The following is a 72,089-nucleotide window of genomic DNA, read 5'->3' as shown; positions in this document are numbered from 1 at the left end:
CACGATGTCCGCCGACTGGCGGCCAAAATGGCGCAAATCAGTCGGGCATCGCGCCGTCCCAGAGGTGTGGAATTCTCCGCATCTTTGGGGGCCAAGCCCCAAGCTTGAGGGGCTAGGCCCGCGCCGGACGGATTTCCGCCCCTCCAGCTGGCGGAAAAGGCCTTTGGTGCCTCACCAGCTGGCGCGGAAATGACATCTCCGGGCGGCGCATGCGCGGGAGCGTTTCCTCCGCCTCCGCCATGGTGGAGACCGTGGCGAAGGCGGAAGGGAAAGAGTACCCCCACGGCACAGTCCCGCCCGCGGATCGGTGGGCCCCGATCGCGGGCCAGGCCACCGTGGGGGCACCCCCCGGGGCCAGATCGCCCTGTGCCCCCCCCCCCCCCCCAGGACCCCGGAGCCCGCCTGCGCCGCCTTGTCCCGCCGGTAAGGTAGGTGGTTTAATTTACGCCGGCGGGACAGGCATTTTAGCGGCGGGACTTCAGCCCATCCGGGCCAGAGAATCGCGGGGGGGGGGGGGGCCGCCAACTGGCGCGGCGCGATTCCTGCCCCCGCCGAATATCCGGTGGTGGAGAATTCGGCAACCGGCGGGGGCGGGATTCACGCCAGCCCCCGTCGATTCTCCGACCCGACGGGGGGTCGGAGAATCCCGCCCCTGAAATAATTCTAAGTCCAGTGACATAAACCTGCAGAAAATAAAATAAAATGTATGCCGAAACATGGGTGGCTCCACAGTTTTAAGCACCTTTTAATCAACCTCTCCCTACTCCGTTTCGAGGTTCGCACCTGCTTCAAAAAGACCACTATCATACCAGTGCCAAAGAAGAACCAGTGTCTCAATGGCTACCGACCGGTTGCCCTGACATCTATCATCATGAAGTGCTTCGAGAGGTTGGTCATGATACGCATCAACTCTGCCCTTCCAGAATGCCTTGATCCACTGCAACTCGCATACCGCAACAACCAGTCCACAGCAGATGCTAACTCCCCGGCCCTACACTCATCCCTGCAATATCTCAACAACAAGAACTCCTATGTCGGACTCCTATTCATTGACTACAGCTCTGCCTTCAACACCATAATCCCAGCCAAGCTCATATTGAAACTCCAAAACCTAGGACTTGATCCTCCCTCTGCAACTGGATCTTCGACTTCCTGACCCACAGACCACAATCATTAAGGATAAAAAACGACACCTCCTCCACAATAGTCCTCAATATCGGGGCCGTGCAAGGCTGCATATGTAGCCCCCTACTATACTCCTTATACACACTGTTCGGCTCCAACGCCATCTACAGGTTTGTTGATGATACGACCACAGTGGGTCAGATCTAAAACAACAATGAGTCAGAGCACAGGAGGGAGATAGAGAATTTAGTGGCATGGTGCAATGGCAACAATCTCTCCCTCAATGTCAGCAAAACTAAGAAGCTGGTCATTCACTTCAGGAAGCAACGTACTGTACACACCCCTATCTGCATCAATGATGCAGTGGTGGAGATGGTTGACAGCTTCAACTTCCTTGGGGTAGGCATCACTAACAATCTCTCCTGGTCCATTCTTGTCGATGCTATAACCAAGAAAGCACAACACGTCTATACTTCCTCAGGAAATTAAGTAAATTCAGCATCCATTCAATTTTTCTAGATACACCATAGAAAGAATCCTGGGGGTGATTCTCCGATATGGAGGCCAAGTGTTCGTGCTGTCGTGAACGCCGTCACGTTTCACGATGGCGCGAACAAGGTCCAGGCACGACCTATTCTGTCCCCCATAGGGGGCCAGCACAGCGCTGGAGTGGTTCATGCTGCTCCAGCATCCTTACGCGGCACCCATTTGGCGCCGCGCCAACCCGCGCATGCGCGTTTGGGGCAACCCAATCCTTCGCATGTGCAGTTGGGCCGCGCCATCCTGTGCATGCGTGGGGAACGTCTTACGCACGCTTGCCCCTCACCAACATGGGGCCGGTGTCCTGGGGCTGCGTGCGGAAGGAGGTGCAGGTGTGAGGTGTCTTTGATTATGCTACCCACTTTTCCAAAACAGCGAGTGGTGTAAACAGAGTCAATTGGATGGGAGTTGGGTTTGGGTGATGGACTGGGCTGTGTTCTTGAATCTCTGCAGTTTCTTACTTGGGCTGAACAGTTGCCATACCAGACTCTGATGCAACCAGATGGGGGGCGCTATTCTCCCCCCACATGCCGGGTGGGAGAATCGCCGGGACGCCGCGCGAATCGCGCCACGCCGCCCCGACCTCCGCACGCGATTCTCTCACTCCCCGAAAACCAGCGATGCGCGATTCGCACCGGGCCGCTTGGAGAACTGGCGAGCGGTGATTTTCCGGCCCGGATGGGCCGAGCGGCCGCTACGACATGACAGGTTCCCGCCGGTGCCGTCCACCCCTGGTCGCTGCCGGCAGGAACTCTGCGGGGACACAGGGGGGGGCGGCCTGTGGGGGAGGGAAGGGGGCTTCTTCACCAGGGTGGCGTCCGATGGAGTCTGGCCCGCGATCGGGCCCCGCCAATCGGCGGGCCGGCCTCCCCCCCCCCCCCGGGCCTTGTGTTATTCTCTCTTCCAACCTTTTCCATTGGGCAGATAATGCGAAAGTTTGAGAACACGCATCAATAGATTCAAAAACAGCTTCTTCCCTGCTGTTACCAGACTCCTGAATGGGCTGCTTTGGGATTGAACTGGTCTCTCCAGGCACCTTCACTGCTGTGCAGCACTGCACACTATGTATTTACATTCTGTACTTATCGTATGCCCTATGTTTTTCATGTATGGTACGATCTGCCTGGACTGTATACAAAATACTTTTCACTGTACCTCAGTACACGTGACAGTAAATCTTTTTTTAAATTTAGAGCACCCAATTCATTTTTTTTCCAATTCAGGAGCAATTTAACATGGCCAATTCACTTACCCTGGACATCGTTTTGGTTGTGGGGATGAGACCCATGCAGACACGGAGAGAATGTGCAAACTCCACATAGACAGTGACCCAGGGCCGGGATCAAACCAAGGTCCTCGGTGCTGTGAGGTAGTAGTGCTATGCCACCATGTCGCCCTATGTGACAAAAAATCTAAATCTTCATCTTATTGTCTAAAGAAAGAATGGCAAGTTCTTGGAGACGGTACAGAGGCGGTTTACAAGATGGCACCCGGGATGAGGCACTTCAATTCTACGGGGAGATTGGAGAAGTTGGGATATGTTCTCCTTGGAACAAAGAAGGATACGGGGAGATCTATTCAAAATTTGGAGAGATTTTTATTGAACAAATATGACAAGTCTTTGGCAAGTTGTTGAGTAACCGAAAGGCGAAGGTTTAAAATAATTGCAAAAGTATTAGAGAAATGTCCAGCATGTTTTTCACACAAAGGGTTGTTGAAATCTGAAAGGTATCACCTGAAAGAGTGGAAACTCAGATTCAACAGGAACTTTCAAAAGACATTTAGACATGATCTTGCAGAGGCCAGATGGCAGTTCATGGTTACTGAAAGCAAGTACAGAAGATGAGGGTTAGGGTTAAGAAAGGGGTGAAGTGAAAATAAGAGGTCCATGGTCACAGTACCTCAGGCTTGTACTTCATGCCAGATGGGAGGATAAGGGTGAGGTGGTATTTGAGGAATGGCATAAGGCAAAAGCACACCATCATCCTGGCTGTTCTCGGTGACGTTGAATGCAATGACCTCTGTCACAGTTATCTTCAAGATACTGAACTTTTGCCTAAGTGGAAGACTCAGGTAATTCCAGTCCCCCTCTGGCTCTGCTTTGCTGCCTTATGTTATGGGTCACTTTGTCCTGCAACAGTGAGAAAAGAATGCCACTGATTGTAGTGCAATGTGTTTGGGTGACCAGCCTGCCTGGTTGAATAGTTTTAGCTAGCTGGATGCAGTGAGAGGTGGTTATGAGGCTGGTAGCATTGGGAGGTGTGAGGGTGAGGTGGAGTATCTGAATGTTAGACATGAGCTCTGGTTAATAGAGATTACTGATTGATGGTTTATAGGGCTGTATTGCATTACAGCATGACACATTGGTGGAGCAATGGGTAGGAAATGTTTTTTAATGCTGCATTCATTGACCTTGATAATGTTACGTTCTTCCGGCATGGCTGCCAGATCCTCAGGGCTATATTCCAGAAATTGGCCTATGTGGTCACGTGTTCCATTCCTTCTCGGGTTTTTCCTGCTCCCTGCAGAGACACTGCCTTCTTTCCCCCTGCTGTGTGAATGCTCTAGTCAGTGCAACATCCAAGTTCCTGGTGCACTCTCACTTTCCTTTAGTTCAATTTTCTGTACTTTTGCCTCTTTCCAAGTCTTCCACAGACAGTATGCAGCAAATTTAGACCAATGAGTGTAGCTCCTCTTTCAAAGGGCTGGTTGTCTTTTAGACTTCTAGGTTAAATGAATCCTGTGCTAGCCATACATGCTAGAGGGCATCCGTTCAGCCTGCAGCTATTGTGTAGCCATTGTGAGCAGCACATACTGAGGAGGCAGCAGGAAGTTTAAGTGCTACTGACCATAATGGGACTGGATAAACCGCGATTCCCACACCTGAAAACGGACTAAGCAATCACACAGTGAAGCTGAAAGAATGATGTGTGATGTATGATCTGAAAGTTGCGATAGTAATACTTCTTAACTTAGAAAAAACCATTTGTCCCAAAGTTATTCTTCATATTTAAAAAATCATTTATGTATTTACTGGCTGGAAATCACTGACTGAGTTTTAAAAGAATTATAGCGCCAAGTTAAAATGGCTACCAAGAGTCGGTTTTCAGATTTTTCTCCAGACTTAGAATTGTAATTTCTTTTGTAATGTTTGTAATTTTTCTACAGACTCAGAATTAGCTGAAGTCTTCAGAAAGTTCTCAATTAAATGGCCTTAGGTATACCACATGGAATTTACAGTGCAGAAGGAGGCCACCCGGCCCATCGAGTCCGCACCGGCCCGTGGAAAGAGCAGCCCACTCAAGCCCACACCTCCACCCTATCCCCGTAACCCCACCCAATCTTTAAGGACACTAAGGGCAATTTAGCATAGCCAATCTGGCGCATCTTTGGACTGTGGGAGGAAACCGGAGCATCCAGAGGAAACCAACGCAGACATGGGGAGAACATGCAGACTCTGCGCAGACAAGCCGGGAATCGAACCTGGGGCCCTGGAGCTGTGAAGTAACAGTGCTTACAACTGTGCTACTGTGTATAGTGCCCTCCATTGAATGGATATACTGAGACAAAACATTTTGTGGAATTCTTATTGTTTGTACGCTTACCAAAACTCAATGTCCAGGCTCCAGTTTGACACTTAATAAAGAGAGCTGCAGAAAAACTAGTTCACAATGTATAGATCTGAACAGACACCATGCATTCCCTATTGTGACAATGGCTTTTAACTATAAATCCTTTATGTGTACAATGGAAGTATTCATCATGTGGTCATATGACCGAAAATGACTTAAGATAACAAATCTTATTTACTCCAAGAACCAGACAGTAACAAGCCAGTCTGCAAACCAACAGCGCAGGTTTGAAGTTACAAGCTCAAACCTTGTCTGCCCTTTGATAGCCACATAACACAGATTTTTCAAGCTGTGTACCATCAATTACCACGAAACGGGAATGGTGAAACAATTGAGGCTTTATTGCACAAGATGTTGTGCCTCCTGTAGCTGGAACCAGAATGGGAGCAACACAGGAGAGCTTACACTTTTATACGCCCCCTGCTGGGAGGAGCCAGCAGGCTGGGATTTACTGTGTTACCTGTAATACATTGGCAGTACCGTAATACATGCAATGTGTTACTAGTGGTGTTTACCACACAAGCATCAACACAGCAGCTGTTGTCTCCAGAAGAAAAAATAGCTGAACCACCAACATCTTTAAACCTCATGAATCCCGAATCCTGAGGAACACCTGAGCTCAGGATGGGACCATCCAAGTCATTTATCTCCATGTCCTGTATATCCTTACCTTTTATCAGACTCTAAAAAGCCTGTTTAATCTATACTCCCACTCATTTCTGTGTGCATGTAAACTTTGAATATGAATGCATTGTTTTTACCTTTTTGCTTTGACTGGGTTAAGTACAATAAATGTAATCTTCTTTCCTTTGAAACATCACATGGAATCCTGTCTATGGCCTTTTACAGTTACAGCACTGGAACAATCAAACAGTCTCTGAATTGGCCCAAGCATATCCTTTAAAATAATAAACCCTTTGCGGTCAAATGAGGACTGGGAAAAGAGACAAGCCATTGCAACCCTCCTCATTTTCCTGTATCACAGTATCACTTAAAAATACTGCAATAAGAACGACAAGGGGAGAAGCGTGATAGCAGCATTCAGCTTGTGCCTTGCACACCCCTGTGGAGCTGACCGATCATTGAAAGGTTGCCAACCTATGCACAAGATATGCACACAAGTCATTAAAGCCTCAGGAAATATTTAACACAAGTGTCTTCCCATAATCAATGCAGCATCCAGTGGCTAAGCACTCGTGGAGAGGCCAAGGAGAGGGCGGGAATAAAATTCGATGTCGGTTGCCCTTTCACGAATATAGGATAACCTCACCATTTTGCCACTTTTTCCTTCATTCTTCAAAGGTAATTTCCACCTCATTGTACGGCACAAAAAGTCACTTTGATATTGTGGTATCAAGTCACTCTTCATTCAATGCATTGATTGTTTTATTTTTCATAATGTGACTAATTCCCGAGAAAAGGTGCTATTCTAATTGCTGGAGAGAAAATAACCGCATGAGTTGCAAATGTTCCCAGTTGTGACATTAAAGCGTGCTTTATTCAAATTCTTTCTTGGGATGTGGCAGTCACTGTGCAGCCAGCAATTAGTGCCCATCCTAAACTGCCCTTAGGAAGGTAGTGGTGAGCTGCATTCTTGAACCATTGCAGTCCATTTGGTGTAGGTACACTCATTGTTTGGAAAGATGTTCCTGGATTCTGACCCAGCAGTCGTGGAGGCGCAGCAACATAGTTCCAAGTCAAGATGGCGTGTGACTTGGAGGGGAATCTGCAGTTGTTGTTTTCCAATGTATCTGCTGTCCTTGTCCTTTGACGTCGCAGAGGTCACAGGTTTGAAAGGTGCTGTTGAAGGAGCCTTGGCGAGAGGCTGCAGTGCATCTTGCAGATGACGCACATTGGCTGCCTCTAAGTGTCAGTGGTGGGTGGAGTGAATGTTTGATGTTGTGAATGGAGTGCCAATCATGTGGGCTGCTTTGTCCTGGATGGTTCTGAATTTCTTGATTGTTATTGGAGCTGCGCTCATCCAAGCAAGTGGAAAGGATTCCATCACATTCCTGATGTGTGCCTTGAAGATAGTGGGCAGGATTTGGGGAGTCAGGAGGTGTGTTGTGCATCATGGAATTCCCAGCCTCTAAGATGCTCTTACAGTCACAGCATTCATATGGCTGATCTAGATCATGTTCTGGACAATGACAATCCCTAGGAAGTTGATAGAGGGGGATTCAGCATTGGTAATGCCATTGAATGTCAAGGAGAAATAGTTAGATTCAGTCTTGTTGGAACTGTTCGTTACTGGAACCCAGGAGGCATGAATGTAATTTGCCACTTATCAGCCCAAGCCTGAATGTTGTCTAGGTCTTGGTGGATATGGACATGGACTGTGTCTATGCCTGAGGAAATGGTGCTTTCATGGTCCCATCAAGAATTTTGTTCTCAAGCCATTGTCTTACAAGCACAAATGTAACTATTTTAATCTAAGAACATGGTGGCTTTTGCTTGGTTGTGTAGAACACGGTTAACTTTAAAATTCAGGCAGAATTCTCCGACCCGCCGCCGGGTCAGAGAATCGCCAGGGGGCAGCGTGAATCCCGCCTCCGCCGGCTGCCGGATTCTCCCGCGCCGGGGATTTGGCGGGGGCAGGAATTGCACGGCGCCGGTCGGGAGCCATTGGCAGCGGCCCCCCCGGCAGTTCTCTGGCCCACGATGGGCCGAGTGGCCGCCCGTTTTCGGCCGGTCCCGTCGGCGTAAAGTTCAACATGTACTTACCGGCGGAAACTGGCTCCGCGGGTGGCCTCTGGGGTCCTCGGGGGGGGGGGTCGCGGGAGGATCTGGCCCTGGGGGGTGCACCCATGGTGGCCTGACCCGCGATCGGGGCCTACCGATCCGCGGGTGGGCCTGTGCCGTGGGGGCAATCTATTCCTCCGCGTCTGCCGCTTTAACAGTCCGCGACGGCCGACGCGGAGATGAACCCCCCTGCGCATGCACTGGGATGACGCCAGCACACACTGGCACTCCCGCACATGCACTAACTCGCGCCGGCCAGTGGAGGCCCTTCGGTGCCGGTTGGCGTGGTGTCAAGCCCCTTCCGCGCCGGCTGGTGCGGCGCAAACTACTCCGGGGCCGGCCGAGCCCCTGAAGTTGCAGAGGATTCTGCACCTTTGGGGCGGCCCAACACCGGAGTGGTTCACGCCACTCCTTCCCGCCGGAGTTGCCCACCCCGCCGATTCCCGCAGAATCCCGCCAGATTCTCGATCCAAACCTGCCGCAGACTTTCAGTTTTAACTGCGACTGAAATGTGGGCAGGGGACCAGCCCACACCAAGGAAGAGGAATGGATGTTAAATATAATAATAAATCTGTGAGGCTCAAAGTCATTCAGCTTTTCAGCTTTAGCTGAGCCTCAGAAAACCGAGCAGCTTCATCCAGGCAACTTTCCAACTATATAATCGTTATATTCTGCACCTCACACCTTGGCCAGAATATTACCCTCCCCCATTGGTTCTGAGGCGAAGTGGGGAGGCAGGAGCATGAAATTGCTTGGATCCCTCCAGGATCCTTTCCAAATATATAATTCTTTACATGTCTACCTTACTTCAGTTCTGTAGAAGGGTCATTTAGATCTGAAGTCTTAACTCTGGGCGCAATTTACCGGCCGTTTCACGCCAGAATCGGGACCGGACATGGCCAGTCGATCCCGCGAGAGGCCTCTTCCAGGATTCCTGACGGTCATTATACCTCGCGAGACCTCATGAAATCTCGGAAGACATCACGATTTGCATCCCGCCCACAATGGGCGAGATCCAGACTGGCACAGTTAATGAATTTAACTGCTCACTTTGTTTTTTGAATAATTTTATTGGCATTTTCAATTATACACAATAAAACTTTATGTTCAATATTTACAGCACATGTGGTTCTTATCTACATACAATCGTTTTTGGTGTTCCTCACCTCCCCCTTCCCCTCTCTCTGCCAGCACCCCCCCCCCCCCCTGCCCCTGCCACCCCCCAACCCCCCCTGCTCCTCCTTGGCATCCCCCTCTTTTGTTCAGGGTGCTCTGCCCCTTGGCTCCTATTCTCTCTCCCCTCCTTCCCTTTGTGTTTTCTGTTGTCGGCCATGTAGGTTCGCGGGAGGGGGACACACACCTTCCTCCACCCCTCCCCTTAGAGTTGTGTGTCCCTGTCTGCATTCTCCCGTCTCTCGCTTTTTGCCCAGTCGCTGTTGGCTTCGAACAGGTCTTGGAACAGGCCGACAAACTGACCCCATGCTTTGAGGAAGCCTTCTCCTGACCCTTGGATCGTGTACTTCCACCAGGTCTACCCGCCAGTCTGCTGCTGTGGGTGGTGCTGCTGATCGCCAGCCGAGCAGGATTCTCAGGCGTGCGATTCGGGAAGCGAAAGCTATGGCGTCGGCCCTCTCTCCGTGTGTCGCTCTGGCTGTTCTGATACACCGAAGATTGCCACGCTCACCCTCACGAACTTGAACATCACCTCGGAGAAGGCCGAACAGAACCCTACAAGTTTGGGACAAGCCCAGAACATGTTAGGTGTGCTCTGTGCACCACCTTGAGTTGCATGAGGCCGAGCCTTGCGCAGGAGGAGGTGGAGTTGACCCTGCTCAGTGCTTCGCTCCAGAGACCCCACCCCACCTCTGTCCCCAGTTCATCCCCCCATTTTCATCTGGCTTCGTCCTGTGGCAGATATCCAATAGCTGTCCGTAGATTTTCCCGCAGTTTCCCCCTTCCTTACTGTCCGTGTTTATCAGGTCCTCTAGTAATGTGGTTCCCGGGGCCCTGGGCTATCCTACTGTCTCGTTACGAAGAAAGTGCTTTATCTGGAGGTGTCTAAGTTCCTGTCCTGTCGGTAGTTCCGTGTCCTCTGTCAGTTCACTCAGTGTTTCTAGTCTGTCCCCCATGTAAAAGTCCCTGACTGTTAGTGTTTCCCCGTCCTGCGCCATTTTTTGAAAGTGGTGTCGAGCATGGCTGGTGGGAACTTATGGTTTCCACAGATGGGAGCCATCTCAGTCAAACCGAAATGTTGCCTCATCTGGTTCCATTCCCTTAGTGTAGCGACCACCACTGGGCAGGGTGTGTATTTTGTCAGAGGGGATGAGAGCGCTGCTGTGGTGAGGGCCTGGAGGGCCATTCCCTTGCAGGAAGACTCCTCCATCCACACCCATTCCGTGGTGGGTTCGCGTATCCACCCCCTCATTCTCTCTGCTGTTGCTGCCCAGTGGTAGTATTGTAAATTTGGTAGTACCAAGCCGCCCATGTCTTTTTTCCTCTGCAGTGTTTATTTGTGGATTCTTGGATTCTTAGCCCCCACTCACACACACACACAAACACCATGATCATTTGTCTGTGTTGTGGAGAAGTCCTTGGGGATGAAGATTGGTATCTATCTGAACAGGAAGAGGAACCTCGACAGTACGTTCATTTTGATTGTCTGCACCCTCCCTGTCAGGGAGAGCGGGAGCGTGCTCCATCTCTGGAGATCCTTTTTGATTTCCTTCACCAGGCTGGTCGGATTTCACTTATAGATCTGTGCCCAGTCCCGGGCTATTTGGATCCCCCCCCCCCCCCCCACTTGGGTTCACCGGGAATGCCTTGCTCTTGCCCAGATTAAGTTTAAAACCCAGAAGATTCCAAACACTTTCAGGAGCTGCATGATTGCTCGCAGGCCTTCCTGCGGTTCCGAGACGTGTGGGGCTGGAAACCTCACAATCTTTAAAAAGCACTTGGATGAGCAATTGACACACCATCACATTCAAGGTTATGGGACAAGTGTTGGTAAGTGGGATTAGTGCGAGATTCGGGTTGGTTATTTTCAGTGCAGACTCAATGGGCCGAAGGGGCTTTTCTGCGCTGTATGACTGCATAACACCTGCAATGGAGAGCTGCTGGCTAATTAGAACGGTTGAAAGCTCTCCCACCAGGAATATAGCCACGGAGGCTGGACGATGCACTTCAGCGAGCTGCCTGGAACTACATTCCAAGAACCGGAGGAGAGGTGAGTAACAGGAATCCCAGGGTGGGAAGAGTAGGGAAGGCAACAGTGTTCTGGAGGATAGACCGGGGAGGGAGGGAGGTCCAGGGGAGCTTCTGATGGAGGTGCCTTCCTGCTCGTCTAAGATCAAAATCTTTTTTCGGTTTCTCTCGCAACTCCACCCCCACCCACCCAGTCTAAAATTGAAGTCATTTCATAGAACATTGTCATTTCATAGAATTTACAGTGCAGAAGAAGGCCATTCAGCCCATCGAGTCTGCACCGGCTCTTGGAAAGAGCACCCTACCCAAGGTCAACACCTCCACCCTATCCCCATAACCCAGTAACCCCACCCAACACTCAGGGCAATTTTGGACACTTAAGGGCAATTTATAATGGCCAATCTACCTAACCTGCACAGCTTTGGACTGTGGGAGGAAACCGGAGCACCCGGAGGAAACCCATGCACACATGGGGAGGATGTGCAGACTCCGCAGAGACAGTGACCCAAGCCGGAATCGAACCTGGGACCCTGGAGCTGTGAAGCAATTGTGCTATCCACAATGCTACCGTGCTGCTGGCACGGAAGGGAAGTTGGCAGGGAAGAGCCCTTAAGTGGCCATTTAAGGGCCTTAATTGGGCAAGGGCGGGCTTCCCATTTGCGGCCCTGTCCACCCCAGCATAAAACGGTGGCCAGGTCTGATGTGTTGGGTGCTCTGGATCCATGGCCACATACAGGCCACCAACACTTAAAATAGTACAACACTATTTTATTAAGTTAGGAACTGTTGAACATACTTTCACTGTGGGTTAACACGATGTTAGATGAAACTAAAGGCCTATGCCTGTCCTAACCAGTCTATGCACTCAGCACATGGTGAAGATCTGTGCTGTAAGCTGTAAGCTCTGTCCTTCTGAGAGGCTGCATCCCGAATGAGCGGGAACTCTGATACCCCCTGTCTTTATAGTGAGTGTGCTCTAACTTGTGATTGGCTGCGGTGTTGTGTGTGTTGATTGGTCTTGCTGTGTGTCCATCAGTGTGTGTGTCTGCACCATGATATACTGGTGCATATTCTGACATCTGCCCTTTTATAAAGAAATGTATGTGTGTGGCAATAAATAATGTGTGGTGAGAATGTTCCAAACTACGTGTGGGGTGAGAAGACATATTTACAGGACTACGTACATGAGAACTAAGCTATTTACATGGGAAGGTGCCTGGTGCAGAGAAGCAGTATGCAACAAGAGTAACGAGATCAACACTATATACAAACCAGGGAAACGATCAAACAAAGCAACAAAACAATTCAGAGAGTCCATAAGTTTGAAAAGTTCATAAATTAAGTCTCTGAGGTGGGCGACGAATTCTGGTTGACTGCCTCAAGGGTGGGTCGAGAGCCGCCGGTTCAGGAGCGGGCTGGACTGCATCATAGTCAGGGGGAGGTAGAGTGGCAGGGAGCTCTGCATAGTCCGTGGCAGGGTCAGCAGGAGGGCGAGACGACACTGGAGGATTATGTGGCGAGCGTGGAACGAGACGAAGAGCGCGTCGATTGAGGCGCAGAATAGAGCCATTCGGTAGACGAACCAGGAACAAGCGGGGGGTCACCTGCCGAAGGACAACAGCAGTTGCAGACCAGCCACCATCCAGAAGATGGATGCGGACGTTGTCATCTGGAGCCAGAGCAGGGAGATCAGCTGCGCGAAAGCCACGAGCCGCCTTGTGCTGTGCATGAGACAGCTGCATCAGCGAAGGACCGGAAGGTGGTCGAGGTATGGGACATGGATGGATGGCACCGTCGTCCTCAGGGTGTGACTCATAAGTAACTGGGCTGGCGATAGGCCAGCAAGGCAAGGTAGAGATCAGACCCAGCATCGGCAGCCTTGCATAGGAGCCGTTTGATGATATGTACTCCCTTCTCTGCTTTGCCATTGGATTGGGGGTACAGGGGACTGGATGTCACATGGGCAAAATTGTACCGCCTGGCAAAGTTGGACCATTCTTGGCTGGCGAAGCAGGGGCCATTGTCCGACATAACCGTGAGCGGGATGCCGTGTTGAGCAAAGGTTTCTTTACATGCACGAATGACTGCAGACGAGGTGAGGTCGTGCAACCGTATCACCTCCGGGTAATTCGAAAAGTAGTCCACAATCAGGACATAGTCTTTACCCAGCGCGTGGAACAGGTCGATGCCCGCCTTGGTCCCTGGTGACGTGACCAACTCATGGGGCTGCAGGGTCTCACGTGGTTGGGCCGGCTGGAAGCGCTGACAAGTGGGGCAGTTGAGCACTGTGTTGGCTATGTCCTCATTAATGCCGGGCCAGTACATTGCCTCTCGGGCCCGTCGGCGGCACTTTTCCACGCCAAGGTGGCCCTCGTGTAGTTGTTCCAGGACAAGCTGATGCATGCTATGCGGGATGACAATGTGGTCCAGTTTTAGAATAACCCTGTCTACTACCGCCAGATCATCCCTGACATTATAGAACTGAGGGCATTGGCCCTTGAGCCACCTGTCCGTTAGGTGGCGCATGACACGCTGTAGCAAGGGGTCAGCCGCTGTCTCGCGGCAAATTTGGACGAGACTTTCATCCGAGGCAGGGAGATTGGAGGCTGCGAATGCCACATGGGCATCAACCCGGCAGACAAATCCCGCTGGGTCACATGGAGTGTTGACTGACCTGGAGAGAGCGTCAGCAATGATGAAGTCCTTGCCTGGGGTGCATACCAGCTTGAAGTCATATCATCGGAGCTTGAGAAGAATACACTGGAGGCGAGGCGTCATGTCGTTCAAGTCTTTCTGTATTATATTGACCAGCGAGCGATGGTCGGTCTCGACGGTGAATTGAGGACGTCCGTAGACATAATCGTGAAACTTAACAACACCGGTCAGAAGGCCCAGGCACTCCTTTTCTATCTGCGCATATCTCTGCTCCGTGGGGGTCATCGCATGTGACGCATATGCAACGGGGGCCCATGATGAGGCCTCATCACGTTGAAGGAGCACTGCCCCAATGCCGGATTGACTGGCATTGGTCGAAATGTTGGTCTCCTTTGCTGGATCAAGGAAAGCTAAGACCGGGGCCGTGGTCAGTTTTGCCATGAGTTCTCTCCATTTGCGCTCATGGGCAGGGAGCCATTGGAAGTCTGTCGTCTTCCTGACCAGGTTCCTGAGAGCCGTGGTATGAAAGGCGAGGTTAGGGATGAATTTCCCTAAAAAATTGACCATGCCCAGAAATCGGAGGACCGCCTTCTTGTCCTCTGGTGTTTTCATAGCTGTGATGGCAGCTACCTTGTCCGCACCCGGCTGCACACCCAATTGGGAGATGTGGTTCCCGAGGAACTTGAGTTCCGTCTGACCAAAAGAGCATTTGGCCCTGTTGAGGCGGAGGCCATGCTCATGTATATGTCTGAATACGCGCTGAAGGCGACTAACATGGTCCTGCGGGGTGGTGGACCAAATGATTCTGTCATCGACACAGACGCAAACACCTTCAATACCTTCCATCATTTGTTCCATAATCCTATGGAACACTTCTGATGCAGAGATGATCCCAAACGGCATCCTGTTGTAACAATATCTGCCAAAGGGGGTGTTAAATGTGCAGAGTTTCCTGCTGGATTTATCGTGCTGGATTTGCCAGAATCCTTTTGAGGCGTTGAGTTTGATAAAGAGCTTGGCGCGAGCCATCTCACATGTGAGCTCTTCGCGCTTGGGAATTGGATAGTGCTCTCTCATAATATTGCGATTTAGATCCTTGGGATCAATGCAAATTCTCAATTCGCGGAAGGTTTTTTTACACATACCATGGAACTGACCCAGTCGGTCGGTTCCGTGACTTTGGAAATCACTCCATGGTTCTGGAGGTCCTGCAGCTGCTGCTTGAGGCAGTCCTTAAGGGGTGCTGGGACCCTGCAAGGTGCGTGCTCCACAGGCGTGGCATTCGGTTTTAATAAAATCTTGTAGGTGTACGGGAGCGTGCCCATGCCCTCGAAGACGTTGTGGTACTCGTTGATAATGGCGTCGAGCTACACCCTGAAGTCAGTGTCCTGAAAGGCAGATGCGTCAGCAGGAGAGAGAGAGTGAACTCTCTGAACTAGGTTCAACAGCTTGCATGCCTGCACGCCAAGCAGGGAGGCTTTCGAGGAGCCCACGATTTCAAAGGGAAAGATGGCTTTGCGTGACCTGTGCGTCACTTCAAGTTGGCATGAGCCGCTGGCAGCAATGGCATTGCCATTATAATCTAATAGCTGGCAGGCTGATGGCAAGATGGCTGGTTTGACACAAAGGCTTTGGAGGTCAGACTGGCGATGAGATTGGCAGAGGCACCAGTGTCCAGGCGGAATCGTATTTGGGACCGGTTGACCATCAGGGTGGCACACCACTCATCGTCTGGATTGATGCTGTATACCGATTGAGGCTTGATTCTTTGCTTCGGGGACACCCTGTTTTTTGTAATGATACCGACTCGAAAAGGCGCCTTCGGGTCCTCGGTGTCAATATCGGGTAGCAGGTCCGAATCGGCCTCAGTGACCATGGGTTGAATGGCCCGGACATTCCTGCGAAGCCGGCTGGAGCTACAAGAGTTGTCAGGCTGAGCTGATCTGCATAAAGCAGCATAGTGGGCAAGTTTGCCACATCTCAGCCATCGTCGGGATTTGGCAGGACGTTGCCACTTTAAGTGGGCGGAACCACAGTTGCCGCACGTTGTAGCGTCAGTACGTTCGCTGCGCTACCATGCATGCGCGGTGCTGTCGTACGTGGTGTGCGCCTGCGCAGTACGTTCATCGACGTCGACGTCCCCTCATTCGGTGCGCACAAGCGCGGGAGTCCGCAAAAAGTGCGCAAAATGGCTGCCCTCATCCACGCTGAGGCCCTGGAGTTGCTCGATTGGTTGGACCCGTTCTGACTCGTGTGGACCTTGCTGCGCCATTTCAGCCGCTTGGATGTGGGAATACCGACTAATGGCGTGTTTGTGTAGCACGCAGGTCTCGATGGCAATTGCTAGGGTGAGCTGCTTTACCTTGAGGAGCTGCTGGCATAGGGGGTCCGACTGTACACCGAAAACGATCTGGTCGTGTATCATTGAGTCGGAGGTGGACCCGTAATTAGCGGACTGCGCAAGTATGCGGAGGTGGGTGAGAAAGGACTGGAAAGTTTCATCCTTACCCTGCAAATGCTGTTGGAATACATAGCGCTCGAAACTTTCATTCGCCTCGATGTTGCAGTGACTGTCAAACTTGAGGAGGACCGTCTTGAATTTTGATTTATCTTCACCATCAGCAAAGGTGAGAGAATTGAAAATGTGGATGGCATGTTCCCCGGCCGTGGATAGGAAGAGAGCGATCTTCCTGGTGTCTGAAGCAGCATCCTGGTCTGTGGCTTCCAGGTAGAGCTGGAAGCGTTGTTTGAATATCTTCCAGTTGGCCCCTAGGTTACCAGTGATGCGGAGTGGCGGCGGCGGGCGGACGCTGTCCATTTTGCAGGATGGCTGTATGCTGGTGGAAGGCAGATCACTTGCAAGTAGGTCTAAGAAGTTCTAACATCCCTCAACTCCTGGTATCATGATGTGTTGGGTGCTCTGGATCCGTGGAACACATACAGGCCATCAACACTTAAAATAGTACAACACTATTTTATTAAGTTCGAAACTGTTGAACATACTTTCCCTGTGGGTTAACACGATGTTAGATTAAACTAACGACCTATGCCTGTCTTAACCAGTCTATGCACTCAGCACATGGTGAAGATCTGTGCTGTAAGCTGTAAGCTCTGTCCTTCTGAGAAGCTGCATCCTGAATGAACGGGAACTCTGATGCCCTCTGTCTATATAGTGAGTGTGCTCTAACTGGTGATTGGCTGCGGTGTTGTGTGTGTTGATTGGTCTTGCTGTGTGTCCATCAGTGTGTGTGTCTGCACCATGATATACTGGTGTATATTATGACAAGGTCAGGATGTGCAGGATCCTGGCAGGAATCCCATTCATGCCACTTCTCGGTTCCCTGCCCCTCCTCAGAATCTGCGGGGTAGGGTAAAATTCTGGCCAAGATGTGCTGTACAGAACAGGTCATTCAGCTTAACCAGTTCATGCTCCACTTCAGCATCCTCCCATCCTTCGTCAATTTAAATCTCTCATCGTAAGCCTTCTCTTCTCCCATATGTGCTTGTCCAGCTTTCTGTTAAATGTATTTTCTTCAATCGCTCCTTGCAGTAATGAGCTCCACATTCTCACCACTCTTTGGGAAAATACGTTTCTTTTCAATTCTCAATTGGATTTCTCAATGCCTATCTTATATTGATGGCCTCTAGCTATGCTCTTCTCCACAGAGGAAACATTATTACATTTTTTCTGTATCCACTCTATCAAAACCTTTCATTATTTTAAAGATCTCTTTGGTTACCACTCAGCCTTTCTTATTCAAGAGAAAGATGTTCAGATGGTCTCAGGAATTTGGATGTCTGTTCCTCTTAATTTTCTTCTGAGGATGAATTTTCCAATCACTCTGAATGAATCCTCAAAGTATAATTAAGCAAGCAGGGATTAGAATGATTTTTCTTTCTCACTTTGCTCGTTCAATGCTGCGAATAAGCAGTGTACCATTTGATGGTCCATGTTTTCCACTGGCGTAATTAAATAGCTCTTGCACAAAATGTGAGAGGTCTTCAATTAAATGACTAATTTTATGTTAATACTTATAAATATTGGTTTGTAACCCTTCATTTTGGAATTTATATGGAAAACCCAACCAATAGTAATGCAGCCTCTTTAACCATTGCAAGTTAACACTGGCGCTTACATTCAATAATTGTCTGTTGAAAACTGGACAGCTCCATTGATGGCTGCTGCCTATATTTGCAATCTTTGCATTCACTGCTACCCTTTCCATAACAGTGAGGGAAGAGGAAAAAGAATAAGCCCCACAGGAGGTACAAAAAAGGTTTGGTTACTCCAGGTGGACTTCTCACACCTCTCTCTTTTTCAATGTATTCGTTCATGGCATGTGAGTGTCATTATCAGTGTCAGCATTTATTGCCCTTAATTGCTCTTGAGAAGATGGGGGTGAGCTACTTTCCCGATAATGTGCAGCCCACGTGGTGTAGTTACACCTACAGTGCTGTTAACGAGAGAGTTCGAGGATTTTGAACCAGCGACAGTGAAGGATTGGGTAGTTCCAAGCCAGGATGGTGTGTAACTTGGAGGAGAGCAGGTTTGGTAGGTGCTGGTGAAGGAGCATTGGTGAGTTGCTGCAGTGCATTTGTAGATGGAACATACTGCTGCCATTGTGCATTGGTGATGGAGGGAGGGACATTTTTTAAGTTAGTGGATGGGGTGCTAATCAAGCGGACTGCTTTGTCCTGGATGATATCAAGCTTCTTATGTGCTTTTGGATTTGCATTCATCCAGGCAAATAGAGAGTATTTCATCACACTGAATTTGTGCTTTATAGATAGTGGACAGACTTTTGGGACTCAGGAGGTGAATTCCAAACTGTGACCTCCTCTTGTAGCCACAGTATTTATATGGCTGGCTCAGTTTAATTTCTCGGCAGTGGTAAGTCCCAGGATGTTGATGGTGGGGGATTAAGTGATAGTAATGTCATTAAATGTCAAACGGAGATGATTAGATTCTCTTTGGTGGAGATGGTAACTGCCTGGCAAGTGTGTGTTGAGAATGTTACTTCCATTTATCAGTCCCGGCCTGAATGTTGTCCAGGAGTTTGTGATTATGAACACTGGCTGCTTCTCAGTACCTGAGGAGTTTCACAAGGTACTGAACATTGTATAACCATCAGTGAACATCCCCAATTCTGACCTTATGATGGAGGGAAGGTCATTGATAAAGTTGGTCAAGGTGATTGAGCCCCCTTGATTATCATTAACTTTGATCTTTTCATAGGAACAGGAGGAGGACGTTTGGTCCATCAAGCCTGCTCCATCATTCAATTTGATCATGGCTCATCATCTACTTCAATGTCACTTTGCCACATTATCCCCAAATCCCTTGATGTTCTTTGTCTCCAGAAAGCTATCAATTTTGTTTTGAACATGATCAATGATTGAGTTTTTGCAGCCCTCCGGGGTAGAGAATTCCAAAGATTCATCACTCTCTGAGTGAAGAAATTCCTCCTCATCTCAATCTTAAATAGACTACCACTTATCCAGAAATTATGCCTCCTGGATTTAGACTCACCAACCAAGGGAAAATCTTGGGCACATTCGAACGGCCTCGCCGTGCCCGACTTGGTGACGCCATGGGGCCGTTAAATCTTGCGAGAGGCCAATCGCGGGATTTACGATGCTGGAAACACCTCGCGAGATCCAGATTTAACATATTTTAGTGAGCCATTAGGCTCATTTAAAAATGTCAGCACCCTCTGCTCACAAGGCCTGGAATGAATGCTCGTCCCTGAAAGACCTCGCCAGGGCGACGTTTAGTGCTGGTCCACACAAACGTGGACCAGGCGCAATGTCATTAGGAGGATCTCCCAGGCCATCGGAGGCCTCTGGGTGTTCGGCTTCTGGGGAAGGTGAGACTCTGACACTCCCACTGCCACCCGGAGCCATGGCACCACCAGCCTGACACGTTGTACCCACATGTGGGCACGTGTGGGCTACAGCTTGTGATATGCTGCACAAGTCCCTGCTCAAGCCCTGGAACGAACCAGTTGCATACACGTTCAGGGCTGCGGTGACCATTATGGCCAATGGGAGCAGGTGCCTTCCTCCTCCATGGGTGCCAAATGCTCAACGACCTGGCACAGATGCCACACTATCTCTTTGCTGAAACGGATTCTCCTACGGCACATGCTGTCTGTCATCTACTCGAAAGACTAACGACACTTGCACATCTTGGGCCATCGCTGGCTTCCACCTCCAGATTCGTCATCGGCCTGATGGGTGGCATGATCTTTATAGTGTGTTGCTGCCCACTGCACTGGGATGCGGACTCTAGCCTATGTCAGTGCTGCTGCCTTCTCGGGCGCCTAACTGTCTGAGCTGTCACCAGCACCACGAGGGCACCCTCTGTGAGATCGACACCACCATCCGTTTTAGTATCTGTAAGGCATTGGAGAAGGAGAGAAACCAACAATCAATTGGGGCTTCCGGCTTCCACCCCAGAACCCTCAAATCCCCCACCTTACATGTCTGGCTTTCTCTGCCAGCGAGTTATACTGGAGGACATCACTCTGCACACTCACCCCCGGCCACAGCAGGTGTCCCTAGACCCCAGAACCCTCCCGGGAATGTTATGGGCGAGGCGTTTTCAGAACCCCAAAATGTATCATGGAGTTCAACAAACCTCTCCCTTTAATGGATTTGTTGCTTTTTCGAGCACACGGCTTTTTCCCTAGGTGTGGGATTACAATTATGGACACGTGGGTTTTTAAACACAAAACACTGTTTATTCCATGAACTCAACTTAACATCTTAAATAAACATTGGATCTCTTAACACCCCTTACTTCAAAGATAACTCAGAAAATATTGCAGCAGTAAATAATTCCTTAAAATGTTCCTTCAAACTTCCAAGAGACTTAACACCTTTAAACAAAATCACATCAGGTTAAAGTATATATATATATTTTCTGTAGAATGGCAGAGATATATTAGCTTACTGCAAAACACAGACACACAATCAGCTCTTTTCAAAACTAGCAGCTCTCTAAAACACACAGACACACACACACTGCTTTTTAAACTGAAACTAAAAACCTGCAAAATGGCTGATCTGAGTTCAGCCCCACCCACTCTCTGACATCACTGTTTCTTAAAGGTACATTGCTTAAACATCCATGTCTTAAAGGCACTCTCGCATGACACCTCCCCCCCAAGAAAAAAAAATAAACCATCAACTTCAAGATGGTTTCATTTTTCACCTTTGCACCATCAATTATGCAGCACGGTAGCATTGTGGATAGCACAATTGCTTCACAGCTCCAGGGTCCCAGGTTCGATTCCGGCTAGGGTCACTGTCTGTGCGGATTCTGCATATCTTCCCCGTGTGTACGTGGGTTTCCTCCGGGTGCTCCGGTTTCCTCTCACAGTCCAAAGATGTGCAGGTTAGGTGGATTGGCCATGATAAATTGCCCTTTGTGTCCAAAATTGCCCTGAGTGTTGGGTGGGGTTACTGGGTTATGGGGATTGGGTGGAGGTGTTGACCTTGGGTAGGGTGCTCTTTCCAAGAGCTGCTGCAGACTCGATGGGCCGAATGGCCTCCTTCTGCACTGTAAATTCTGTGATTAAACAAAAGCTCAACTTGGACGCTCGGTCGCCGAAAGCCACTGAAATTTTTAAACACTGACTCCGGTGCTTTGAGGCCTATCTGAATTCCTCAGAGACTGAAGTTGACGGACCTCCGAAGCTGAGCTTACTACATGCCTGGGTGGGCCACCGACGATCCTCCGTGATCGAGAAAGCTACGACGTATGAAACTGCGGTCGAAATCCTACGGAAGCGCTTCGTAAAGCCGATAAACGAGGTACACGCCAGACATTTGCTCTCGACCTGCCGCCAGCGCTCCGGGGAGCGTTAGATGAATACTTGGAGAGACTCACCGCGCTCGTCAGGAACTGCGACCATAAAGAGATGACGGCAGAAGTCTACATGTACTGCACTGTAAATTCTATGATAATAATTAAGAAATGCACACAGTAAATATACATTTTCATTTAAAGAAAATAACACACTCAAACAGGTATAATAATACAGTCCATTTTTCTTTGTTCCTCCTCCTACAACCAAAGTCCTTCTCAATTGACAGTCTCTGCACAATCCATCCATCCCTCCACTCCTCGGCAATTCTCTTTAGAATCAGGTACTCTAGTTAAATCTGACCACAGAGTCCCTTGCAATTCTCCAATACAGGAACATTGGTGATCACAGCTTTCAGGCAGTCAAATGCCTGTTGAAAGTCCGCTGTCCATTGAATTTTGTAACGTTTCTTCAGCAATTCCATCAGTGGAGTAATCACGCCACAAAACTTTTGCACAACTGTTCGATCAAAGCCATTCATGCTAAGAAATCACATTATTTCCCTTCGTCTTGAGGATAACGGAAACTCCTCAAGGAAAGTGATTCGAGCTTCTCCAAATTCACTTTCGGCTACGTTCATCACCAAACCCGCCTCCTGAAGTCGATCGAAGAACTCCATACGATGGTTTAAATGTTCTTTCCATGTCCGGATGTTGAAAATAAAAGCAGATTGTCCCACTTTCTCCATGCAATCCTTCAATGGTGGGACAGGTCCGTTCTTGTAACTGCATTCACCTTTCTATAGTCCACACACAACCGTTGGGTACCATCTGGTTTAGGTACCATCCATATGGGTGAGCTCCATTGGCTGCAACCCATTTTAATTATGCCATTCTTCAGCATACTCTCAATCTCTCTGTTAACCTGTGCCAATTTTAAAGGATTAAGTCTATACGGATGTTGTTTGATAGGAACAGCATTTCCCACATCTACATCAGATATAGCCATTTTTGTACTTCCCAATTTATCTCTACAAACTTGCCCATGTGATATCAATAACTCTTTCAGGTCAGTTTGTTTTTCCTCTGGAAGGTAACTTAACAATTCATCCCAATTTTTAAGAACATCCTCATTATCCAATTTAATTTGAGGTATGTCAAATTCACAGTCATCTGGATTAGGTTCGTCACTTTGAGTTAGAATCATTAAAACCTCCTTTTTCTTTCCTTCCCTTTCAAACTACCTTTTAAGCATATTCACATGACACACTCGGTGAGTCTTCCTTCTAATTGGTGTTTTTACCGCACAATTCACCTCACTTAATTTCCTTTCAATCTGATACAGTCCACAAAACCTAGCTTTTAAAGGCTCCCCCTACCACTGGTATCAACACTAAAACTTTATCCCCACTGGCAAAACTACGAAGTTTGGATTTCTTGTCCGCTACCCGTTTCATCACATTTTGTGCAACTTTCAAATGTTGTCTCGCCAATTCACCTGCTCTATTTAATCGTTCTCTAAAATTTCACACGTAATCCAATAGTGCAATTTCCGACTTCTCACCCACCAATTTTTCCTTAATCAACTTAAGTGATCCTCTTACCGCATGATCAAAAATTAGTTCAAAAGGACTAAATTTGGTAGACTCATTAGGTGTATCCCTAATTGCAAACAATACGAATGGGATTCCTTTATCCCAATCCTCTGGATAATCTTGACAATACGCCCTCAACATTATCTTTTATGTCTGATGCCACCTTTCTAACGCTCCCTGCGATTCTGGATGATACGCAGTTCATATAAATTGTTTTATTCCTAAGCTATCCATAACTTCTTTGAATAACTTTGAAGTAAAATTTGTTCCTTGATCCGATTGAATTTCTGTGGGTAGTCCATATCCAGTAAAGAATTTAAGTAACCCCTCCACAATCCTTTTGGCTGTAATATTATGTACTGGAATAGCCTCTGGAAACCTAGTAGACACATCCATTACAGTCAAAAGATATTGATTCTCACTTTTTGTTTTAGGAAGCAGTCCTACACAATCAATTAGGACCCCTGTAAAAGGTTCCTCAAATTCTGTAATGGGTATTAAGGGCACTGGTTTTATCACTGCTTGAGGTTTCCCTTTCACTTGACATGTGTGACATGATTGACAAAATTTAACTACATCTTTATGTAGTCCAGGACAATAAAAATGTTTCTGGATTTTAGCTTGAGTTTTTCTTATTCCCAAATGACCTCCCACTGGTACCTCATGTGCAACTCGCAACACTTCCTTTCTATACCCTACCGGCAATACTGCTTGATGAACTTCTGCCCACTTTTCATCCGCCTGCATATGTACAGGTCTCCATTTTCTCATCAAGACATCATTTTTATGGTGATAACACTCTGGAATACTCTCAGATTCCTCTTCCGTATATGCTTTCTGATATATCCATTTTATTTCTACATTTTTCTGTTGTAACTCCCTCAATTTTCCTGAACTAAAACTACCCGCCTCATTCTCCACCTGTTCTTGTTCTTTTTCACCCATCTGATCAAAAATCGTTTCTGATAATTGCACTTCAACTTCATCTTCACCCTTTGATTTCTCCTCTTGTCTTAACCTGTGACTTTGCGACCTTGTTACTACAAAATCTGGAAAAATCCCAGGATATCCGTCCTTCAACACTTCAGTTGACTGATTTTCCACTGGCTTATCAACCACAGTAGGCATCACTCCCACCTGTGATCCAGCTATATCATTACCCAAGATAAACTGTATTCCTGGACAAGATAGTTTATCTATGACTCCTACTCCCACTTCACCACTCTTCACTGGACTTTCCAACCTTACCTCATATAATGGAATGTTATTCCTCTCAGCCTGAATTCCACATATCACCACCTTTTCTGGCAACATTCTTCCCAACCTACATAATTCCTCATCTCTTACCATTAAATATTGACAAGCCCACGTATCTCTTAAAATTGTGACTTCTTTACCTGCTCCTCCTGATACACATGTGTAAAGTTTACCCACACAAGTAAATTCTTTAAATACATCAGGCACCTTCTTAACAATTACTTCTTGAACAGGCTGTACAATCGTTTGCACCTCCTGCATTTCCCTTGGGCTTTCCTTGACCACTCTAACAAACCCCACTGTCTTATCCTGTTTTACACAATCAGCCTTCCCAGTGCTTTTCTTCAACCACCAACATTGTGATTTTGAACCTTTTTGACTGTGTCGGACCGCTTCCTAAAACAAAAAGTAGGAATCAATATCTTTTGACTGTAATGTATGTGTCTACTAGGTTTCCAGAGGCCATTCCAGTACTTAATATTACAGCTAAAAGGATTGTGGAGGAGTTACTTAAATGCTTTCCTTGATATGGACTACCCACAGAAATTCAATCGGATCAAGGAACAAATTTTACTTCAAAGTTACTCAAAGAAGGTATGGATGGCTTAGGAATAAAACAATTTTAATCAACTGCATACCATCCAGAATCGCAGGGAGCGTTAGAAAGGTGGCATCAGACATTAAAGATAATGTTGAGGGCGTATTGTCAAGATTATCCAGCAGCTTGGGATAAAGGAATTCCATTCGTATTGTTTGCAATTAGGGATGCGCCTAATAAGTCTACAAAATTTAGTCCTTTTGAACTAATTTTTGGTCATGCGGTAAGAGGACCACTTAAATTGATTGAGGAAAAATTGGTGGGTAAGAAATCGGAAATTACACTATTGGATTACGTGTCAAATTTTAGGGAACGATTAAATAGAGCAGGTGAATTGGCTAGACAACATTTGAAAGTTGCACAAAATGTGATGAAACGGGTCGTGGACAAGAAATCCAAATTTCTTAGTTTTGCCAGTGGGGATAAAGTTTTAGTATTGTTACCAGTAGTGGGGGAGCCTTTAAAAGCTAGGTTTTGTGGACCGTATCAGATTGAAAGGAAATTAAGTGAGGTGAATTATGTGGTAAAAACACCAGATAGAAGGAAAACTCACCGAGTGTGTCATGTGAATATGCTTAAAAGGTAGTTTGAAAGGGAAGGAGAGAAAAAGGAGTTCTAAATGATTCTAACTCAAAGTGACAAACCTAATCCAGATGACTTTGAATTTGACATACCTCGAATTAAATTGGAAAATGAGGATGTTCTTAAAAATTGGGATGAATTGTTAACTTACCTGCCAGAGGAAAAACAAACTGACCTGAAAGAGTTATTGATATCACATGGGCAACTTTGTAGAGATAAATTGGGAAGTACTAAAATGGCTATACATGATGTAGATGTGTGAAATGCTGTTCCTATCAAACAACTTCCATATCGACTTAAGCCTTTAAAATTGGCACAGGTTAACAGAGGGATTGAGAGTATGCTGAAGAATGGCATAATTGAAGTGAGTTGCAGCCAATGGAGCTCACCCATAGTGATGGTACCTAAACCAGATGGTACCCAACGGTTGTGTGTGGACTATCGAAAGGTGAATGCAGTTACAAGAACGGACTCTTATCCTGTCCCACCATTGAAGGATTGCATGGAGAAAGTGGGACAATCTGCTTTTATTTACAACTTCCAGACATGGAAAGAACAGTTAAAACACCGTATGGAGTTCTTTGATCGGCTTCAGGAGGCGGGTTTCGTGATGAACCTAGCCGAACGTGAATTTGGAGAAGCCCGAATCACTTTCCTTGCGGAGTTTCCGTTATCTTCAAGACGAAGGGAAATAATGCGATTTCTTAGCATGAGTGGATTTGATCGAACAGTTGTGCAAAAGTTTTGTGGCGTGATTACTCCACTGATGGACTTGCTAAAGAAACCTAAAAAATGTAAATGGACAGCGGACTTTCAACAGGCATTTGACTGCCTAAAAGCTGTGGTAACCAATGTTCCTGTATTGGAGAATTGCGAGGGACTCTGTGGTCAGATTGAACTAAAGCATCTGATTCTAAAGAGAAATGCCGAGGAGTCGAGTAATGGACTTGTTCAAAGAGATTGTCAATCGAGAAGGATTTTGGTTGGAGGAAGAAGAACAAAGAAAAATAGACTATATTATTATACCTGTTTGAATGTGTTGTTTTTTTTAAAAAACAAAAAAGTATATTTACTGTGCACATTTCTTAGTGGATGATGCAAAAGTGAAAAATATAACCATCTTGAAGTTGATGGTTTATTTTTATTTCTTGGGGGGAGGTGCCATGTGAGAGTACTTTTAAGACATGGATGTTTAAGCAATGTACCTTTAAGAAAACAGTGATGTCAGAGAGTGGGTGGGGCTGTGGTCAGGTCAGCCATTTTGCAGTTTAGTTTTGCAGGTTTAGTTTCAGTTTAAAAGCAGTGTGTGTGTCAATGGGTTTCCAGAGAGCTGCATGAAGAAAGCAAGGTTCTGGAGCTGAAGTCACCCAAGCTAATATATCTCTGCCATTCTACAGAAAATATATATATCCTTTAACCTGATGTGATACTGTTTAAAGGTGTTAAGTCTCTTGGACGTTTGAAGGAACATTTTAAGGAAGTATTTACTGTTGCAATATTTTCTGAGTTATCTTTGAAGTAAGGGGTGTTAAGAGATCCACTGTTTATTTCAGATGTTAAGTTGAGTTCATGGAATAAACAGTGTTTTGTGTTTAAAAACCCACGTGACCATAATTGTAATCCCACACCTAGGGAAAAGCCATGTGCTCGGAAAAGCAACAAATCCATTAAAGGGAGAGGTTGGTTGAACTCCATGATACATTTTGGGTTTCTGAAAACGCCTCGCCCATAACATGAGTCACCTATGGTGTTACAAACTTGGCTCGCATGGCACTTGTCCAAGAAACCAGTAACCAAAAAAGAAAACTGATTAGCAAGCGGGACCTTAGGGTACATCTGCACTACCTGCCTGATTCTCTTGACCGCACTGACAATTACCCATACCCTTTCTATCTCCATGCTCCTCACCTGCGGGGTAATCGCCTCTCTGAGCATACTATCCACGTACCTCTCAGCCTTACAGATGCAAGGCAATGATTCCAGTTTCCACCTGTGTTTCGAAATCTGGAGCTGTAGTTTCTGCAGGTGGTTACACTCTCTGCAGATAATAATAATCACTTATTGTCACAAGTAGGCTTCAATGACGTTACTGGGAAAAGTCCCTAGTCGCCACATTCCGGCGCGTGGTCATCTTGGACACGGTACCATCTATGACTGCCCATATACCTCAGGTCATTATTCCATGCAACTGAGTGCCCTGCCATGCCTTAACCTTACTTCTCTTATGTTAACTTTATTTACTCAGATCTTTTTAATAAGCCTTATAATTGTGATAAACCTTACTTGCACTGATAAATCTAGTGGTACTAATAAAATTAAAGATTATTTAAAACTTTACATTTTTCTAATTTCCAGTCATTCTGACATCCTCCCTAAGAGCATATAGTCACCAGCCAATCAACCTATGGGTCTCCTGTAACATCCCTGTTCAGTTTTTCTCAAACTCAGTATGCTCCTAGACTCTCAGAAGCTCCACTCTTCACTCTGTGACTTTATCACACAGGTCGCCTCTCTGCTCTGTTAATTGAAGATGACAATGTGGGCCATGCTCCCCAGGCCGCGTGTATCCTCGCCTCGCTCCATGAGTATCTCCTGTAGGTTTGCCTCTCTGCTTCTCTTCCTGAAGGTGAGTCACCTTCAGGGTTTCAAATCTCCTTAATTCCACATTCTGTCAAACACTGCTTCAACATTCAGGGCAGGAATGCTCACCTTACTTCTTGAGTTCAGCTCTTTTGTCCATGTTTGGACTAAGGATGTCATGAGGTCAGGAGCTGAGTGGCCTTGGTAGAACCCAATTTGAGCATCAGTGAGCAGGTTATTGCTGTGTAACTGCTGCTTGATTGCACTTCCATCATTTTGCTGATGATCAAGTGTAGACTAATGGGATGGTAATTGCTTGGGTTAGATTTGTCTTGCTCTTTGTTGTCAGGCCATGCCAATTTTCCACATTATCAGATGCCAGTGTTGTAACTTTACTGGAACAATTTGGCATTGGGTGCAGCTAGTTCGAGAGTTAAGGTCCTCAGCCTTACCACTGTAAGGACTCATAGACTTTGTTGTATCCAATTACTTCAGCCATTTTTTAGTATAATGTTGAGTGAAAGACTAGCATCTGTGATGCTGGAGAATAACATTTCTTGATTGCACATGAACATAAGGAATAACTACGGAATCAGGAGAAGTACAAGTTAATACATTTTTACACATGTTTGCTGTATTTGCAGATGAAGTGATCCCAATGCACAGTATTTATGAGTCCTCAACCAACTTTGATGAAATGTTAAAAGTCTTTGAAAAATATTTTGAACTCCAAGTTGTGTAGAGTGTGGATCATAAAAAAATGTCTAGAACACCTAAAAAGGCATCAAAGGGACAAAAAGACCCAAGGTGGGAGAGGCAGGAGACCAAGTGCGAGGGAAACAGGAGATCCCAGGAGAAGGGCAACTGGAGATTTCAGACCAAGGGAACAATACCAAAGCAAACCAAAAGATGGTTGTCAGCACAACGAAGTGCATGAGACAAAAAGTTTATTGCAGAGGAAAGAAAAAAGAAACAGCTGAAAGAATTAGAAATAAAACATTTTGAAAATGCTGAAATATTACCCAAACTGCAATAGCAGGTGGCAGTGTGGAGCAAGCAGATAGCTGTGAATGAAGGAAAACTATCTCATAAAACCCAAAAGAAACAACACCTGCAAAAAGAAAATGAAGATATTCCACGGGAAAATATTCTTTTCAAAGCTGAATTGAAAGACTTGAAGCACAAGATTCTAACACAGTACGTACCTTTAAAAGGACATGATAAACTAAAGTCTTCAATGAACAAAATTGTTCAAGATTTGAACAAATACACATTGACTCTAAGGTGTCATGAAGGTGCAAAGAGGTTTTAAAAGTATTAGAAAAGTTGAATGTTGAGAACAATGCAGTAAGTTAAAATTTGAATTACGTGCAGTCTCCGTCTCCAGAAAAGCACAAGAAGGAAATTAAAACTCTGAGTTCCATTGTTAGCACATTGAAAAGCAAGTTGGAAGAGCTCAACCAGAAATACAGTCAGGCATAATAACAGGCATGAAAGGTACTCACAGAAGTCACTGCCGTGAAAGATCCTTTAAAGAATCAGTATATGAATCTGGAAAAGCATGAGGAGCTAAAAAAAAGATGTTGAATACCACTTATAAAAAAGCTTCATTGAAACTACTCCCTTTAGTGTAGTTGCACTCACAGTGTTCCAGGATTTTGATACAGTGACAGTGAAGGAACGGCAATATATTTCAAATTCAGGATTATGAGTGACTTGGAGGGAGTCTCCAGGTGCTGTTGTTCCCATGTATCTGCTGCCCTTGGCCTTCTGGATGGTAGTGGTTGTAGGTTAGGAAGGTGCTACCTACAGAGCCTTGGAGAGTTCATGCAGTGTATCTTGTAGATGATACACACTGCTGCTACTGTGCTTCGGTGGTGGAGGGAGTAAATAATGGTGGATGTTCTACCAATTAAGTGGGCTGCTTTGTCCTGGATGGCGTCGAGCTGCTTGAATGTTGTTGGAGCTCACTCAACCAGGCAAGATGAGAGTATTCCATCACACTCCTTTCTTTTTAAAGTTAAAAAAAAAAATGTTGTGTACCTAATTCATTTTTATCAATTAAGGGCCAATTTAGCATGGCCAATCCACCTGCCCTGCACATCTTTGGTGTGTGGGGCGAAACCCACGCAAACACAGGGAGAATGTGTAAAATCCACACGGACAGTGACAGAGCGGGAATCGAACCTGGGACCTCGGCGTCTTGGGGCAGCAATGCTAACCACTGCGCCACCGTGCTGCCCCTTCCATCACACCCCTGACTTACAGAGAAACATACATGGAAAGTAGAAGCAGGAGGAAGTCATATGGCCTATCGAGCCTACTCCGCCATTCACTATGAGCATGGCTTGTAAATTGTGGCCAGGATTTGCAGAGTTAGGAGGTGAGATATTCACTTCAGGATTCCTAGCTTCAGACCTTCTATTGTAGCCACAGTATTTATATGGCTAGTCAAGTTCAGTTTTTGGTCAATGTAACCCCCAGGATGTTGATAGTGGGGGATTCAGTGATGGTAATGCCATTGCATACTAGGGGTGATGCTTAGATTCTTTCTTATTGGAGATGGTCATTGCATGGTGCTTATATGACTCAAATATAACTTGCCACTTGTCAGCCCAAGCCTGAATATTGTCCAGGTCTTGCTGCATTTGGACATGGACTGCTTAAGTGTCTGAGGAGTCGTGACTGGTGCTGAACATAATGCACTTATCAGTGAACATCCCCAGTTCTGACCATATGATGTATGGAAGATCATTACTGAAGCAGCTGAAGGTGGTTGGGTGAAGGACACTGCCTTGAGGAACTCAGCATTATGGGTACATGCATGCAGTCAATGGTGCCCTGATTTCAGTGAAATCTTGTAATTGTAGCAAATCTTCTGGCTCACACTGTCTGGTTGGGCTCATCTGTCCTGAACTGAATAAATGTGTTGACCCTTCAGTACAGTGCATCTGTAAGCAAATCAATGAAGCTGTAGGCAGTGGATTGGGAAAATCCACAGAGCATTCCTCACTGACCCCTGGAACGCACCAGTGGCATAAAAATTCAGGGCCACTATTACTTTCAGAGTCACTGGTATGGGCTACTTTGTGGTTGATCACGTTGCAGATACAGGTGGCGGATTTTGGAGAGGTGGAGCCTTCTTCAGCACTGAACCACTGACGGATCCAGATAACATGATTGCTGCATTTATACTCTACCTGCTGGGTATTGTCACCATCTCCTGATCCTTCTCCTTTTCAAATCCTGCTGGCCCTCCTCCTCTTCTGACTGTGCCTTTCAGTCCACAGATCCGCCACTGGAATGGAGTCTGCGGGCAACAGGCCTCCTCTCCCTTCTCGCCCTCTATTCCTCTGAGGAGATCCCTCCAGTTGAGTTTTTCCAGACGGTTGCATAGGTTTTGCCTCAAAGGGGCCCTTCTGCCAAAAGCCTCTGCAAATGTTTAACAATTGAGTATTATGCAAAACAACCAAAAAGTGCCAGATACAATCTCTCATCCACCAACAAATAACTCAAACAACACTCCTAACTCTTCACCTTGCCAGCTTCTCCTGGGTCTTTTATCCCACCTGGACATAGAATAAGTGAAAAATGTGATGGCTGGCTGGCCAATTGGTCCATGTGCCAAGTGTAAAAGCACAGAAACCACTCAAAATCAGTCAATTGGTCATTTACTGTGCTTAAGAGGGCCTTTAGCTATTGGCAGATGTACTTCCGATTTCCGTGCGAACCGTGCGACTGAAATATTGGGCGCAATCTAATGGCCTTGTTGCACCTGACGAGGCCAGTAAATCTCGCGTTTTTACGACGCTCGCTACAGCTTGTGAGATCTAACGATATCTCATAAGTCTTCGAGATCTGGATCCACCCATTGAGGGAAGAATCCAGGTCTGCTTATTTACGTGACCAGTTAGGTTCACTTAAATATGTTTGCGCCGGAGTTACCCAAGGCGCAGGATCTAATGGCCTCTCCTCGGAGACCCTGAACGGGCCACCAATCGTGAACAAGGCATACTAGCACTTGGGGAGGTTTTTTTTCCGAGGTGATTGGTGCCCAGGTGGCACTGCCAGGCTGGCAATGCCAAGGTGCCAAGATGGGATTTCACCCGTGCCAAGGATCGGACCCGGGTTGCCCTGCCCTTATGAGTTCGGGTTCAGGGGACTCAGGGACCCCTTAATTGGTAAGTTGTGGCATTGGGGAAGGTCCGGAGGCTACTGTGAGGGGTTCTGACATCTCTCCCTGCACTGGTGAGCTGAAGTTGTTAGCACAGGAAATGAACGTAATTGCAGCCTAGGTGGGGTGTTTAATAGCATGGTTGTTCTCGGCATTGCAAGCACCAGGAAACAGCCCACTAAGCACGTCAAAATTGGGACTCTGTTTGATTTCCATTTAGTCATGCCCATTGTGAAGCGGCGCAATGACATTGGGATCCATTCCTGACCTCATCATGCTCCGTTTTGGGAATAGTTGGGCCTTCCATGCGCTGGCACAGCGATCATAAAATTTTCGCCACAGTGTTAAAGCCCACTTTGGCAGTATCCATCCTCCACGATGTTCTCAAATGTTCACACATGCCTTCTGTCTTTGATCAACCAAGGTTTCACTGTGGGCAGGATTGCCCATGCCTCCCAGGGCATGTTTTGGGGTGGCAGAGGCGGCCTGCCATAGGCCAGCGGTGGGAACTTCCAGTACCACCATTATCAATTGGTTTTCTCATGATTTGCCCTTTCCACCGCAGGGAAACCTGACGGAGAACCGGGGACCGCAATCTCCTGCCAATGGGAACAGCTGGAAAATTCCAGCTATTATCTTCGCTCACCTCATCCTGGGCTGTTTTCCATAACATTCTCAAAGCATCTTGTCTCTGATTTATAAACTAACTTTCAGAAATTCATTGTTTTGCCCATTACCAACCATTTATGCTTGAGCTGTTCATAATGGTTATCGACTTCAAATGATCTGAGCAGACAACTGAAACTGCTTCTGCACACTCACTAACTTTGCATTCCAGTAAGCATAAAAACAACACAGTTTTGCAGTCTGTTTGTCTGTTGCATTTAGCTCTCTTTTATAACAGCGAATCTCATGGTTAAACATTACATGGCCTTCAAAGTGTTGTTTCCTGTCGCATGTGGTCTTGTTTATCTGTGAAAAGCATCCTGCAGTTTTCAGCAGGTTAGTTTACTTTGGAAAGTTTCTTTTAGTCATGCCATGTCAGGGAGCTGGTGGTGCAGTGGCATTGTCATTGGATTAATGGCCCAGGGCAGATGGTGACATTTGAATTCAATTAACATTTTTTAATTAAAAGTCTAATGATGACCATTGTGATAAAAACCCATCTGGTTCACTAATGTCCTTTAGGGAAGTAAATCTGCCAACATTACCTGGTCTGGCCTACATGTGATGTCCTATGAAATGGAAGACAGTTAGGCAAGAAATGCTGGCCCAGCCAGAAATGCCCGTAGATGAATGTTCAAAGAATTGAGGTGATGGCTGTGAGTTTGAGAGTGATGATAGCGTTTCTTCTTCATCACTCTGCCTACATGGCCATCTCTTGATCATCATCCACTGACTGATGAAGTTGTAGTATATCAGAAGGGATAAATGCACAAGGGTACGCTTGTGGTCGGCGAGGGGATGAAAGCAGGAGGTGCCTGATTTCACCATCTGCAGCTTGCAAATCAGTAGAGAATTGGGCAGAGGGTGGAGGTGGAGGTGGGGTGTGAGAGAAGGATTAGATATGAAGATGGCATTGTCTTAAAACCCTTACATTGACCACAGCCTCGACGATGACCATTCCAATGATGGTGACCGCCACCTCTTCCATTTGGGTAAGGACATGCCACTGTGCCTGTTGTCCGCCTGTTAACTCTTGCTGCCTCCGGTTTACTCTATCTCGTGGGTAACAATCGTGTCCTGAACAACAATGGACACCTTACCGAGAAATGTGGTCAAAACGGCGGTGATGGAGCAGCATAGTTGAACTTCTCCTTGCACTGAAGGTGCCTCGCAATGTGTTAACAAACAGTGCAGAGGAAATCATTCCCTTTTTCTTCTGTGATTCAGTTGAATCCATTTGCTTCATTCAATTGTATCTATCAGTCTATTACACCAAAGTCAATCAATGATATCCCTATGGGAGACCACAATAATTCACAATTCATGCATCAGCTTCAAAGCTGTTGATATTTTCGAGGGCGTTGAAGGAAAACAGTACCGTGGCGAAGTTTGCATGGGAAAATGAGAACGATGATATATTGTTTGTTTTTGATTTGTTCCTCTTTTTTTGTCTCTCAGTGTTATTATTCCATCCTTGGTTTGGAAATTTCCCATTGGTCTCTGCCATCTCCAATTGGTTTATCCTTGTGACAGGCCAGCTGAGAGCAGCTGTAATGCTGAGGATGGATTATGTAAATTAGGCTTGTGCTCACTGGAAACAAGGAGGTTGAGAGGAGATATGGGGATGCATTTTCGTCCTTGGCACCTCGTACCGGTGTCAGAAGGAAGTGCGAGTCGGAACCCACAAATGACGCACCGAGACTCAGGTGGCGAGTTTTAAGGAGGTGATTGCTGCATCATCCAATATGGAGCTCTCCATTACTGAAAGATCAGCAGCCCTGACGTCACAGGCTGAGGCTGCTGATGTGGTAAGGGAGCAAGAGGGTAGCTCCAGATGAAGATGCTTTCGGAAGAATATTTCAAAGATTCAAAAGAAAATTGGCCACAACTGTCATACCATCTTTGTGGAAGGAAAGCCCACCTACAGATGGCTTGTGGCCACAGCTATGGTGTTTTGGCAGTTGTGGCTGGAGGTCGTGTTAAAGCAATGGTCATTGCGCTGATCCCTGGAAACTCTAGTGAATAATTTCCAGTACGAAAACCAACTCTGTGGGCTAGATTTTACGGGATGCTGTAACCCCCACATCCCCCTCAAAAAGTCAGTTGTGAGCCTGCCACAGAAAAGCCAGCTGCTTTTGGCTCAGGGTCAGACTGTTGCCTCCATCCTGGTAGGAAGCACATCTCTAAGGAGCAGTTGGCCAATCCTCTCTGCTCTTGCCCTTGTCTTTGCTCTCTCTGAGGCTCTCAGCTTCCCCTTTATCCCCACTCCACTCTGCTACTGCCCTTCCACTTTCTGGATGTTCCTTCCCACACTTAGCCTTGTTCGTCCTCTTTAACCACTCTTCTCCACTCAACCTCACCATCCTTGACTGCTCCTCTCTGCTCACCTCATTTCCGGCTTCATGCTTTTTCATCATTCCTCACTCCTCTTGACTATGCCCTCCCTAACCACTAGACTCCCTGTGGAAAGTATAGCTGCTTTTAAGAAACTAAAAGAGCTTGATTATGTGGACCATGGTTAACTATTTTACCTTGTTCAAAAAGTGGAAGAAAAAGAAGTTTGAAGGACTGTAAATGGAAAGCTAATCTGCAAGCTCATTCAGTGAGCGAGTGTTAAATCTATGAAACCAGCTCCCTAGGGAAACAACGGAAACAGATCATTTTGATTCATTCAATTGTAATTACGTCTGTTTATTTAGAAAATAGCATGTTGGAATACGGCGTGTGGAATAATTTGAGACAAGGCACGTGGGAAGTGTTGCATACTTGGGACAAGCCGGGTACCTTGGACCTTTGGTTTCTAAAGCTTTCCACTACCAGAAGTTTTCCTCACCTCATGTGTGGGTCTGTTTTAGACTGATTGACAGAAATTAATAGCAACAATTAGACATCAACTCCATTATCATCATATCATGTAACTACCAAAATGGTAGAAGACAAACTAGCTGGGCTAAAAACCATAGAAAATGAGACAGAAAGATACCATTCGGCCCATTGTGCTTGCACCAGTTCTTTGAAAGAGCGAAGCAACTAGTCTCTTTCCTACACTTTCCCTCAAGACTCGGGAGAGTCCAGTCTAGTGCACATCCGGAGAACCTTGGACTAATGATTGTGCAGGGGTGCACAGCAAAATGTAGAAATGCCGTGATTAAATGGGGTACGAACGGCAGGGAATAGAAAAGTATTTTTCTAACCATTGACATTAATCTCAAAGAACAAAGAACAATACAGCACAGGAACAGGCCCTTCGACCCTCCAAGTCTGCGCCGACCATGGTACCTGCCTAAACTAAAACTGTCTGCACTTACAGAGTCCGCATTGTTCCATTCCCACCCTATTCGTGTATTTATTTAGATGTTCCTTAAATGCTGCTACAGTATCTGCTCCCAGCACCTCCCCAGGCAGCACGTTCCATAAATTTACCACCCTCTGTGTGAAAACTTGCCTCGCACATCTGTTCTAAAGTTCTCCCCATGCACTTTAAACCTATATCCCCTAGTACTTGACTCTTCTACCCTAGGAAAGAGCATGTGACTATCCACTCTGTCCATGCCAGTCATAATCTTGTAGACCTCTATCAGAACGCCTCTCAATCTCCGTCGTTCCAGTGAGAACAGACCCAGTTTATCTAACCTCTCCTCATAGCTAATACCCTCCATACCAGGCAACATTCTGGTGGAAAAGAGCTTCTGTACCCTCTCCAAAGCATCCACATCCTTCTGGTAGTGTGGCAACCAGAATTGTACAATATTCCAAATCAGGCCTAACTAAGGTCTTGTAAGCTGCAACCTGACTTGCCAATTGTTATATTCAATGCCCCGACCGATGAAGGTCAGCAAGCTGTATGCCCAGATCACTCTGTCTGTCAATACTTGCAAGTCTTTCTACTTTCTACCATTTATTGTATAATTCCAACATGCATTGGATCTTCCAAAGTGCATTACTTCACACTTGTCCGGATTAAACTCCATCTGCCATTTCTCCACCCAAGACGCCAACCAGTTTATATCCTGCTGTAAACTCTGACAATCCTCTTCACTATCCGCAACTCCACCAATTTTTGTGTCGTATGCGAACTTACAAATCTGACCAGCTATATTTTCTTCCAAATCATTTGTATACACCATGAACAACAAAGGTCCCAGAACTGATCCCTGTGGAACCGCTAGTCACAGCCTTCCATTCAGAAATGCACCCTTCTACTGCTACCCTCTGTCTTCTGTGCCCAAGCCAGTTCTGTATCCAACTTGCCAGCTCTCCTCTGATCCCATGTGACTTCACCTTTTGCACCAGTTTTCCATGAGGTACCTTGTCAAAGGCTTTATTTTTATTTTTTAATTTAGGGTACCCAATTAATTTTTTCCAATTAAGGGGCAATTTAGCGTGGCCAATCCACCTAGCTTGCACATTTTTGGGTTGTGGGGGCGAAACCCACGCAAACGCAGGGAGAATGTGCTCACTCCACTTGGACAGCTACCCAGAGCCAGGATCGAACCTGGGACCTTGGCGCCGTGACGCCGCAGTGTTAACCCACTGCTCCACCGTGCTGCCCGTCAAAGGCTTTACTGAAGTCCATGTATACAACATCTACTACCTTTCCCTCATCTATCATCTTTATCACTTCCTCGAAAAACCTGAACAAATTAGTGAGGCATGACCTCCCCTTCACAAAACCATGTTGTTCATCACTAATAAGTCCATTTGTTTCCAAATGTGAGTAAATCCTGTCTCTAAGAATCTTTTCCAATAGTTTCCCTACCACTGACATAAGGCTCACCAGCCTATAATTTCCTGGATTATCCCTGCTGCCCTTCTTAAACAATGGAACAACATTGGCTACGGTCCAGTCCTCTGGAACTTCACCTGTAGCCAATGAGGTTATAAAGATTACTGTCAAATTCCCAACAATTTCCTCCCTTGCCTCCTGGATTATTCTGAGGTAGATCCCATCAGGCCCTGGGGACTTATCTACTTTAATGTTTTTTAAGATGCCCAACGCCTCCTCTTTATTAATGTCAACATGACTCAGAATATCTACACACTCTATCCTATATTCCTCATCCACCAAGTCCTTCTCTTTGGTGAATACTGAGGCAAAGTATTCATTTAGTATCTCTCCCATTTCCTCTGGTTCCATACATAGATTCCCTCCAATATCCTTGAATGGACCAATCCTTTCTCTTGCTATTCTCTTGATCTTTCCATATACATAAAACGCCTTAGGATTTTCCTTAATCCTGTTTGCTAATGACATTTATGGTGTGTTGCCTCCCTTCTGTAAGGGTAAAAGACAATCCGAACATTGAACAAGTGCAGAATGTTTGTGAGATAAGGGAACTTCCAGAAGTCATGATCCATATTAAAATGAACGGTGTAGGTAATAAATGGATGGAAGTCCCACAGATGAAATTCCGGAGTTTACGACAAACCTAAAGAGTAGGATTTCAAAGGTACCCATCCTTGGCTTACTCATGTGCCATGTGCTGGTGAGTAAAGGAGCAGTAAAAGTAATGCATGTTTGGAAAAATGGGGGAGGAAGGAGGGCTTCAGAGTCTTGTGGCGTTGGGATCAGTGATGGGACAGTGGTCACCTGTACAAATGCATAGGTTGCATCTCAACAAGCCTGAAACTAATCTCCTCAGAAGGAGGCTAACCAGTGGGCGATGGGGAGGTTTATTTTGATTTTGCCTGGCGCTGGGCACTGGGATGAAGTTTCAAACTAGAGACTGAAGGTATGCTGATCACTGGGTAAAAAAACAGGTTATAATGTTTTAATGGCTCAAAACAGGGTCAGGTATGAAGGAAACGTGAAAGTAAAATGGATTTAGAGTTCAGGTACACAAATGCATGCAGCATGTTAAATGATGGTGGGGAGCTGTAAACGTACTCACCCATCATGGCATAAGGATATTGGCAAAAATGGGAATCTGGTTCAAACAAGAGAAGGAATGGACCCTTCATATGTCTGGTTGCAATGTATTCAGGAATGATAGGGAAGGAAAAAGAGCAGGCGGATTGCTTTATTGATCAAAAATCCTGTAACAGTATGAAAAATGGATGATGTACCTCAGACTTCAAAGGTAAAGGATGTGATTCTCCTGAAAATTAGTACCTTTTTGGGCAGGAAGCCTGAGGTGATTCCCGCCTGATGGATGGGTGAACACCCGATAGCAATCCACCCAATGATCTCCCACATGAATCACGCTGAGCAACAGTCCCCAGGCATCTAATTGACCTGATCCGGGGAATAGCTGTTCATTGCTCACAAGGGGGAACAGCATTTAAACGGTCCCTCTGCACTCACTCTTAGTCAAGCTAGGAGGATGGCAGCTCGGAGACCTGTTTCTTGCTGTCTCGGTGCAGACCTGGCAAGGTTCCTGGATGCCATGGAGGAGAGGCGGGGCACCCTGTACCCCCAAGTGGGTAGGAGACCCCCTAGCAATGTGACAAATCCCGCCTGGGATGTTGGAAGTAGATGAATGACCTCCTGCGAGCTGCAAGAGTAAGTTACCACCTCTCTCCTCCTGGCATCAGTCCCATCTGCCACCCCAGGAATCTTCCCCTTAATCAACTCACAGACACCTCGTACCCTCTCAACATCCGACCTCTCAGTACCTTCCTCAGAAACTACCCCCCCGCCATCCCCCCCCCCCCCCCCCCACCCCCCCCAAACCCCGGCATCTCATCACAACCCCCTTCTGTCTAGACACGGTGCCCACACATGTCACCTCCTACAAGTGGACCTTCCAACTTCAATATCTTCAAGGAGGCCTATCTTCCAGCCTCAAGAGTGTTCCTGGAGGTCCACCTTCTTTCTTCAATGGTGGGTCAGTGGTGTCAGGCAACGTTTAAATATGGTACCCGGATATGACAGCAGGACCCGTGTCGTTAAGCCTACACTGCCACTGAAGACAAAGCAAATCCCCCAAATGTATAATTAATCATGCTGGCAATGGAAGATATGTCGCATTCCTGCTTCTGTGACAGAAGGCTATGGGCGTGAATCTCATTCTAGACAGTCTTGAGCAAAGACAAGAGTCTAATTGCTTGATGCCCAACACCGCCGCCACCCCCACCCCCCCCCCCCCCCTCCCCACAACCCTCCCCACAACCCTCCATCACAGTCCCAAAAAAGAGCAGGAGACCCCAGCTCTCACCTTAGAACACAGAACATACAGTGCAGAAGGAGGCCATTCGGCCCATCGAGCCTGCACCGACCCACTTAAGCCCGCAATTCCACCCTATCCCTGTCACACAATAACCCCTCCTAATCTTTTTGGCCACTAAGGGCAATTTATCATGGCCAATCCACCTAACCCGCACATCTTTGGACTATGGGAGGAAACCGGAGCACCCGGAGGAAACCCACTCAGACACGGGGAGAACGTGCAGACTCCGCACAGACAGTGACCCAGTGGGGAATCGAACCTGGGACCTTGGCGCTGTGAAGCCATCGTGCTAGCCACCTGTGCTGCCGTGCTGCCCATAATTTTGAATATGAAGTTGAAATACAGCAGGAATGGAGTGGTGAACATTCATCATTTCTAGTCAGTTCTCTTGCGAGGGAGCTGTGAGTTAGGCTAATCGGATGTCCACATTACGGAAAGAACCCAAGAGTGGAATTTTAGCCCCCTTCCTGCCGACGGGATTTTCCATTCCTGACGATTTTTGAATGGCTCACATTTTTCAGCTCTGCCCACTGCGAAGGGAACGTATTATCCCACCTCAAGAGTATGGACTTCTGGACACAAAGCAGAGGATGAAACTTATTGTCTCATGTGCTGGTAGGGTCAACATCGATTGTGTTAGATGGTTACCGGACACACTTCTCTGTACTTCTGATCAGAAAATGTCAGCTAATCTGATGTGATCCTGCTTTGGCCAGAGAGAGGTGTGAGCCAGAAACCTGTTTATTTTAAAAGGGTTAATTTCTCTGCTAAAATTAAATGTCATATGGGCAAAATATATAAACCACCAGCACACACATTTGACCTGTCAGATGCTGCAGCATATGATGCACCATGTATGTTGTCCACCACTCCAACAAGCAATGATGTTGTAATGGAGTGCACCTTACACTGCTTGCGAATATGTGGATATTATTCAACTGGCTGCGTTCATCTACATTTAAACAGGAGTTAGGAGCTGACAGCCTGCATTATCTGATAGCTTATCGGTCGTTTGCCAAATAAAATATGCCGACCAAACTATTAGCTCTCACTTCGTCGCTTTTGATGTCGGCCTTTGAAAAACCTCACTTCTTACAAATATCCACATAGATTTATTTTAAAGTACTACAAAATACTGTCAACAAACCTATTAGTCATAGCATATTGGAGGCCCCATGAAAGTGGAAACTGCAATTGTACAGAATAACATTTTTATGAAGTTGGGAGATGGAGCGCAGCTGTACTGTACTGGTTGATTTTGTTTAACTTTCATCAAAATATTTGTTCCAGATGCAGGTGGCTGTTTGTTCACAGCCTATATTAGCACATACATTGTTTTTTCTGTTTTATTTTCTCCCCTTCCCTCATCACCTGAGATTGCTGACCTGAGGCAGGCACCAATTCCACAGCCACCCTCCAGAACTAACTCATGAACCATTCTTTATGTGTGACCTTTGAGAAGACTGCAACATCAAATTAAATTTATGTGGCGCTTGTAGCTTACTAAAATACACAGACAACTCAAACTGATATTTCTAACCTCAAAGCACCTTGGCAATTGGAAAGATTCAAAGAGAGAAATGAGAGAGAAACATCACCAAATGTAACTGTGGGCCGAAGGGCCTGTTTCCATGCTGTAAACTTCTATGATTCTATGATTCTATGAAGGCAGTCAAAGAGGTTGATGCTAAGGAGGCTTTGAAGATTTGGAGTGAGTTTGAAAAAAATCAGAGGGTTAGGAAGAGGTTCCAGGGTACTGAGGTTGAGTTGTTGAAGATACTGCTGCCAACACGGGCAGCACGGTAGCATTGTGGATAGCACAATTGCTTCACAGCTCCAGGGTCCCAGGTTCGATTCCGGCTTGGGTCACTGTCTGTGCGGAGTCTGCACATCCTCCCCGTGTGTGCGTGGGTTTCCTCCGGATGCTCCCGTTTCCTCCCACAGTCCAAAGATTTGCAGGTTAGGTGGATTGGCCATGATAAATTGCCGTTAGTGTCCAAAATTGTCCTTCGTGTTGGGTGGGGTTACTGAGTTATGGGGATAGGGTGGAGGTGTTGACCTTGGGTAGGGTGCTCTTTCCAAGAGCTGGTGCAGACTCGATGGGCCGAATGGCCTCCTTCTGCACTGTAAATTCTATGAAAACACAGGTGGTGATGAATGGTGTGGATACGTACCATAGTTGAAAGAGAGGAGGTTGTAAGACATTAGATTAGTAATCCAGACACACAGGATAATGCTCTGCGGATCTGTGTTCAAAACCTATCATGTCAGGCGGCAAAATTTGTAATTCAATTAAAATCTGGAATTAAAAATCTAATGGTGACCATTGTTGTAAAAACCCTAGGGAAGGAAATCTGCCAGCTTTACCTGTCCTGGCCTACATGTCACTTCAATACTCTCTGAAATGGCCTAGTACGCCACTCAGTTCAGAGACAATAAATGCTGGCCCAGGCAGTGCTGCCCACATCCCATGCAGGAAGAAAATAGAACAAGGGAGAAATTGGAAAATTAAGGGTGAATTCATTCCATGGAATGATTTGTCAACGATGATTTAAAAGTTTATATGTTGAAGAATCAGAAACCAATGAAGGACAGTCAGATTGGCGGAATTTAGGAGCTTAAGGGTCTGCATTGTGCGGGAATCTGTATTTTAAAATTTAATTTGAGGTGGGCCATTCTTCAAAACAGGAGCTAAACTGAGAATCAAACCAAACGAGGAGCAAAGAAAGGTCAGCTGAGAAATGAAACTCTACTTCCCAGTTTCCAAGGTAACTAATGGCAAATTGAGGTTGGGAAATTAAAACTGAAACCATGTTCAAAGATATTTTAAAAATCCAAATCATTCCACGTGGGTGGGAGCAGCTTTTGGGTTCATTGGAACAGAGTAAACAAGCTGAAGAGGCCTGAGGAAAACGAGGCTGGATCCAGAAGCTGAGAATAAGCAAAGAAAATAAGTTGCTGCAGGTGTTTCTGTTTCTTGAAGATAATGTTGCTCTTTTATCTTTATTAATAATAACCACAAGACGCGAGTATGTTCCGTGTATTGAACAAATGACCACACAATCAGTATCTTAGTTCAATTTTTGTTTATTATTAAACATAGGCTTGGTTCTATGCGTAATAATCTACGCGCGGCTACACATTAAACTATACCTAACAGCTTAAATGATCTTTACTTAACTTTCAAGTGACGGACTTTGTGCAGGTCAGACAAGGCCTTTATCTGATTCCCCACGTGTGGCGGCTGGAGGTTGTCAGGTACGTCTAGGCTGCGGTTCATCCTTCAGGTAGCGATCGCGGGTCCTTGAACTTGGCTGGTCGATGTGCTGCAGTTTGTGGGGCAGAGGCCGGTCCCAAAAGAGGCAGAATGTTGGTCGCGCAGGGTGGTAGTATGTATTGGGGGTCATGTGGGACTGGAAGCCCTAATGTCATTGGCTGACAGATCCCGGGTCCTGGTTGGCCGTTGACCTCATACTCCGCCCTGAAGGCGAAGTATAAGAAGCCGGTGCTAATACAGACCACGACTTTCCCGCTGTCGACAGAGGCTTGCCAGGCTTTCAGCCGCATCAAAGCGGACATCGCAAAGGCCACGATGCGCGCCATCGACGAGTCCCTCCCCTTCCAGGTCGAGAGCGACGCCTCTGACGTAGCTCTCGCGGCTACCCTTAACCAAGCGGGCAGACCCGTGGCCTTTTTCTCCCGAACCCTCCACGCCTCAGAAATCCGCCACTCCTCAGTGGAAAAGGAAGCCCAAGCCATAGTGGAGGCTGTGCGACATTGGAGGCATTGCCTGGCCGGCAGGAGATTCACTCTCCTCACTGACCAACGGTCGGTTGCCTTCATGTTCGATAATGCACAGCAGGGCAAGATCAAGAACGACAAGATCTTGCGGTGGAGGATCGAACTCTCCACCTTCAACTATGAGATCTTGTACCGGCCCGGAAAGCTGAACGAGCCGTCTGATGCCCTATCCCGCGGGACATGTGCCAACGCACAAATTGACCGCCTCCAAGCCCTCCACGAGGACCTCTGCCACCCGGGGGTCACTCGGTTTTACCACTTCATCAAGTCCCGCAATCTCCCCTACTCCTTAGAGGAGGTCCGTACAGTCACAAGAGACTGCCACATCTGCGCAGAATGCAAACCGCATTTTTCCAGGCCAGATGGAGCGCACCTGATTAAGGCTTCCCGTCCCTTTGAACGCCTCAGTCTCGATTTCAAAGGGCCCCTCCCCTCCACCGACCGCAACGCGTATTTCCTTAATGTAGTGGACGAATACTCCCGCTTCCCTTTTGCCATTCCCTGCTCCGACATGACCGCGGCCACAGTCATTAAAGCCCTGAACAGCATATTCACACTGTTCGGTTACCCCGCATACGTCCACAGCGACAGGGGGTCCTCTTTCATGAGTGACGAGCTGCGCCAGTTCCTGCTCAGCAAGGGTATAGCTTCAAGCAGGACGACCAGCTACAACCCCCGGGGGAACGGGCAAGTAGAAAGGGAGAACGGCACGGTCTGGAAGGCCGTCCTACTGGCCCTACGGTCCAGGGATCTCCCAGTTTCACGGTGGCAGGAGGTCCTCCCGGACGCTCTCCATTCCATCCGGTCGCTATTATGTACGAGCACTAATCAAACGCCTCACGAGCGTCTCCTTGTCTTCCCTCGGAGGTCCTCCTCTGGAACGTCGCTGCCGACCTGGCTGGCGGCCCCAGGACCCATCCTGCTCCGAAAGCACGTGCGGGCACATAAGGCGGACCCGTTGGTCGAAAGGGTTCACCTCCTCCACGCAAACCCCCAGTACGCCTACGTGGAGTACCCCGACGGCCGACAGGACACGGTCTCCCTGCGGGATCTGGCGCCCGCCGGCACCACGCACACCCCCCCGGCACCATCAACCCAACCGCCCCCCTTCCTGCCACCGCCGCACCCCGCGACCGCCCCCTTCCCAGGAGGATCAGTCCCCCTCCCTTTGCACCAACAGCTAAAACCGTGCGGTTCCCGGAGGCGACAACGCTGGTACAAGCACTACCACCACCGCCGGGGCCGAGGCGATCGACACGGACGACCAGACCGCCCGACCGACTCGTGGCGTCGATGTAAAACAAAGATGGACTGTCCAATGAACTTTTTGTTTTCCTATATCCTCTGTAAATAGTTGTAACAGGACGATACTGTCCAATACGGTACTACCATGTAACTGTTCTCTCCTCCCAGGACCAGTACTGTAAACCCTTACCACCATACGAAGCATCACCCCGCCGGGTTCATTTTTGACAGGGGGTGAATGTGGTAGTATGTATTGGGGGTCATGTGGGACTGGAAGCCCTAATGTCATTGGCTGACAGATCCCGGGTCCTGGTTGGCCGTTGACCTCATACTCCGCCCTGAAGGCGAAGTATAAGAAGCCGGTGCCTTCCCCCGCATGCCAGTTTACTATCGGGCTGCTGGGGAACAGACACGCTTAATAAAGCCTCATCGACTTCACTCTGTTTGTCTCACGGAGTCTTTGTGCGCCACACGCAGTTCCTCTTATCCTCCAATCTTTAGCGCTCTTTTGGGCAGTCCCAACTCGGGATCGAATAGATCGATAGGATTTTGATCACCCTAATCGATTCTGACCAATTAGGGGTGGGTACCTTGATAGCTGGGCAGGTCCTAGATGTTATTGCCCAAGGCACGTATGCACTCCCAAATAAGGTGAATAGGTGCCCCCGAGTCTGTTACTATTGCTATGTTTCAATCTGAGTCCCATTATCCTGGGGAGATCGGTGATTGACCTTTAGCAGGTGCAAGTATCTGTGTAGGTCTGGTTTCCTCTGCACAATACACAGGGGCTGCTTATCGTCTGTGTCCCAACCTGACCACAATTCCCATTACTCTTTGCGGGTGGCCATTTTAGATGGCCACAATAACAGGGCAGAACTACGCCAACAGACTGAGTAGAGCAGGTTCAACAGACAGGTGACATTTGTGGTAAAGACTGCGCCTGTGGAACTTGGGTTCTTTGTGTGCTGCTGGTTGGCTGGGGATCAGACCAGCTCTTAGAAGGATCGGAGCTTAAATCTTGTTTTGAAGGACTTTGTGATTGAGTGTGATTATCAAAATCTGATTGGAGTGCTGCGCCAATTTGTGAGATCTGTCTTAGTTGCATTTGCCATTTACTGTGAAATGTATAGTTTACATTCACCACAATTTGCCTGTAATTCATGTTTAAACCATGCTAATTCTGAATGTGAAAATATAGTTTCGATGGTATTGTTGTGGTAGTGTTGACACTTTAAGTGCGATCATTCGCAGGCCACGTGACAGACCTATGGGGATGGACTACACAAACGTTAGCCTATCAGGTGTCTGGGCACAGATCTGGCTCTTGGGGTTTGGTCAGAGATACTTTGGGAGTCGTGGAAACTAGGTATAGTAGTTGTACTGTTCTGTGTATATAGTTCTTCTGAATGAAATAAATCAATGTTGTGATTTAGCACTGCCCCGCCGCTTGCCCCGCAACACAACAATTAGCAATGAGAATTGCAAAGAACAAAGAACCAGACAGCACAGGAACAGGCCCTTCAGCCCTGCAGGCCTGTACCAGTCATGATACCACCCTTGGCCAAAAGCCTCAGCACTTCCTTGTGCCATATCCCTCTATACCCATCCTATCCATGTATTTGTCAAGATGCCTTTTGAACTCCGTTAATGAATCTGCTTCCACAACCTTCCCTGGCAATACGTTCGAGGCACTCACCATCCTATGTGTAAAAAACCTGCCTCACACATCTCCTCTAAACTTTGCCCCACGGACCTTAAACCTATGCCCCCTGGTAACTGACCCCTTCACCCTACCCATGCCCCTCATTAGCTTGTAGACCTCTATCAGGTCACCCCTCAACCTCTGTCGTTGTAATGAAAACAGTCTGAGCCGATTCAGCCTCTCTGCATAACTAACACCCTCCAGATCAGGCAACATCCTGGTAAGCCTCCTCTGCACTCTCTCCAAATCCTTCTGGTAGTGTGGCAACCAGAATTGCGCGCACTATTCCAAGTGCGGCCTTACCATGGTTCTATACAACTGCAGCATGACTTGTCACTTTTTATACTCGATGCCCCGTTCAATGAAGGCAAGCATTCCGCATGCTTTCTTGACTACCTTAGACGATAAGACATAGGAGCAGAATTAGGCCACTTGGCCCATCGAGTCTGCTCTGCCATTCAATCATGGCTGATATTTTCTCATCCCCAATCTCCTGCCTTCGCTCCTTAACCCCTGATCCCCTTATTAATCAAGGACCTATCTATCTCTGTCTTAAAGACACTCAGTGAATTAGCCTCCACAGGCTTCTGCGGCAATGAGTTCCACAGATTCACCACCCTCTAGCTAAAGAAATTCCTCCTCATCTCTGTTTTAAAGGATCGCCCCTTTAGTCTGAGATGGTGTCCTCTGGTTCTAGTTTTCCTACAAATGGAAACATACTGTCCACATCCACTCTATCCAGGCCTCGCAGTACCTTGTCCACTTGTGTTGCCACTTTCAAAGATCTGTGGACCTGCACGCCCAGATCTCTCTGACTTTCTATATTCCTCAGTCTTGCCATTTACAGTATATTTCCTCTATATTAGACCTACCAAAATGCATTACTTCGCATTTGTCTGGATTAAACTCCATTTGCCATTTCTCTGCCCAAGTCTCCAACTTATCTATGTCCTGCTGTGTCCTCTGAAAATCCTCAGCACTATCTGCCACTCCACCAATCTTGGTGTCACCCGCAAACTTACTAATCAGATCATCTATATTTCCACCAAATAGTTTATGTATGCTACAAACAACAGAGGCCTCATCTCAGATCCCTTTGGAACATCACTAGTCACAACCTTCCATTCAGAAAAACACCCTTCTACTGCTACCCTTTGCCTTCTGCGACCGAGCCAGTTCTGTATCCATCTTACCACCTCACCTCTGATCCCGTGTGACTTCACTTTTTGTATCAGTCTTCTATGACGCACCTTGTCAAAGGCTTTCCTGAGGTCCATGTAAACAACATCTACCACCCTCCCCACATCATCTTTGTCACCTCCTCAAAAAAACTCGATCAAGTTAGTGAGACACAACCTCCCCTTCACAAACTATGCTGTCTTTCACTAATGGGTCCATTTGTTTCCAAATGGGTACATATCCTGTCCCTGAGAATTCTCTCCAATAAATTACTTACTACCAATGTGAGGCTCACTGGCCTATAGCTTCCTGGATTATCCCTGCTACCTTTCTTAAACAGCAGTACCACATTAGCTATTCTCCAGTCACCTGGGATCTCACCTGCAGCCAATGAGGATACAAAGGTGTCAGTTAATGCCCCAGCAATTTCCTCCCTTACTTCCTTCAGTATTCCGGGTAAATCCCATCCGGCCCAGGAGACTTATACACCTTCATGTCTTTTAAAAGACCCAATACCTCCTTTTTGATGTCAACATGACCCAAACTGTCCACACACCCTACCCAAGAATCATCTTCCACAAAGTCTTTTTCCTTGGTGAACACTGATGCAAAGTACCAATTTAGACTTTTGCCTGTTTCGTCTGGCTCAACACATAGATCCCCCCCATGTCCTTAAGTGGTCCAATCCTTTCCCTGGTCACCCTCTTATTTTTTACATATGAATAAAAAGCTTTAGGATTCACCTTAATCCTACTTGCCAAGGACATTTTAAAAATAAATTTAGAGTACCCAGTTCATATTTTCCAATTATGGGGCAATTTAGAGTGGACAATCCACCTAGCCTGCACATCTTTGGGTTGTGGGGGCGAAACCCACGCAAACACGGTGAGAATGTGCAAACTTCACACGGACAGTGACCCAGAGCCGGGATCGACCCTGGGACCTCGGCGCCGTAAGGCAGCAAAACACTTTTCTTGATCCCTCCTAGCCTTCCTAATTTGGCGTTTAAGTACCTTCCTACTTTCTGTATACTCCTCAAGGGTTTCAATTGTCCCCACCCTTCTAGACCGTACCAAGGCCTCCTTTTGCTTTTTGACGAGGTTCACGAGGTTCACTAAGGGCAGCACGGTAACATAGTGGTTAGCACAATTGCTTCACAGCTCCAGGGTCCCAGGTTCGATTCACGGCTTGGATCACTGTCTGTGCGGAGTCTGCACATCCTCCCCGTGTGTGCGTGGGTTTCCTCCGGGTGCTCCGGTTTCCTCCCACAGTCCAAAGATGTGCGGGTTAGGTGGCTTAGCCATGCTAAATTGCCCTTAGTGTCCAAAATTGCCCTAAGATTTGGGTGGGGTTACTCGGTTATGGGGATAGGGTGGAGGTGTGGGCTTGAGTAGGGTGCTCTTTCAAAGAGCCGGTGCAGACTCGATAGGCCGAATGGCCTCCTTCTGCACTGTAAATTCTATGACAAAATTCTATAACACGCAATTCTTTCAAAGGAAACTCATTGAGAGTTAGAATGGGGTGGAAGAGTGGCCTCCCAGAGTCCTTATAGAATCCCACAGTGCAGAAGGAGGTCATCGGGTCCACACCGACCCTTCAAAAGAGCACCCTACAGAGACCCATGACCCCGCCCTATCCTTTTTGACATTAAGGGACATTTTATCATGGCCAATCCATCTAACCTGTACATCTTTGGACTGTGGGAGGAAACCGGAGCACCCGGAGGAAACCCACACAGACACGGGGATAATGTGCAAACTTCACACAGTCACCCAAGGTCAGAATCGAACACAGGTCCCTGCTGCTGTGAGGCAGCAGTGCTAACCACTATGCCACCATGCAGCGTAAAAGGTACAAGATTGTTGTCATAATATACACCATTATATCATGGTGCAGACACACACACTGATGGACACACAGCAAGACCAATCAACACACACAACACCGCAGCCAATCACCAGTTATAGCACACTCACTATAAAGACAGGGGACATCAGAGTTCCCGCTCATTCGGGATGCAGCCTCCTAGAAGGACAGAGCTTACAGCTTACAGCACAGATCTTCACCATGTGCTGAGTGCATAGACTGGTTAGGACAGATATAGGTCTTTAGTTTAATCTAACATCGTGTTAACCCACAGTGAAAGTACGTTCAACAGTTTCTAACTTAATAAAATAGTGTTGCACTATTTTAAGTGTTTGTGGCCTGTATGTGTTCCACGGATCCAGAGCACCCAACACATCAATTGTCAGCAGCTGAATAGCTATGCCACTATTCAGGAAAATTGATCCGTTTGATCCGGAGGTTGAAAGTTAGGGCTAATATGTCAAAAGACTTTGATATGTTTTCGCTGTCAATGAAATCACAGCAGAAGACAAACAGAAAGTAATATTACTTACTGTTTACAGCCCACAAACATAAAACCTCATAAGAAGCTTAACATTTCCAGAGGCTCCGGACTCCAAGTCCTTTGATCAATTGATGCAACTAGTGAGAGACCATTGCAATCCTCCACGCTCCATTACTATGCAGCTGTATAAATTTCATACAGCCATTAGAGGTCCTGGAGAAAGGGTATCTGCTTTTGTAACCGTACTTCGACAAATGTCGTCGGAACATTGTGAATTTGGTACTTCTCTCAGCAACATGCTATGCTATTGGTTAGTCAGTAGGATCAACTACTTAAATATTCAGAAGACGTTGCCTTCAGAAACCAAGATATCTCTGGACTAGTCGGTTGAGGTGGCTCAAGCGACAGAAAGCGATGAACAAAGCACTTTCAAATTACAAAATGAGCAGAGCAAGGTGGACCAGTTATGGCAGGATACAGCCCCACGCGAAGTTCCCGAAGCGAGGGAGGAGTGGAGCCAGAGAAGAAGAAAAGTGACCAGCAGTCATAGGGGTAAGCGGGTTGTTACCATTGTTGGGGGGAGCATTCCCAAGACAGATGCAAGTGTAAGGAATTTATCTGTTTCAAATATAATAAGAAAGGCCATAAACAAACCAAATGCAGAGTCAGACAGTCTACTCCAAGTTAAAAATAAAACATCAGCGACTCCAGTGAACAAGTTTGAGGAAGACCCTGAAGAAAAATCAGAAGTATACAAACGTAATATGGTGAGATTAAATAAAACACCCCCGTTGAAATTTTCCGTGTTGTCAACAACTGTACTTTTAAAATGGAGGTTGAGACAGGGGCACAGTTGTGGGTGAGCAAAAGTTTAGGTACCTGCAAGGAGGGTTGCAGCCTGTGAATCTCAGCAGTACCTCAGACACTTCAGCCATCTATACCAGGGAGGCACTGAAAATATTGGGAACAGCATTATTACTAGTATCGTACCAAAATCAGTCAGCCTAGCTGCCTTTAGTCGTAGCGAAGGGACAAAGACCAAGCCTCATGGGGTGGAATTGGCTGAAGAAAATCTAATTGAATTAGTTAGAAATATTCAACATTACCGACGGGATTTCCCAGGAACTTCTATGGAAATACCACAAGATCTTCTTGGGATTGTTAGGATGCATTAAAGGAGTGAAAACAGAACCAGCACCAAAATTATTTCGTGCCAGATCGGTGCCTCATGCTCTACACCAAAAAGTGGAGGTGGAATTGAAGGGCCTGGAAGACCTTGGGGTAATTACTCCAGTACAGTTTTCAGAATGGGCAGCACCCATTATCCCAGTGTTGAAGCCAGACCACACAGTACGAATCTGCAGTGATTAGATAGTGAACAGGGTGACTAAAGTAGATATCCTATACCTAAGACAGAATGTGAAGTTGGCAGGAGGCCTCAAATGCACCAAGTCGGAATTAAGTTTGTGTATCAGCAGCTTGAGCTGGAAGATGAGTCAAGAAAGTTTGTTACTATAAATACTCATAAAGGCTTGTTCCAACGTATGAGGTTGCCCTTTGGTGTTTCATCAGCCTGTGCTATATATCAGCACACATTGGAGAGCCTTTTGCAGGGAATTCCAAAGATTGTCATGTACCTGGATGACGTCCTAGTGATGGAGAAACACCAGAGGAATACAGATATAAAGCGAGAGATGTACAGGTTTCAGGCTGATGTCACGTATTTAGGGTTACAAGTTGATGCTCTACCCACTCGAATAAAAGATAAAGACAATAAAAGTGGCACCAGAACTAAGTGGCAACAGACTTCGAATTGAAGTCCTTTTTAGGGATGGTCAATTATTACGGCTGCTTTTACCTAATCCATCTAACATTTTAGTACCCCTGCATCAACTGCTGAAGAAGCACAAACGTTGGAAGTGGGACGATTCCCAGAGGAAGTCTTTTGATCAGGTCAAACAGGCCCTGCAGTCGCCGGCCTTGTTGGTTCATTTCAACCCAGATAAACCCATCGTAGTCACTTGTGACGCATCATCATATGACATTGGAGTGGAACACTCGTATAAAATGAAAGATGGTGTGGAATGTTTGTCGCCTTCACTGTCGGAGGTTGAGATGAGATATTCCCAGACCGACAGTGATGTTTTTGATTGTGGTAATTTATGCCATGAAAAAATGTCATCAATATGTTTACGGCTGGCATTTCACCATTGTCTCAGAAGATAACCTTATCTTCTTGTGAAGATAAAACCATCCCGCCAATAGCATTGATCCGAGTGCAAAGTTGGGCACTGCTCTTGGCTGCCTATTCATATACCGTTCAGCATAGACTGGGAACCCAGATGTCAAATGCGGATGCTTTGAACAGGCTTCCACTGCCACAAATAATATCCAAGCCGCCGACTCCACAGGAGATCGTCCTGCCTCTAAACATTCTTGATACTCTACCGATTTCATCCGGCCACATTAAGATGTGGACAAACAAAGGCCTGTGCTATCAAGAGTTAAAAAGATGGTTCTCACGGGCTGGCATTTTGAGAAGTCCGAACAGATTAGGCCCTATATGCAACATAGGGACAAAATCCCTTGTGAGGACAGGGTTCTCCTGTGGGGCTGCCGAGTGACAGCGCCCCTGGGGCAGCAGCCTTTCTTCCAAAAATTATACAGAGGTCATCCTGGTCAGTCCAAGATGAAGGCCATGGCCAGGAGTTACGTTTAGTGACCAGGGATTGACGAGCAGACCAAAAGTATGATCAACTGATGCAAACTCAAAACAAACTTCCTCCTGCAGCAACTTTGGACCCTTGGGAGTGGCTGGATCTTTCATGGATGAGGCTCCATATTCACTTTTCAGGTTCCTTTTTGGGTGTGATGTTTTCGATTGTGGCAGATGTCCATCTGAAGTGGCTGGATGTTCGACCACTGCAGCAGCTGCCATGGACAAGCTGTGCCACAACATTGCCATTCATGGCCTACCTCAAGTGATTGTCTCAGACAACGGTACTGCTTTCACAGCCAAAGAATTTAAACTCTTTGTTAAGTCCAAAGGGATTCCAACACAGCAGGATAACCCCTACTACCCCGCATCAAGTGCGCTGGCCGAAAAGACTATCCAAACGTTCAAAGCATCAATGAAAAAACAAACTAATCAGCCACTACTGTTTCGACAAAGAGTCATTGGACTCGAAACGTTAGCTCTTTTCTCTCCCTACAAATGCTGCCAGACCTGCAGAGATTTTCCAGCATTTTCTCTTTCGAGCCACTACTGTTACTTTAGCGCACTTCTTGCTCTCATACAATTCAACACCACATACCATCACTGGGGATACCCCAGCTAAGTTGTTGATGGACCGATATCTCAGGATCGGGCTTGCCTAATTTTTCCAAATTTGTTGGGGAGGGTGGAGGCGAAGGAAGCCTCACAGAAAAGCCGCAACGGTGCAGCCAAGAAGGACAGGTCATTCCAAACAGGTCTTTTAGTCTACGTATGGAACGTTGGTGGAGGACCAGGATGGTTATCTGGGAGAGTTGTTGCCAGGACTGGGCCAGTTTCCTATATCATAGACATACAGGACTGTGAAGCTAGAAAACTGTTGGTCATTTGAGAAGCAGGAAAACTGTCATCGCCACAAATGGGCGGATGGATCCAATCTCAGCTACCATAATCCCATTTGCCGAGTCGCTGGTGTTAGAACCAAGATCTTTAAGTTTGCGGATGACACAACAGTATCTCAAACAATGACGAATCAGACGACAGGAGGGAGATAAATCACTTGGTTGCATGGTGTAACGAAAACAACCTTTCTCTAAATGCTGGAAAGATCAAGGAGCTGATCATCGACTCCAGGAAGCGTAGCACAACACACACTCCCGTCTGCATCAATGGCTTCGAAGTGGAGATGGTCGATAGCTTTATGTTCCTGGGGGGTCACCATCATCAACAGTCTGTCCTGGTCCACTCACTTTGATGCAACAGTCAAGAAAGCCCAACAACGTCTCTACTTTCTACGGAAGCTAAAGAAATTCGGCATGTCTGCATCGACTCTCACAAATTTCTACAGATGTGCCATAGAGAGCATCTTATCCACCTGCATCACAGCTTGGCATGGCAAATGCTTGGTCCAAAATCGCAAGAAACTGCAGAGTGTGATGAACTCAGCCCAACACATCACACAAGCTTGCCACCCCACATTGATTCTGTTTACACCTCCCGCTGCCTCAGGAAGGCAGACAGCATTATCAGAGACACCTCCCACCCAGGCATTGCCTTCTTCCAGACCCTTCAATCAGGCAGAAGGTACAGAAATCTGAAGACTGCACATCCAGACATAGGAACAGCTCCTTCCCTACAGCTACAAGACTCTTCAACAACTCCCCCTCTGACTGATCTGTTCCCTGTAAGAACGCTATTCACGATGCCCTATGCTGCTCTTGCTCATGTATTTGCTTTGTTTGGCCCCTTGTTCCGCACTCTGTTGTCGATGTTCTCTGTCGATTATTCTTTTGTCTACTATGTACGTACTATGTACGTTCCCTCGCCCACAGAAAAATACTTTTCACTGTACTTCGGTACTGTGATGAACGGTTACTGCCTTATCATCATGTAAGATGATGTCCCCTTTAAGACCAGGCTTGGAACCCTGGGGACTCCGCCTCTGGCTCCGCCCATCTGGGAGCCATACATAAAGGCCTGCCTCATGGTCTGTATAGCAGTCAGCTCTCATCCAAATCTGTAGCATAGTTATTAGCCTAATAAAGCCTGCTTTACAGTTTAATCTCTAAGCATCATTATTGAGGGTACCTCAGGTACATGTGACAATAAATCAAATCAAATCAATCAATCAGATCTTCTCAAGGGGAATCATCAGGGGCAACAGTAGGAGTTGAAGAGGTAGTCAGTACTGCCCCTACTTCAGACTCTACTGACTTGCCTGCCCTTGCTGTGGACTCGGATTCCTCCAATCTGGAAGAGCCAGTTGCCAAGTTCAATGGTTTGGCAAGAGTTAGGAAGTCACTTGACTTTGTTTGGAGCTCCCTTACTGTAACTCTCTTTATGTGTACAGAATTGTAAATAAGAGTTTTCTGTTTCTGCATTTCAGGGATCTGTAAGGGAACATAAGGGGGGAGGAATGTGATAGTGTGCCATTTTAATGTTGATCCTTTGCAGGCCCCGTGTCAGGCCCGGAGCCTATGGGGACAGAGCATGCACACATTAGCCTATCAGGCATTTAGATGCAGATCTGGCTGTTGGTTTAGTTGGATTTAGCTTGGGAATTCTGTGTAGCAGTCATACTGTTTTGTATGTAAAGTTCTTCTTTGTTAAATAAATCGCCATTGTGATTTAACACTGCCTCGTCGCTCGCCTCGCAATACAACAGTTGGCATTGCAGTTAGGCTGCATTGAAGGATTTCCCTCAGCCCTATTCAAGCATCTGAAATGGTAGTTCAATGAACCCATGCTATAATTATCCAAGTGGATGTGCGTACCTGTTTTTAGCTGGTTTCTTTGAATGCTGTAAAGATGTCATGAATCATAATAGCTCACTTTCTGAAAAACCTTTAGTGTTACGTATTGCTATAGAAGACAGGCATCATGACAGCTTCACAGCAAGTGAGTCCTGATATGTGTATGTTGAAAACAAGTTGACTGGGCAGCACGGTGGCGCAGAGGGTTAGCACTGCTGTCTCACGGCGCCGAGGACCAGGTTTGATCACGGCTCTGGTTCACTGTCCGTGTGGAGTTTGCACATTCTCCCCGTGACACGCTAAATTGGCCCTTAATTGGAAAAAAATGAATATTTATTTGAAAAAAAACAAGTTGACCATGGAATAATTCCAGCTGTATGTGTAAGGTTGGAATTATCCCTTGCCGGGGGTGCTGACGAGGTTGGCGCCGCGCCAGCTGGCACGGAAGGGCTTGGCACCGCGCCAACTGGTGGCGAAGGGCCTCCGCCTGCCGGCACAAGGTGGCGCATGTGCAGGAGCACCAGCCTGTGCTGGCGTCATCCCAGCGCATGCGCAGGGGGGTTCTTCGCTGTGCCGGCCATGGCGGAGGTTGACAGCAGCCGGCGCGGAGGGAAAGAGTGGCCCCACGGCACACGCCCACCTGCAGATCGGTGGCCCCGATCACAGGCCAGGCCAACGTGGGGGCACCCACCGGGGCCAGATCCCCCTACGCCTCCTCGAGGGAGACGCAGGCCGCATGCAGAGCCAGGTCCTGCCGGTACGGACCTGGTTTGATTTACGCCGGCGGGTCCGGCCGAAAACGGGTGGCCGCTAGGCCTATCATGGGCCGGAGAATCGCCGGGGGGGGGGGGGGGTTCACTGCGCACGGCGATTCACGCCCCCACCAAAACCCCGGCGCCGGAGAATTCGGCAGCCGGCTTCGGGGCGGCAGGGTGGGATTCACGCCGCCCCCCCCCCCCAGCGATTCTCCAACACGGCGGGGGGTAGGAGAATCCCGCCCGAGATCTCTCCGGCTAGAATCTTGGGCTGAATTCTCCACCGGTGGGATGCTGCGTTTTGCCGGCAGCCCAGGGGTTTGCCGATGGCGTGGGGCTGCCCCACAATGGGAAACCCCATTGACCAGCCGGCGAAACAGAGCAATCCACCGTTGGGGTAAAACAGAAATGTGGTGCGGCGAGACGGAGAATCCAGCCCCATGTTCCCCAATTCTCGCAAGATTTTGTACCTGCATTCTTGCTGACTGCATGTGCAAAACCGCCTCAGTGGTGCTGGTCACCTAAAAACGGATCCAGTTAATGTGATGCCAGGCAGGACTTGAGTAGGAATGGTATGGTACGTTTTCAGAGGTAATTTTAGTTATGTAATCAACTCTTTCCTGTCAGGTGTCATATACGAGAAAATCAGCTCAGAGTATTGATATCAAAGATTTAACCTGGAGCTTCATTAAAGGAAGGAATCAGCTCGACTCCCCTAGTGTTACGAGATGCTAAAAGAAAATTGTGTTCTTTCACAGAATCACAGAGCTGTTACAGCACAGATGGAGGCCATTCGGCCCCTCGTGTCTGTGCCAGCCACATTTAGGAGCAGTTTACCCGTCCCTATTCCCCCAACCTGTTTCCACTGTTTAGCATTCAGGTGTCCTGCATTGTCGCTTCACCAGGTTGGCATCTCATTTTTAGGTATGCCTGGTGCTGCTCCAGGTTGGCTGCTCTGCACTCCTCTTTGTACTAGGATTGGTTCCCTTGCTTTTACAACAAATTTTTGTTTCATTTAAATTCCCCACCTGCTGAGGTGGGATGCAAATGATTTAGTCTTTAGAGCTGCAATCTTATTATTTTATTTTCTCAAGGAATTTGATAAACTTACTGCTTTAAATCTATAAGTAGGGGCGGCAGGGTGGTGCAGTGATGAGCACTGCTGCCTCACGTCGCCGAGGATCCGGGTTCGATCCACTTGCCATGTGGAGTTGCACATTCTCCCCGTGTCTGCAGGGGTCTCACCCCCACAACCCAAAGATGTGCAGGATAGGTAGATTGGCTTTAATTGGGGAAAAAAAAAGAATTGGGTACTTCAAATTAAAAAAATAAACCTATAAGCATACAACTGCACCTAGTTTGCTTGTTCATCTTTTGTTAAATAAATTAATTTATTAATTTAAACTTTTCATAAGATTTTTCAACACTAATTTTAGTCTCAAAGGACAAGATGGACCTGTGAAAAGCCTACAATTATTTAAGAGGTTGCATTTCCTGTTTCATTATATTACCCAGTGTTTATCTAATTCTCAAGGGAAGTAAAATTACACCATCAGGGTGTAGTGAATTGAGATTAACTCATGACAGAGATCCAAGATAAAAGAGTTTAAGTAATCTGGTAAGAAGGATAGCAGGACTGAAAAGTGTGATGCTACCCCTTGATCCCCCCCCCCCCCCCCCCCCCCCCCGCCCCCCCCTCACCCCTCCGCCTATCGTCGCTGTGACAGGAACAATGTACAATAGTTTTATCTATGTCTGCTGCGACACCTATTATTTAGTTCATGTTGAAGCATTCATTAAACTGCCCATCAGTTTCAGATATTTAATTTTTTTAATGGGATGACCGTGAAAAGTGGTTGTCACGTTTGTACCTTGTGAGAATACAAGTTCCCAACTCGAACATACAGAGGTGGTTTTCTTTACCATTAAGTTAAGCAACCATTCAAAAGAGGGTCTCGGTCCAGTGCATTAACAGTCTAACTCAAGTAGGAGGGGACTAAAAAAATAATGGTGAATGGCCGACAGTGAACGGGGGCCAAACGTTCAGAATAAAAGGGAAGCAATGGATGGCAATGAAAGATACAAAGGGATGGAAATGAACAGGGGAAATGGAGAAGTCCATGATGAGGAAGTGGATGGGTAAAGATAAAAGGGAAAGCAAAATAAAAGCGGGGGTAGGGGGTGAATTGAAAGAATGGATGGAAATTTAAGGGATATTGATGACAATGAAGTGCAAAGGAAATGGGTAAGCCAGATTGGAAAATGAATAACAGTTGAAGAGGAATATGAACATGGGTTAGAAAGTGGGGAAATGGTTGACAATAAGGTGGATGGGGAATGGATGATATTGAAGAGCAAAAAGAAGGGACCAGAGCAGAAAGGTGGATGTAGAATGCCAGGATTAACTGAATGAGAGTAGGGAAGGAGAGTTTTGCTCAGTACAGAAATAGGGGAGATTCCCCAACTTGAGCTATGGGGGGGTTCGGAAAAAAAGCAGCAGTTTAATTGAGTTGAAGGGGAAAAAGCCAATATTTATTATAAATGTGAGAACCCTCACAAGGATCCCGGGGGAATCACTCCCCATAGGCTTCGTAGAATATGAGTTCCTGTGGTGAGCAGGTGGAAGCCCGCTCAGTTGGGGCTCATTAGTAGAACCTTTAAATATAACTCCCAGATCCGGACCGGGAGTCCCCGATAGTGCTGGGCTGGGACGTTTGTTTTGTGTGCTCTGCTAACAGCTTTACTTTCAGTTTAAAATAAACCAGTTTGGCCTTTCACTTAGCACGTCCTGGAATGATTACATTGCCAATGAAGATGGGATCAACAATGCCGCGATACAAAAAAAGATATTGTTGGCAGAACCCACCCTAGACCTGAAAAGGGAAATGGAATGAGCATTATCCTCGGAGAGAGCCGAGAAATGGGCCCAAGAACTCAATGGATGAAGGAGAATAGCGTTCTCAGGCTGGGCTGGGAGAGTGGGGAGGGGGGTGGGTTGCTGTGGGAGGACCCTCACTTGGAAAAGCCAGCATTCCCAGCGAAGAGTCCCACGTGCCTCACCCACCACCAATTCAAAGTTCAGCCAAGGCACTCTGGCATCCCAAAAGATGCCAGTTGACCCTGGAAATAACAGGCAAACCTCCTCAGAGGACTATAAGTGTCAGAGGCAAGGCTGCTGTAAGTGCCGCCAAAGAACACGACCCAGGCAAGGCTGTCAGAATCAGCAGTGCATGTGCTGCCCAGGCCAGAAGTCACAGTCACCTCAGGTGTCTATCAGCCTGTAGAGGATGAAAGTATACAGCTAAACTGCATCATCACCACTAAGGGTTGCCCAATAAAAATAGCCAATAAAAATGGCCATTTGCTAGAAATGGAAGTGGATACGAGACCTGCAACCTCCATCATTGGGGAACAGACCTTCCGGTGTCTCTGGATGGGCATCTTGGCCCTCGGCCAACACCAGGGCTAGGTTGGCCACATATACAGGGGAAACTTTGAAAATGATGAGGACCACTATGACCCTGGTTACCTATGAGCAGCATAAGGCACGACTCTCGCTCATAGTTGCATGAGAACTAGGACAGAGGGGGTGTGGTGGGGAGGGGGGGGTGGGAATTAAAGAATGGATGGCAATTAAAGGGAGACCAGCTGGGGCTCGTTGGCGGGACCTTGAAATGTAGTTCCCAGATCCGGACTGGCAGTTTCCAATAGTCCTGGGCTGAGACCTTTGTCACACGATGTGGATATTGTTCGTACTTATTGCATATAATGTCTTCAACTCTTTATCTGCAGACAAGCAACTACTTTAATCATTTTAGAGACCTATCACCTTCCCAAATACCCTGCTGCCCTCTCCTCACATGTCTAATTCATTGTGAATGTCCATGGACAGAATAAGGCTGCTTGCTCCCAAGAAAAGCTGTTGGTGGTTTAAGGATGTATTTCCTTTATTTTTCCTGGTGCAGTCATATATTTTTGATGCACACATGTCCCATCCAGCGAAAACACCACTTACTTGCCAATATTTTTTTTAACCCTTGTTTTCCATTAAATTTACGGGTCACATTCACCTAAACATGCATTGTTTGTGACTGGCTGAATGCTGTTTCAGAAGCTTGTTCCTGATTTCTGTGTAGGGTGAGCTTTCCAAGCTCCCCCCTGCCCCCCACACCCCACCACCCCACCCGGCAGAGGCGACTCGCTATTAGCTAGCAGCGGGATTTTCCCACCCCACCAATATCGATCGGATTTTGTGTTGTTTTCCAGCTGCGCCATCAGGTACCTCGCATGGAGGGACGCCTTTGGCAGGGCTGAAAAATTCAGCTCTAAACATTACATTTTACTACATTACAGGTGCTGTGCGAATATTATTTGTTGTTGCTGATGTTAGTGGAACATTTGAGTATTTTGAAGGACTCTTGAGTTCTTCCCTATTAATTAGCCACCAATTTCTGGAGCATGTTGTAAATGTGCTTAAACCTCTTCAGAAAATTAGTTCCCACTAAAGCAAGGTTTTTTTTCAATTACATGCAAATTTGTACTAAAATTTTGTTGCATTTACAAATAATGTACAATTGGAGAACTTGTTATTTCTTTAAAAATATTAACAAATGTTTGTGCAACATAATGGAAATGAAGTACAAGAACCTTAAAAGCATTAGCCGAACAGATTTTTAAAAATTGCTCACCTGGGTCAGATCTTATCGTTTTTTCCCTCCTTTTTAAGATTTGCACATCGCCAAATGATCTCACATCTGCCATCCCCCCACAGAAAACAGAACATAGACTCAGCATATTTTCATTTAACAAGGACAGAAGAGATTTATTTCCTGTTCTTTCTGCAGCTATTTATTCCCATATCTGACAAGTGTGTTGTGCCTGGTATAAGAGATTCTGTTCTCTGTGTTTATTATATTTGCATTAATACACAATTCTAATAGCATCACTCACATTTTACAGTCTTTTCTAATTATTTGCCGACATAAACTTCAAAAATCAATAGAAAAGGTTCTAATACCATGGGGAAATATCATTACATTTCTACCCTTGTAAATTTATTGTGACAGACTAATTTAACGGAATCATTTATATAAGTGCCAACATCTCTGTGTCAGAGGGCAGGCTCTTTTGTTGCTGCTCATGCTTCCCACACATTTATGATCTTTCTCCCATAATGCCCATGGATGCAAAGATTTACAGGCAGCTCACAAAACCCACGAACATCACCGCATCACGGGCGTCATTCTCCGACACCCCAGCGGGTCGGAGAATGGCCGTTGGCCGCCGTGAATCCCTCCCCCGCCGGTTGCCGAAGTCTCCGGTACCGGAGATTGGGCGGGGGCGGGAATAGGGCCGCGCAGGTTGGCGGGCCCCCCCGCTCAATTCTCCTGCCCGGATGGGCCGAAGTCCCGCCGAGAAATTGCCTGTCGCGCCGGCGTAAATTAAAGTAGGTATTTACCGGCGGGACAAGGCGGCGTGGGCGGGCTCCGGGGTCCTGGGGGGGGCGTGGGGCGATCTGATTCCGGGGGGTGCCCCCACAGTGGCCTGGCCCGCGATCGGGGCCCACCGATCCGCGGGCGGGCCTGTGCCGTGGGGGCACTCTTTCCCTTCCGCCTCCGCAACGGCCTCCACCATGGCGGAGGCGGAAGAGACTCTCCCCACTGCGCATGCGCGGGAAACTGTCAGCGGCCGCTGACACTCCCACGCATGCGCCGCCCGGGGATGTCATTTCCGCGCCAGCTGGCGGGGCAACAAACGCCGTTTCCGCCAGCTGGCGGGGCGGAAATCCCTCCGGCGTCGGTCTAGCCCCTCAATGTTGGGGCTTGGCCCCCAAAGAGTGGCCCAAAACGGTGCCAATCAGACGGGCATCGCGCCGTTGGGGGTGAACTTCGCCCCACAAGATAAATTAAATTAAACCAACCAGAATGCCAGTGTCAAATTGTACATCAATATGGGCAGTGTTATGCATTGCCAAGTGAGTGTGCTCTTTTAAGGAATTCTTGAACACAATTTATTTTGTAGTTTTGTACGTTTATATTCTTAGAGTTCTGTGACAACTTTTCTAGCTTGATTCAAGTGAAAAAAGATAAACCTGCAATCAGCGTGTTGCCTCATTGTCTATGGTATTACCATTCAGTGTGAGCACAATTTCCTTCTTGAGGTATGATGAATACAAACTTCTGAAAGCGAAAAATATTGCAGTTGCTGGAAACCTGAAATAAAGGGCGATAGTCTCCATTTGGGAAGCTAGGGGGTGGATTCTCCGTTTGAGAAATTCAGGGCAGTATTCTCTGCCTCACGATGCTGGAATCGCGAATCACGATTGGGCGTCAGCCGAAAATCGAGATTGGAGCCGGGCGCCCAACGGAATGCCACGCTCCGGTGCGTAGATGGTGGCATAGATGCTTTCCATGCTCTGCGCCGACGTGGCATTCAAATTGTACAATAATGGCCATTAGCATATCAGTAACGGGCCCAGCTCGGTAGCCTTCGGCATCCTGGGATGCCAGGCGGAAGAGACAATTTTCTTTTTAAGTTATTTTATTCCAAACACATTCAACAAAATAATACATGCTTAACATCCAACCAAATTATACAGTTTGCACATTTTTCCCCTTTTAATCCCGCCTTCCCCTGTGACAAACAGCTCCTCAAATATAGCCTCAACCATATGTCAAAGCCCTCCTCTGATTCCCTTAAGGCAAATTTGATTTTCTCCAACCTGAGAAATTCGTACAGATCGACCAACCATGCCGCAACCCCTGGTGGCGTAGCCAACCTCCAATTCAAAAATATCCGTCATTGGGCAATCAGAGAGGCGAAGGCTGGCTTCCCCTCCAGCAGCTCTGGACCTCCGACACCCGAAAGATTGCAACCACAGCGTCCAGCTTCACCTCAACCCCTACAATCCTTGATAGGGTCCCGAACACCGCCTCCCAAAAGTTCGAACACCCCCGAAACTTATGAGCCCGATTCGCAGGCCCCTTCCCACACTTCTCACATCTGCCTGCTGCAACCGGAGAAAACCCACTTATCCGAGCCCGAGACATGTGGACCCTGTGCACCACCTTAAATTGTGTCAAATTTATTCTTGCGTAGGAGGAGGTTTGAGTTCACTCACCTCATCACCTCAGACAAAAGTCCCCATCTTATCTTCCTCCCCAACTCCTCCTCCCACTCCACTTGATCCTTTTCACTACTGTCTTTCCCTGCTCTCCCAACAACCCATGCATATCCCCAATTCTGCCATCCACCACCTCATCCGGGAGCAGTAATTTCTCCATAATGCAGTGGAGGTTTGGTTATGCCAACCTCCCTTTCCGCCTCGACCTATTCAACAAAGCCCTCTTCAACCTCGGCACTTCCCCTGCCCACACAAATTCCAAAATTAGTCCATCCATCTCTGAAAAAAGGCCTTGAGGAGGTAAATCAGGAGAGACTGAAACTCAAACAGAAATCTTTACAACACGGTCATCTTCATCACCTGCACCCTCCTAAACAATGTCAGGTGCAACATATCCCACCTTTTAAGGTCCTCCTTGATCTCCTCCACCAAACCTGTCAGGTTCTACCTATGCATTGTGGCGCAGTCAAGCGTTACCTGGATCTCACGTACTGAAACGGCTCCCTTGCCACCTTAAATGTCAGAGCCCCCAGGTCTGCCCTCCCTGCCCCGCAGCATTCATCAGAAAAAAATCACTTTTCCCTATATTCAATTTATTACCTGAAAATCCCCAAACCTCTCTAGCACGTCCATGATTCTGCCCATACTTTCCAACGGGTCCAACATGAACAATGACAAGTCAGTGGCGTACACTGACACCTGGTGCTCCCTCCCCCCGCTCACAAAACCCCGCCACTGCACTGAGGCCCAAAGTGCCATCGTCAAGGGCTCAATCGCTAATGCAAACAACAGTGGCGACAGCAGGCACCACTGCTTCTCCCCCTATACAACCCAAAAGACACCAAGTTTATCTCATTCATTTGCACACTTGCCATAGGGGAGGCATACAACACTTGGACCCACGTCACAAACCTTGACCCAAACTCAAATTCACCAAAGTCTCAAACAGATACCTCCACACTGTCCAATGAAACGCCTTCAACGCGTCTATGGACACTATCACCGCCAGCACTCGCCCTCCTGACGGGGTCATAATTGGATTCATGAATTTGGTAATATTACAAGAGAGCTGCCTCCCTTTCCCAAAGCCCATTTGGTTCTCCAAAACCACCTCCGGCACACACCTCTCCAACCTTCTCGCCAGTACCTTTGCCAGGCCTTTCTTGTCCGTGTTTAGCAGCGAGATGGGCCTATAGGACCCGCACTCCAATGGATCTTTCCCCAGTTTCCAAGGCTTCACTAAACATGCCCAAAATTAGGGGGGCCAACTCGGCCGCTGATAAAAAATTCCGATGGAAAGCCATCCGGCCCTGGCACCTTCCCAGACTACATCATCCCAATATACTCCATCACCTCCTTTAGCCATAACGGCTTCTCCAGTGCCTGCCTCTTTCCCTCCTCCAGCTCTGGGAAATCTAGCCCATCCAAAATCCGACCCATAACTTGCCTCCTCCATTCCCCCCACCCCTGGCTGGACCCTATACAACCCCTCATAAAAGGCCTTAAATATCTCATTTATCCTTTCTGAATCCAACACAACTGCCCTCACCTGAAGAATTTCCATCGACACTTCCTGTTGCCGTGGCTGGTGGGCCAGCATGCGACTCGCCTTCTCCCCATACTCATACCGCACCCCGCTCGCCCGCCGTTGCTGACCTACTGCCCTACCCATCGTCATCTGGTCAAACTGCCCCTGCATCCTCTTTCTTTCTGCCAACAACTCATTCGTGGGGACTCCAGAGTTCCTCCTATCCATCTCCACTATCTCGTCCAACAATCGCCGATGCTCCTCCCTCCTCATCTTATCCTTATGAGCCTTGAACAAAGTAATTTCCCCCTGAACCATTGCTGCCAGGGCCTCCCAAAACGTGGCTGCAGATACCTCCCCATTCTGATTGAGCTCATCATAATTCTTAATAGCTACCATCACTTTCCCACAGAACTCCTTGTTGGCCAAAAGCCCCGAATCCAACTGTTGTGTTAAGTTGTTGCTAACTTTTGGTTGGCTCTTAATTCGTAATTTGCTCTGTTTGTTTAACCTTTGCTCTAGAGTCGGCAGGTATCTTTATGATACCGCCACGAGGTTCAAGTTCAAGTAATGATCAATAACTCAACACACCAATTAGTAAGATTCAAATCAAAACACATTTATTATACACAGTAAATCATTACTTATGCATAAACTCTACTTTCTAGACTATTCCTATCACTAAAAGGCCTATACTTAGCTTCGGAATTGGCCCACCAGGTCAGGGGACCAAATGGCCTTTCATTCAGGTCATGAGTCTGCAGGATTCAAAAGCTTGTATGGACTGGTAGCTAGGAGCGCCTATCTCATAGCGAGCGTTGACTGGAGACTTACTTGGTTGATGCAGCAGCTTGGACAGGTCACTGTCAGGGGTTGATTCAAGTTGCTGAGTGACCCTGCCAAAGAAGGACGATTTGAACTTGGGGGCTTTACTTTATAGTCCCCAGGGGCTTCCCGCCCTTCGGGGCGGACCCTGTACCTGGTTCCAAGTGATTGGACTGCGTTCCGATCACTTGGATCAATTTCTCCCATACTGGAGTTGTTCCCTGATCACTGGGCGGTCCCTAAATATCCGTTGGCCTTCCTTTGTCTTGGCTCCTGCTGGCGCCGAGGAGTCTGGCTTGTCTTTGTTCACCTTAACTGTTGCAATTGTGCCTTGGAATTGCTCATTATTATGCAGATTGCTGCTGGTTTCAGTACTGTGGTTTTTTACAGGTTTCAATACACATGATTTCTGCACTTGCTAGTCTTTGCCTGTGTTGGCTGAATTTCCCTTCAGTCTTTGCGGTTCTTCATTTTAAGTCGGGAAGTGGCCAACCCAGGTGGCTACAGGGTACACTGGTCTAACACTGGCTGCAACTGGATGCAGCTTAGATCAGAAGGATATTCCAGACCTTGAAGTTAGTTCAATCAGGTTTATTGAACTAATAGCACAGTTACACAGTTTTCTCTGAGTACGACTCTCTGCTAACTTAAGTGTGGTTACTCTGTCTGACTGAACCAGACTAGCTCTTAGCCACGTGGTGGAGGTGTGAGATTGTAACAACACCCTTGGCTGACTCTCTAGATGTTCATCAGTGGAAAGAGGCGGAGTGTGAGTGCCTCGTGTCTTTTATAGTCAGATCCCACCCCTGAGTGTCCTGTGCCTGACCCGAACAAAGTCTCACGTCGAGGAAGTGCGGAACATGGTCCGAAATCACTATTCCCATGTGCGCCACACCTTCCTCCCCATCAACACCGCCCGGCTCACCACAAAAAAGTCAATCCTGGAATAAACCTGATACACATGCGAGAATAAGGAATCCTTCTCTCCTGGCTGCCCAAACCTCCACGGATCCACCTTTCCCATCCTCTCTGTAAACCCTCCCAGCTCTCGGTCCATTCTTACCCTCCCCATCGACTGAGGGCTCATCCTATCTACCCTTGGCTCCAATACACATTTGAAATCCCCCTTCATCATCAGCTGATGAGAGTCCAAGTCCGGGATCGCCCCCAATAGCCTCTTCATGAATCCGGTATCGTCCCACTTAGGCGCAAACACATTAATCAACACCACCGGAATCCCACATAGCACCTCACTCACTGTCACAAACCTCCCCCCTGAGTACCACACTTCCCTGGTTCCTGTAAGCCCCATTTTCTTGTTCAACAAATGTGAAACACCCACGACTTTGAGTTAAACCCCGAATGGAACACTTGCCCCACCACTCCTTCCTCAAGCAGCACAACTATCAGCCCACTGTTGCACCTTTGGAATCTTTTCTGACCTCCTCTCTCTCCTTCAGCAGCCATGGCACCCAGTCTCCAATTTTATATACCGCAAGTGAACCGCGCCAGCACCACTTCCACCTGGTGAAGGCGGTGTATCACAGCGAGGCTGGAGACTACTGGGTCGGGCACGTTAATAATATGCTAACGAATGCTACTGTGCGTTTGCATTCCCACACTGGCACATAGTGAGGAACACTTTATGCCACCATCAAGGCACCAGAGCATGGTGCTTTGTTGGGCGCTAGGGACCATCCTCAATCTTCAGTTGACACCCAATTCACTGCCTGATTGTGATTCACGATTCTGACGTCACTGGACAAAGAATTCCACCCTAAGTGTTGATGCAGGGAGTAAATTGCATGTGGTTCACAATCCCATTGGGGGCGCTGTTTGTGGAGCAATTCAGAACATGCTAATGGCCAGCACATCTGCCCACATGAATCTAGAGCAATTCTGATTCCCTTCGGCGTTGGATTCACTGGAGCAGCTTATAAGAACTCTACTTCCCACACACTTTCATTCCAAGAAAATGCTCCATGAAGAGCAGCGCCACGCTTTGCAGACACGGAGCTGGAGAGGATGTTGGACACAGTGGAGGAGAAGCGGGTCACCCTCTTCCCCAGGGTGGGCAGGAGGCTACTGCCAATGGTGGTTAACTGGGCCTGGGCAGAGGTGGCTGAGGCACACAGCACAATGAGTCTCACCAGGCAGACTGGCATGCAGTGCCGTAAGAAGCTGAATGACCTCCTTCGGGCAACATGGGTTAGTCACCACCTCTGTTACTCTGGCAACACTCCTGTCCCTCACTCCTCAAAGAGCTCAATCAAAATCTATTTGCCTGTATCTCCCTCACATCCCACCTTGCACCAAACCCCAACCCCTGTACTGCCCTCTTTGGTCAGGTGCCTTGAACACATATGCCACCAGCTACAGACCCCCACATACTCACCTCCATGCGTCTCACCGTGTCCTTTATGTGTCCCCTAGGAAAAGACGGCCCACAACAGAAAGTTGCGGGAGAAGACCGGAGGGGCATCCCAGATCTCAGGGCACTCACCCCCTCCTTGCAGAGGGTGATGTCATGATGCAGGAAGGTGCAGGAGAGGGCTATCTCTGAGGCAGAGGTCAGCATGCAACAACCATGTGAGCCTTTTCTGCAAAATGTTGTCCCTATTGTCATAATATGCACCCATGCACATCATGAGATAAAAGCAGGCAGTAACAGACACCCAGGTGAGCCAGTCAACATACAGAACCGAACACAACTAATCACTAGACAGAACACCAGAGGGGGGCTTCCAACTATAAAACATGCAAGGTATCTGCACTCTGGCTCTTTCCACTGGTGACAACTGTAGTGACAGTCAGGGTGTACATATCAATCAACACCTTCTACACATGGATCAGATCAAGCCTGGTCTAGATAGTTAGAGTTAGTTTACTTAGAGTAGTCGAGAGTCAACCCACAGACAGCCGTGTGCTTCGTTACAGAAGTTCAATAAATCTTATTGAACCAACGCCTACGTTTGGTGTATGTTTATCGTTTATCTGCATCGTGTTGCAGTCCGTGTTACCCCAGGGTGAATAACACGACATGATACCAGGAGTGGCTACTGATTCTAAGTAATTTACCTTCAAGAATTCACTGACGACCAGCAAGTGCCTTCCAGCGGCATGGAAAAGATCCAGGCACCTCCATACATTGAGGCCTCGGGCCTCGAAAGTGCGTCCGATGCCAGGAAAATCGCGCTGCTACTATCGACTGCGGGGGACCAGGCCATCCACATCTTCAATTCGCTCACTTTTGCCGACGGTGAGAACAAGACCAAGTTCCAGACCGTCTTAGCCAAATTCGACCGTCACTGTGAAGTCGAAACGAACGAGAGCTTTGAGCGTTATGTCTTCCAGTAACGCCTTCAGGGTAAGGATGAGCCTTTCCAGTCTTTTCTCAGTCATCTTCGCATTCTAGCGCAATCCTGCAACCACGGTGACACCGCCGATTCCCTCATCAGGGATCAGATCGTGTTTGGCGTCCACTCCGACACCCTCCAGGAGCAGCTCCTAAAAATAAAATATATGACCCTGCTGGTAGCCATCGAAACGTGCAAAGTCCATGAACAGGCGAAAAGTCGCTACACCCCCCTTAAGTCAGCAGAGCAGGACCAACTTGCCTCCCACGAGGCTGAGAGTGTGCAGGCCATCGCCCGAATGCGGCGCCTGAGCTTCGATTAAGGCGGCCATTTTGTGCGCTTTTCCAGGGGTCCCACGCATGCGCACCACGGTCGGGAGAACGAAGCAGCCGAAGACCACACTGCGCAGGTGCGAATGGCGGCTGACCACACTGCACATGTGCGATGACGCACGGAGCGTCATGACGTCGACGTGATGACATGCCCGAACTGCAGCACCCCCCATTTGAAGCGGCAAAGCCCTGCAAGAGACAGGTGATGTCTAAACTGCAAGAAGCCTGGCCATTATGGGGCCTTGTGCAGGTCTGCACCTCCGATAGTGGGCCAGCGATCCCAGTTCCAATGCAGACGCGTTCGAAGTGTGCAGCAAGGGCTGCTGGATTTGGAACCTGATCCCGCCACGGATCCAGAGGACGACTGCCCGGAGTCCCCATATCAAGTGGGCATCATTACAATGCATGACAAGGCCTCCTCACATTCAGCAACACACACACCCATCCTCAACGTGGATTCTGCGGATGAGTGGCGTGGAATTATACAAATCAACCATTGCAGCATCCGGTTCAAGCTGGACACCGGTGCTTCGGCCAATCCCATATCTCAGGCAGATCTTGCTCGTATCCAAAGGCAGCCAACAATTCTTCCGCCGACCTGCCAGCTGCTTGACTACAATGGCAATGCCATCACTGCGTTAGGGTCCTATCACCTGCATGTCTCTAACAAGGCCATCAAGGCCACTTTGCGATTAGAGATCGTCCAGCCCGACAAGGCTTCTCTGCTTGGTGCCCATGCATTCAAGCTACCCCATCTCGTCCAGCGCGTACATGCCATGTCTTCTGCCAACATCACTCTGATGCGCAATCAATTACTCGCAAGACGAAGTGATTCATAACTGAAGGCTTTAATCTGCTAGAACTCTTCCCCGGCAGCTTCGAGACAGAAAGTGAAGGCTGCTGGGATGGCACCGGTTCTTATACACCGCCTCTCAGGGTGGAGCTACGTACATCAGCCAATAGTAGACTCCTGAGTCTAACCAATGGTCATCCACGTCTCAGGTACCGCAATACCTGGTATTACCACACACTCTTCAGGCCGACATTGATGAGCTACTATTGCAATACCCGGATGTGTTCAGTGGGATGGGCACGTTGCCCTACCGCTACAAAATTTTGCTCAGGCCTGATGCCACGCCTGTGATCCATGCACCACGCCAGGTGCCGGCTCCTCTGAAGGACCGTTTAAAGGCGCAGCTGCAGGAGCTCCAAGATCAGGGTACAATATCTAAGGTGACGGAACCAACTGACTGGGTCAGCTCGATGGTCTGTGTCAATAAGCCCCCTGGAGAACTGCGCATTTGTATCGATCCCAAGGATCTGAACCGTAACATTATGCGGGAACACTCCCCGATCCCGAAGCGAGAGGAGCTAATGAGTGAGATGGCACATGCCAAATTCTTTACAAAGCTGGATGCATTGTGTGGCTTCTGGCAGATACAACTGGATGAGTCCAGCAGGAAGCTCTGCCCGTTTAATACACCTTCCGGAAGGTATTGTTACAACCACATGCCGTTTGGTATTGTTTCGGCCTCTGAAATCTTGCATAGAATAATGGAACAAATGCTAGAGGGATTTGAGGGTGTGCGGGTTTATGTTGATGAAGTCATCACATGGTCCACGACCCCAAAGGAGCATATTTCTCGTCTGCAACAAGTCTTCAAAAGCATACATGCCAAGGGCCTGAAGTTAAACAAAACCAAATGCTCCTTTGGCATGTCATCAATCAAGTTTCTGGGTGATCAGATCTCCCAGCAGGGCATGCAACCAGACTCGGACAATGTCAAGGCCATCAACACAATGAAGACCCCAGAAGACAAAAAGGCGGTACTCCGCTTTCTGGGTATGGTAAAGTTTTGGGGGAAGTTCATTCCCAACCTCGCGTCACATGCCACGGCCCTCAGGCACCTGGTGAAGAAGTCCACCACTTTCCAGTGGCTACCCGCACATCAAGCAGAGTGGCTTGAGTTAAAGGCAAAGCTCACCACCGCTCCTGTTCTAGCTTTTTTTGACCCAGAGCGGGAGGCTAAAATCTCCACAGACGCCAGCCAGGACGGCATTGGGGCGGTGCTCCTCCAGAAGGACGACACCTCGTCCTGGG

The sequence above is a fragment of the Scyliorhinus torazame genome, chromosome 3 (genome assembly GCF_047496885.1).
Source record: "Scyliorhinus torazame isolate Kashiwa2021f chromosome 3, sScyTor2.1, whole genome shotgun sequence".
Taxonomy (NCBI): Eukaryota; Metazoa; Chordata; class Chondrichthyes; order Carcharhiniformes; family Scyliorhinidae; genus Scyliorhinus; species Scyliorhinus torazame.
This window is presented reverse-complemented; position numbering follows the sequence as displayed.